Source organism: Eschscholzia californica, unplaced genomic scaffold (genome assembly GCF_041429995.1).
Source record: "Eschscholzia californica isolate CP2 unplaced genomic scaffold, dmEscCali1.0.p SCAF_1, whole genome shotgun sequence".
Classification (NCBI taxonomy): Eukaryota; Viridiplantae; Streptophyta; class Magnoliopsida; order Ranunculales; family Papaveraceae; genus Eschscholzia; species Eschscholzia californica.
The window spans coordinates 86,016,419-86,088,507 of record NW_028238198.1 but is presented as its reverse complement, the minus strand read 5'-3'; the positions used below and the strand labels follow the sequence as shown (position 1 = coordinate 86,088,507).

General features: G+C 36.4%; 3 protein-coding genes and 3 pseudogenes across 5 annotated transcripts in view; 3 read left to right on the top strand and 3 right to left on the bottom strand.

The window, feature by feature from the left end:
* Window positions 1-2,797: 2,797 nt before the first annotated feature.
* LOC147570533 (1-aminocyclopropane-1-carboxylate synthase 3-like) lies at window positions 2,798-5,313 on the bottom strand. Its single transcript, XM_086672736.1, has 4 exons — window positions 5,059-5,313; window positions 4,797-4,928; window positions 4,166-4,326; window positions 2,798-4,048 (listed from the first exon to the last, which is right to left on the bottom strand). The coding sequence occupies exons 1-4, from the start codon at window positions 5,203-5,205 to the stop codon at window positions 3,067-3,069; spliced, it is 1,422 nt and encodes a 473-aa protein (XP_086528862.1). The 5' UTR covers window positions 5,206-5,313; the 3' UTR covers window positions 2,798-3,066.
* Window positions 5,314-27,056: 21,743 nt separating this feature from the next.
* LOC147570532 (1-aminocyclopropane-1-carboxylate synthase 3-like) lies at window positions 27,057-29,572 on the bottom strand. Its single transcript, XM_086672735.1, has 4 exons — window positions 29,318-29,572; window positions 29,056-29,187; window positions 28,425-28,585; window positions 27,057-28,307 (listed from the first exon to the last, which is right to left on the bottom strand). Exons 1-4 carry the CDS (start codon window positions 29,462-29,464, stop codon window positions 27,326-27,328), a joined length of 1,422 nt encoding a protein of 473 aa, XP_086528861.1. The 5' UTR covers window positions 29,465-29,572; the 3' UTR covers window positions 27,057-27,325.
* An 8,224-nt stretch (window positions 29,573-37,796) lies between these two features.
* Window positions 37,797-39,380, top strand: LOC147570531 (tetrahydroberberine oxidase pseudogene; annotated as a pseudogene). The gene has a single exon (XR_015235570.1). The product of XR_015235570.1 is annotated as a tetrahydroberberine oxidase pseudogene (transcript).
* A 14,946-nt stretch (window positions 39,381-54,326) lies between these two features.
* Window positions 54,327-55,115, top strand: LOC147570530 (tetrahydroberberine oxidase pseudogene; annotated as a pseudogene).
* An 11,039-nt stretch (window positions 55,116-66,154) lies between these two features.
* Window positions 66,155-67,895, top strand: LOC147570529 (tetrahydroberberine oxidase pseudogene; annotated as a pseudogene). The gene has a single exon (XR_015239315.1). The product of XR_015239315.1 is annotated as a tetrahydroberberine oxidase pseudogene (transcript).
* A 2,598-nt stretch (window positions 67,896-70,493) lies between these two features.
* The window catches only part of LOC147570528 (putative pectin methylesterase CGR2), a 3,829-nt gene continuing 2,233 nt past the window's right edge, over window positions 70,494-72,089 (bottom strand). Inside the window, exons 5-7 of the mRNA XM_086657071.1 lie at window positions 71,780-72,089; window positions 71,395-71,450; window positions 70,494-70,936 (exon numbers count right to left, since the gene is read on the bottom strand). The exon at window positions 71,780-72,089 is cut by the window's right edge and continues 65 nt beyond it. Coding sequence (XP_086513197.1) covers window positions 70,790-70,936; window positions 71,395-71,450; window positions 71,780-72,089 — 513 coding nt within the window. The 3' untranslated portion in view covers window positions 70,494-70,789. The remainder of the gene's footprint in view (window positions 70,937-71,394; window positions 71,451-71,779) is intronic.

Sequence of the window (72,089 nt, the reverse complement as noted above, 5' to 3'; positions counted from 1 at the left end):
CTCCTAGGAACTAATTCTTCAAAGTAAGATTGTGAGGGGCCGTATTAGCACTTCTAGTGCAATACGACAACACCACGTGTCTTTCATAGACCAAATCCCGTAACAGCTGTATTTCCCTTTTAATCTCCACGGGGGTGATTTTGAGCCGTCCGATAAGAGGGTTATAATAACCCTCGAATCCCCTTCAATGTGAGCACCATATAAGTTGTGTTCTTCCACTAACTCTAACCCTAACTAGAAAGCACGAAGCTCACTGTGCAGAGCCGAAATCGGTGAAAACCTAACAAATCTTGAATCTATAATCTCTCCATAGCTATTCCTCATAACCGCTGCATCCACTGCTCCTTCCAGTCTGTAAGCACCATCCACATTGACCTTTATATTTCCGATCGTTGGGGGACCCCATAGGTCAACCTGTAAATCACCAAAAGAAGGGATTGAAAGATAAATATTAGGGCTTCTTTTAATTGTAACCACCAAATGCGATCGAGATCTGAGTTTTGATGTTTGAAATGGAGTTCATTTCGATTTTTCCACTATGTCCAGAGGAGATAAGTATACTTACATCATATCCCATTTGCTCGTTCTCCTTTGTTTAGTATATCCTGTAGATTTATGATTAGATCTTCATAGACTCTCAAATGTCCAGATTCGAATGCCTCAGACATTTATAGACCTTCAAATGTCTGGATTTGAATGCCTCGGACATTCAGAGACTCTCAAATGTTTGGATTTGAATGCCAAGAACAATTATAGACTTCCAAATGTCTATAAAAGTCCCAATCCACTACCCCTAAAAAAAGGAAGAGTGGACTCTTAATTTGAGACGAAGGGAGTACTTAGAAACACGAGTCCTCCAGGTAAAGAAGCATAGTGCTAAACAAACAAATACAAAGCCAAATCATTTGTCCCAAACTATAGCTTAATTTCCGCAGAACTCAAATGCAATGTAAGGAGCATGTATAGGCGCCTCCCAAAGCTGCTATAGGGGCCTCACCAACAACCCCCTCTTCTTCTTCTAACTCTTCAATTTTGCAATCTTAAGCCTGAAAATCAATCAAAGATTAAACTAACAAAAACCGATTAATCTATCAACAAGTATGATCGTTTAACATCATGAAAGAAATGAAAACTCCTTTCTCAAAAACTAGATCTGAAGCAAATCAAACCTAAAGTTCTCAAAACCCAGACCTTAAGCTTGAAGATTAAACCAGTCCGAGCTTGAAAATAGATCAGTGGGTTTCTGATTTTGTTGATTTCTTAGGCGACAATTGAAAAGAGATAGAGAAAGAACTTGAGGGGTCACACTGACCCAATCCGAGACCATGCTTTGGGCCTTGAACTTGTCAGTCCGAGTGGGGGTGCCTACAGTTGTCGGGAATTGACTACGGTCAAACACTCACAGGAGGCCCTTATAGTGATTTTGGGAGGCGCCAATATTAGACACTTCCATTCATGTATAAAGTTCCAACATACCATCTCTAGGTTGTTTGAAATCCATGCATGCACATCCATGCATGCCACCCTAATTTCTGCACAAAACATAAGTTCTTTTGAGCAAGGAAAAATTAGGTAAAGGTGTTTTGGTGTTAGCCTGTTAGGACAGACCAGGGATGATGTTTATATGGCCCATCTTGTCTGTACTGAACTATGGCCCTAAACCTAAAGGGATTAGGATGGAGGTGGGTGGGGCCGTGGGGGGCATATTTGGTTGATCTTCTATAAAGTGACAGCATGAAAACTAAAAACCACACATTGCAATCTTCACTTATATGAAATTGAAATATAGATAAAAATTGCAGGTTCTTTTATGTTCTATATATATTCCCTCTGGACTAGCATTATGTACAAGGGCCTACAATTATTCTTGATTCTTCGTGTTATAATCAAACATGGGAACCGGTGTAACATCCTCATTAATTTGGTTCATGTTGGAAGATATATAGATAACGCGTACGACCTCTCATTGTCCATCTATATTGATTCGACATCAATCATATACATATATCCTCATTGTTTGTTTGTCATTGTCATTGTGGACTGTATCTACTTGTGGATGAATATTTGGGATGAAAAGCTTAGAGAGGGGACCCTTTTAGTGTGTTATTGTGAAGTAAGTTTTGTGGAAAAACAGATTGAAAAGCTCATGAAAATGTCTTTGATTTTTTTCATTTTTGTGTCTTCCTTTAGGACTTATTTGACATAAGAATGATTGATTCTGACCCAAACACTATCCTTAACTAAAGGAGCATTGTTTGTCTGTCCCTCCCTTCTACCAGTAAAGAGATCATGTCAAGTACATGTGCGTTTTTCGTTTGAGATTCTTTCGGACTCCATGATTGGTTACTAATATAGCAATGTTAGGGCAACCCTCAATTGGGTTATTTGCTAAACGATTTTGAGCCATGTACTAAAATGAAAATAAAAAGACTGTATGTACGTATAATGGTTTTTCGATCGTCAACACAAGTACTCAAGAAAAGTAATTAAAGGAAAAACTTATTTATGGTGACTACACGACCTAATGCCAAAGTTTTTATGGTGACTACACGACCTAAAGCCCAATCAAACTCTAAAAATATATTATATACATCTACACTCGTGCATGTTCAACATAAAATTCTCCTAAATAGCCACAAAAGAAGCTTTATCTTTTTTCTTTTGTCAATCTTGTTCTTCACTTTAATTTGCTTAAACGCCATGCGCACTAATAAATCACAAATTCCACATTAGTCAATAAAGTGTTTTTTTTTTTGTTGAACTTACAATATAAAGTGTTTGTTGCTAAAGAAAAATGTAGAGACTAGGTACATTAAATATATTTAACTTAGAACAAAAAAATATATAGGTAGCTCAATTCACCAAATGTAAACCCTTCGTAACACTCGAACGTCAGTTTTTCAAGTGAAGAGATGTACATATTACTGCCCCATTGAAGTGGGCTTCGTGGCCTAATGCTGTTTTTCACTAAATACATACCAAAAAACAAAGAAAACAAATAGCAAAACTATGTATTGATTGGATACATAGAATGACCGACGATAGTTTTCATACATTACTTGAATTCTAACGTTGGGAGTCGTCTTCACGAGACGATAATCGGGATACCCATTTAGTTAAACAAAAGATATCCATTCTTGAGCTTGTCGTTATCAATCTTGTTATGTTTTTGTCCATAGTAATCGTTTCGACTAAGTCTTTCATTCGTCTGAAAGAGAACTTTAATGTATTTTCACTCATATTAGCGAAACAAACACGAAACCAACCTGGTTCATTACAATGACAAGAAGAACCAGGAGAAATGTTCAATCTTGATTCAAAAAGAATTCTCCTCCATAGTTCTATTTCAGCATTGAATGTCTTAGAACTTAAAAGATGTCTCAAATCTACCCAACAATATAAACCAGCATTGCTTCTTAAACAACTAATACCAACACTTTTAAGACCATTAACAAGCATGTCATGTCTCTTCATTATCCTTGTTTTGTTCTCCTTTATATAATTGTTAGTGAATTTCTTGTCTGAGAGCATTTGAGATATAAGAAATTGAGTTTGAGAAGAAATGAGACCAAAACTTGACATCTTAGTTGCTGCATCAACAACATCGTTGTTATTAGAATAAATTGCACCAATTCGAAATCCTGGAAGACCAAGATCCTTAGAAAGACTATAAACAATATGAACACGGTTCGAGATATTAGTTTCATCTTCTTGTTTTTCAAGGTTTTTCTCCATTAGTATCTCCGAAGCACTAACAAAGCTGGGTGAACCGAAAACAGTACCCGAATATATCTCGTCACTTATTAGATGAATGTTTTTATGAGTGTCGACAAAGTTAATGAGAAGATTGAGTTCGTTTCGGGTGATGGTTGTTCCTAATGGATTAGAAGGATTAGTGATTAGTATCCCTTTAACTTTCAAGTTTTTCTTTTGGGCTAGCTTATATGTTTCATCAAGTGAAGCTTTAGTTATTTGGAAATTATGAGTGCTTGAACAATGTATAGGAACGACTTCCACTCCCGTTCGCCATTTGAGATCTTTATCGAACCTATAAGATCATCAAATAAGAAACTGAAGTAAGATAGTAGATTGAATTTATGATAAAGTTGAAGCTTTTGTTTTGAAATGCAGCTAATATTAACTAAAGAATGTAATGTCAACATACCCTGGATAGTAAGGAGTGGGGAGGAGAAACGCTTCGCGGGGGTTGGCGAGGCAAAACATGAGAGTTTCATTAGCTGCAGTTGAACCAGCAGTGAGTACAAGCTTGTCCGGATTATAGTTTACTTTGTTTCCTCTTATTTCCGCCATAAAATCCACCAATGACTATGAGAAAATGATGAAAGTGTTTTAATCAGTAACAACTCTGAGTAAATTTTGAAACCCGCTCTGGTTGGGTGGTAATGCATGTGATAGTCCCACATCGCTCACGAGAGCATCTGGAGCTTGGACTATAAGTGTGCATTCAAGACCTTTTGGATGAGCTCGTAGAGCCCCTTAGTCAAAACAAAACAAAACAAAACAAAACAAAAAAAACGTACCCTTATTGGGTTTGAGCTTATATTAGGTGTGAGAGACGAGGACAATATCGATATATATAACTGCTAAAAGCTTAAGACGTCACAGGTAAGGTGGGTATCTCTCCACTGAAGACCATCATTTCTAACTTAAGGTTTCAAAAACTCAAGTGAAGTTGAGCTAAAACATCAAATGGGTATGTCCATAGGCCATAATCATGAAAATATTTCTTGAGTGCATGTGTAGTGAGGAAGATGAAAAGCAAAACTCATATATACCTTCTTGAAAGATGGCAAGCCATGATAATCCTGGAAGAGAGCAAGTTCTCTGAATATTGATTCACCATTTAGCTTGAACCCTGAAGGGTCAGGGTTGTTTTCGATCCAAGACTCAACAAGATCAAATGAGAGCTGCAATTAAACCACACGTAAAATAATGGCCGGCCGGACATTGAAATATATTAGTACTAGTATTGTGTGTAGAAAAGGAAAAATGCATGTGGGTATACATGTGGAATTAATCTAGCTAGCTAGGGCTGACCTGATTTTCAGCTAGTCCCATCTGAATAATTCCGGTAGGGTTTCGGATCTCGTGATAAGGGTTCTTTTCGTATTCTTCCCATCCAAGGAAATAGGATGAATCTTGGCCATGCGAATTGCACGTGACTTTCTTAGATAACAATGTCATGATATGTTTAGATAAACTAACTTGTAACCCTAGAGATAGTGAGAGAAAGAAGAGCTTCCCAGTTTAGAGAGATAGAGATATAGAGAGAGAGGTTGCAAATTGAATTTGAGTGGAGAATGTTGGGAGTATTGAAGTGCAAATATATAGATAGATGCTGATGAAGAATGCCACATGGACAAAATCCCAAGACTGATTTGACCAGATCAAAATGAGAGATCATATTCAAAGTCTGTGGGTTTGTCTTTTGATTCTATGTTATTTACACACAAGCAATCCATAAGACTATGGTATAATTGAGTTTGAAATGAAACAAGACAGACTTTGGGTAGAAATTTTATGAGCCCACTTGTGATCTACCGTTTAATGGATTAGAATTATTGGAAGTACGAATCATAACAAACCACATAAGATTTATGTTCAGAAACTACCTAGTTTTTCTCGTTCCCTATCATTTTTCAAGGAGAAGAGTAATGTCATGCAATCTGATTGAAAACAACTCTTTAGCCTTACTTCTAAGCCCCCAACAATTCTACTTCCAGTTCCATTGTCCTCCTGTCCTTTCTATTTTTTAAGGGGGTGAGAATCTATAGAAGAAAGAAAGGAGGGTATTTTTTTTCTAAATACATCGGCGTCGTCAATGGCTAAGCTTACACCTCCCAAACTTATCTTCAAGGGTGGAGATCATGTCTCTCAATCTTATCTCCAAACCTTTTTCAATGACTAAGATTACACCTGTCAAAGTTATCTCAAAGGTTTGAAATTATATACCTCCCAATTTTATCTTCAAACCTTCTTCAATGGCTAAGATTACACCTCCCAAACTCACCTCCAATAATGAGATTCCGCATTCGATTTAACTGTCTGTACTATGATTACCTTTTTAGCTAGTGTTTCACATGGCAAGAATAAGAAAGAAAATTCTCGGTCATCACCTTAGTCGAAATATCCACCTAGTTAAAGATATTCCCGAAATGCCTCTATTCGTTGTTCACACGTAAACAAAACGTAGTCTGTTTTTTAAACTGTTAACCCCTGCAGTGACACAATCTTTTGCAATCTACTTTGAGTATATGCAATTTTCTTAGACATGCTTCAAGCAATAAAAAGGGTGTTTCCAATACATTATCCTTCCACAAGTCTCTACAAGGAAAAAGCTCATTTGATCTTGTATTTTTAATTCACGATTATATTATAATCGGAGATAGATGAACATAAATAAAGAATACCATATTTAACGATGTTCAATCTGATATTCACAACCTATATCCTCGGATCAAGTCAGAATGAGTACATACTTTATTACCCACAATAGTGGTGATTCGTTTGTCTCAAATAGTCTAGTATTTCTTTCACTCCAAATGATCTAAATTATAGCAGAAAGGATGCAAAGGTCAATGAAGCTCTTCATGCCTTTACTTTTCTTGTGATCGCGTTCTCTAACAACTTGAGTAATTGATCGTGCAGTGTTAATAGATGGATATAATGTGCTAAAGAAATCCACACCTGCTTAGCGTGGGGCAAAGGAGAAAAAGGTGATCTTGTGATTCTCCATCTTCCTTGAGTAATTGATTTGTTTTCTGAAATAGTAGTAGATAGAAGTAAACAGTCAAGATCAGAACTAATCTTGAACGGTTAAAATCCTACTTGAATTTTTCCAAGACTTCAATTTGCTACGATACTATAGCGGTTTTATTTCTCCGAAAATAGGATTGCGCGATCACCATATCAGATGTTTAGACAATTTCCCTTTATTTGATTGTTTTAATGTTTTTTATTAAAAGAACAGTAACAAGTGTCGTCATTATTTTTTGGTTGAAATTACGTTTATATGTCTAATGGAATGCTAATTATGTACAAAAATCTGGATTAGTATTATCCACTATTTGTTTCCAACAATGGAACCCAGTGGGGACTATTGGAAGCTGATTGTTCAGTTATGATGATTATTATTAGTACAATTATAGGCCATATATTGATGCCCTAGCTAGTCATATTATCCCCTATATGTGCAACTTTCTAACTAGCTAATATCATTAGTACCTATATCTTACCCATGTCCAATGCTAAAATTTTCACTCACTATTTAATCAAGTAAAAATGAGAGGGAGTAGTCAACAACCCTTGGTTGGAGTGGTAAGAGGTATAATCTTCCACCCTAGAGGTCAAGGATTCAAGACACACTTAACAATTCAAAAAAAAAATATATGAGAGGGAGGAATGGTAAATGAAACATATTGACAACATTGTGCATATAGTAGGGTTTTAGTGTTTTTATTAGCAATAACTATGAATAACAAACACCCCTTTTACACCTCAACTACAAGTTTGTTCAAGTAAACTATACAATATCAAGAAGTTCATATTAAATAAAGGCCAGTGCTTTGGGGAAAACTAAATAGTTTCCGGGGTGTGAAATTTTAAAGGGAATATGTAGAATTTTAAAAAAATTTCGGGAAAATAAATTTTAAGGAGAAATAAAAAAAAAACACTCCACCTCACCTCACTCTCTCTCCACCTCACCTCTTTGTCTTCTCCGATTAGGTCGCCGGCCAGAAAATTTTCCGGCCGGCGACCTTGAAAAAAAAAATTAAATTAAATTTTCACTCTCTCTCTCTCTAGAAACTCCGGCGAAGGGTTTCCTTCGCCGGAGTTTCTAGAGAGAGAGAGAGTGAAATTTTTTTTTTCATGGTCGCCGGCCAGAAAATTTTCCGGCCGGCGACCTTGAAAAAAAAAATTAAATTAAATTTTCACTCTCTCTCTCTCTCTCTAGAAACTCCGGCGAAGGGCCCCTTCGCCGGAGTTTCTAGAGAGAGGGAGAGTGAAATTTTTTTTTTTTCATGGTCGCCGGTCGGAAACTTAATCGGAGAAGATAAAGAGGTGAGGTGGAGAGAAAGTGAGCTGAGGTGGAGAAGTATTTTGCTTTCCCCTAAATAAAATTGTCAAACAAAATTGACCAATTTTTGACAAAGTCTTCACACCCCGGAAACTATTTAGCTTTCCCCAAAGCGCTGGCCTAAATAAATAAAAAAACTTCTAGAAATGGAGTGACATCACAACATCAACTAACTATCGAGAGGGGTTGTAACATGATCCCTTCTAGCGACTAAATTTTAAACTCTCTATCGTCAGTGTCACACTTACGTATGATGTAAACCACATTTCTAAGTCATAAATTGCACTTGTCTTACTCACTACTTAAGCATTAATGATGCACGTTATTGTAAATTATTGCTATTTAAGGAAAAAGATGTCTTGAGAGCAGTTAGATTCTTAATTTCTTCTTTTGTTATCATCAGTGGAACTTTTATTTCATTATAAAATTACGAAACACATGGAATACCAGTATTTCTAAGAAATTTTTCCTCCTTTCATAAAGAAACGGTCAACTAAACACAACCTGAAGCTTCCTTTTATGTTGGACTATTCTTTTTGTTGATTTGGTCGAGTAATTCGCCCGAAATAACAATTATATTTTGTAAAAGAAAATGATGATTTTTGCTCATAATTACCCTTTTTTCCTTCTTCCCCTAATTTTGATCTATTCAATGTTGGTTTGCTTGAATGGAAGCTTCAACTATAATGTATAGTTCAAATTCTCTATCTCAATGCTCTCTTATTGTCTTGTGGAAGGAATGATTAGGTATTTGAAATAATTAAGATTGAGGATTGACATGTGAGTTGTAGTAGAATTGAATAAGGGTTGTCAAGGGTCATGTGAAGGCATCCTCTTTGCACTTGAAAGTAAGTCACTAACCTAGAACCCACATTCTTATAGTCCTCAAAATGGGAGTACGGGAACATGCCATCACCTAGCTAGTCTTTGGTGATAAACTAACATGAAGCCCATGTTAAACTACTTCGCGAAATTAAACTCTTAAAAGCTCGACGTTTTGAGCAGATTCTATTTTTCGGATCTAACCGTATGTTCTTCAAGTATTTGAACTACTGTGCCCGAGTTAAATACTGAATAGAATCATGGGCAAACAAAAAGAGAAATAAAGAGGTACTCTCATTGCTTTCTTCTAGAGAAATAGGTTAACTGACTTATGGAAGGAACCTTCTCTCCTCATTTCTCAATATTCTTTTGAACATAAAGAATGTTAAATTCTCAAATCCTCCTTCCTTTGCTTTTTGTATATGACTTCAAAGTTTGATCCTATAATAACTTTTGGTATATATAATAATGAAACTTCGTGTTCATCAAAAAATGACCACGCGGGGAAGGTAAGAGGAAGTTTACATGGAATTTTAAACAAATTTGGAGGTCGAAGTATTTTAGTAATCTTAAATATGCCATTATCTTAGTCAATTTGTTTGTGGCCTATGTCTTACTTTTTTCTTTTGGAGAAGATAAAATAGTATATGTTATGACAATTGGGGTTTGTTACGACCGTAATCAAGTAATCCAAGAAAAGCAATAAGAAATAAAAAACAATCACACAGAACACAAGAGATTTACGTGATTCGGTTGGTGAGACCTACTCCACGGCGACAATAACACGATGATTTCCACTATGATAAACAAACAAGTTACACAAGAGATTCGTGAGCGTTAGACATATATATCTCTTAGGGTTTTAGTTTATATAGCTACTAAAACCCTAATCCCACCGCCTCACCGGCTCTCTCTAAATTCGAATATCTAGGGTAACAGAGTTGGCTATCCAACTCGCAACCAAAACATTGCAGCGTCCCCAAGCATGCAATTCAGAAGGAGATGATGATTTGGTAATGGTACCATTAACGAAACCGAACTATCTTTGGCTCGTAAAACCATTTTCATCCCACGAGGCTAGGGGACATAGTTATCTCCACTTAATAGTGGGGTAATCAAGGTAAGATTGGGGAGTCGAAATGGTGAACATCAAAACTAGGAGTCGAAGCAATTGTTGATTGTGTAATATTTCCGGAAGCATCGAAAGAAGTAGTCATTGTGTAGAGATAGAGAAAAAATATCAAGAAAAAGAACCTTGCTCTTATACCATGTGAATTATATAATCCAAGAGATGGATTTAAAATGATGGATCGAGAGAGAGAGAGAAATAAGCGTGAGCTAGAGAGGGAGGATTCTTAATTAATATAATTCTCTTGTACTATTTAATATATACAATGGTATTTATACTATGTAGTATTTAAATCTACAGGGATACATACAATCTAATTAGAGTTGATCTAATAATAAAATAGCCTAAACCCTAAACTAACCGGCCAGGTCAGTGTGACCCAGTCGGGTCGTGTAGACCATACCTAAGGACGAAACCAGTTTGTGAAGAGGGGTGGAGGCGAACCATAATAGTTATAAACTAATTTGAGTAATTTATACATAAGTCAGTCACAAAAATTAAACTCAAACATCAATTCAATTGATAGAGATTTTTTTAGGGGGCACATCTATTGTTGATGTGACGGCCCGAGTCCCAAAATAGACACGACCACGTCTCGATAATTCACAGACAAGACAAAAATCTGGCAGAGTCTCCTCTGTAAATCGAACCGGTAACACCTGTAAAACCGGTCATACAAACCATACATTCGCATACACAAAATAAAACTATTAAGCGGAAGCTAAACAAACTCAACTCAGTTTCAGGTCGAAACTCAAAACACAAAAAAAAACTATAAAAGCCTCATAAAACACGGATGCAACTTATAAACAAGTCTGTAGTGTTATACATATTCGAATTTTGTTTCCGCAATAACTACATAACTTTAGAATAACGAAAAACCAATAAACAAAAACCAAATAAAACGACGTTACGCCACTAGCCTCGTCAGACAAGATCACCGGTTGGAATACATACTCCATCTCGAGGCTACAAGAAACACATGCACACTAACAACTGGTAGGGGGTTAGATAACTCACTAACACGAGTTATTCTGGTAAAAGACCAATCCAAAATCTATCACGTTTTCAAAAGTCCATTTAATAAGTTGTAAACATCATGTCAAAACGATTTATCAAATCTGTTACTGTATATAAAACATTTTCCTTAATCTAACAAGCAATAGCAGTGATAGCTGCCCACCCATGGTGTTTTCCCAATTAAGAGAGAGTACCTCAGGAGAATCTATAGTGCGTTAGATAGTACCGTCCCATAACGACACTAGCTAATGCACTAGCATGTCCTCGAGAAAGAGACTTACCCTTAACCGGTAAGTCCCTCTCCCACTAAGGGACTCTACAATAATTGAAGAGTTTACCTCATGATACATATATACCTTAAGTACCTAAATACGTTTTTGATCACCGAGTTCGAATAAGAGAGTCGTCCCCAGTACCCATGGAAGGACCTGAACTTTATTCTCTTCGGTACCCTGTCATGCATCTAATGTGATCTTTCAAGATCAGCTACACTCATGTCCAAAAACCATATTCTTATTCAATTCATTATCTTATCAAACACAGAAATTGAACGATCAAAAGTCATATCGCACTTAAAGCAATGTCACCTCCCAAGCGAGCGGTTAGGGTGTACTACCCTAAGGCCTCGAGCTGGAGGCAAGAGCACCAATAGCGAGCGAGTGAAGCACTTCCTGGACATACTCTCTGGTGTACTCTCCCTCACAGGACAAGGTCATTTTGGTCTTTTCACAATTTTTGTCAAAAATATCAAAATATCCTTGCCCTGTGAGGAGTACATCAGAGAGTATGCCCAGTGGCGAAGCCAGAAAATTTCTCTCGTGGGGGCATTTTTTAATTATGAAAAACCAAAATATCATAAATAAATTAAACAATATCAATTTATTCACCATGTTGTGATTTAACATATTAAATGCCTTCGATCGACTCAACGGAAAAAAAATGGTCCTATACAACAATATTATATTTGGAAAACGGCAATTTTAGACGCAATTTCATTCAAATATTATATTTTATTTCATATTATTTGAATGATCTTAAGAAATACATATGTAAATTTCATTATGTTCTGAATTACATTTTAAAGTAATTTGATTTTAAATTTCGAACAACAAAAAAAGAATTACACGATTCCAAATAGAAATATAAAAGAATACTTATTTTTTAGAGGACAAAATGTATCAATTTATGTAGAGTGGATCAATATTAAAGTCGATAGAATAAGATGGTTTGTCTTGTTTAATTGTTAAGGTAACTGACTATCTAATACTTAGTTTTAAGTCTAAGAAGTTCCACAGTTTATTTTTAATATTATTTTGGTTGCGTTGATAAATGATTAAGCAAAAGAATTAAGTTAATAAACTCAATATATTACAAAAAGAAATTGCAATTGTTATGTAAAGAAAAAGACAAGAACCATATTTCAAAGAATAGTCGATCAAAAAAATATAATCACTCAACAAATTAGGTTTACAAAGAAATTAGACTATAACACGTGTTATAATTTCACTCATGAAGAAGAGTAATACGATGTAAATTATGTTTGATTGTTTAAGATTGATAATTGGTTCTCTCAACAAAAAAAAAGATTGATAATTGGGGCCTTTGGAAAGAAAAAAAATCCCTTTAATAAGTGTGTGGGTGGGCTTCAACAATAAAAAAAGGAAGTGGGCCTCTCGGGAAAAAATATCCCAAATAAGTATATAAGGAGTAGTACTAAGGGGAAGTCACTTGGAGCTTGTGGGGGCATGCGCCCCCACATGCCCCTTACTGGCCACGCCCCTGCAGTATGCCCCAAGTAGTCCCCAAATCATTTTTTAATCACTGCCCACCTGCACCATGAGAAGCACAACTTCTTCCACACCTATTTTAAATCTCCTTCTCCATCTCTTTAATTAATCATGTGCATCAGTTCAATACTTATATGAAGATATCAAGTGTGGATAATATATAATAGAATATTTACTCAATCAATATTACAGCTTAACCGAAGATACCTTTCAACAAAAAAAAAAAAAAAAAAAAAGCTTAACCGAAGATACGCTTCCTATTTTCCTGTTAGAATATTTCCCCACTCATCCGCCACCACCCACAGTCCCACCTGCACCAAGGGCGGAGCTATGCAGAGACCATCCCTGGCTGCAGCCAGGGATGGATTTTTGAATTTGTAAGAATAGATGCTTAAAACTTTCATAGCAGCCAGGGATGAATATGTAACAAAAATGCTTAGAACTTTCATCCGGGAATGAATAGCTCAACTGGTTTGTTATCTTGTCTATGTTGTGCACTTGTGAAAGGTTGGGAGTTCGACTCTTCCAATGCTTCTGTTTTTTGAGTAATTTTATCCTCTTGCTTATATCCAATCTAAATGGTTCTAGGGCTAATATTGAAACGGTTCGATTATTAGAACGTTTTTATGTTTTTTTCTGCTGGTTTTGGAGAGAGAGAGGGAGGCAGAGACTAAAGAGAGTAAACAAGCCAGGATGAGAAATGATTATTTCGGATCAGTTTCATTCCCTTTCCCTCTCTCCGTGTTACTCGAGATGGTTGGACTAGTGTTTTTATTTTATTTCCTTCTTCTATTTTTAGATGTTAATTTGTCTTCCGCCATTTATTTTTAAAGAGAACACGTCAAATAAAAACTACAATACTTAGTGAAGGAATAACCATGTTGTCTAAAAACACTTTGTTTTTCCTTTTCTTTTTTAATATAGATCTCTGATATATCACTGTAGATCTCGCACATATCAGTGTAAATATCTTCATAGCTCACTAGATCAGTGTAGATTTCGAACGAACATCTATAAATATATGGATAAAAAATTTAATCTCCTAAAGATAATTAATTCAATGAATGTTAAAATTTATCTAATTCCCTTGGTGTTTTTATATTTTGGCTCATAAAATCTTAAATGCTTATATCGTTTCGATTGGTAGACCGATTAACGACTATTGACCTAGTCCATATTTTTCTACGCTAGCCAGGCCTAGGTCTGATTCCTGGCTCCGCCCTTGGTAGCGATAACTTGTACTTCCCTACTCCTGTTCTGTTGTAGGAAGAGTTTTTAGTATTAAATGCTTCAAAAAATAAAACAGCTTGACCAATGTAATGACGAAAAAACTTGGAGTTTTTTTTTAGTGGAAGAAGAGATAGTGGAAGTGAATTTGACCCTTAAATACCCAGGTTAGTTGCTCAGGTTAGTTTTTTTTAATGAAGATAAGAAACAATGTTTATGTGAAACGGGCATGTTTCATCATGTATGGGTTTGTAAGTGAGATGTGAAACCCAATGTCCCCTGAAGAAACGGCACGATCCGGATGAACATTGAACCGTTTGGTGCGTGGGTTTTTAGTGATTCTATGAGATAGAGCTATAAAAGAGTTGGATGTTTAGGGTAAAAAATAGTTGAGTAGAGCTATAAAAGAGTCCAAGTTCTAATGATTTTTTTTTAGAGAATGCAAAATAGTTTCATTGATCAAAGAAAAAGAAAGTGGTAGCTAAGGAAGCTAACCATCCCTGAGACAACAAAAAAAGCAAAAGATTACATTTGAACTGGCTTATAGCCTGACCATGACATCCCAATTACTAACAAATTGACTGAAATGAGTATTGCTAATCCAATCCTGATTTGAGGCCCAAAAGTAAATTATGCTCTGCCCCTTGATTATTGTATTCTCTACGGACTATTCAGTATCGTCTTCTTCCTCCATAACTAGGTGATTCCTCTCGGACCAGATTGTCCATATGATGGCTGGAGGGATACACAACTGAATAAAAGATTTTTTATCTGTAATCTTTGAAACTTTTCAATTACTAAGAACTTGAGAAATTGTATGGACATTAATTCCGGAAGGATATATAGAATCCAACACTTTAGATGTGAATGGGCAAAGGAGAAAAAGGTGAGAAAGCGTTTTTACAGTTTGACTTACACAGAGAACATCTGTTTGGCATAGTGGATCCTCTTGTTATCATCATATCCATGGTTGGGACACAATCTAACATTATAGTCCACAGAAGAAATGACACCTCTGATGGGATAAATTTATTCCAAATCAATTTTGGAATTAAGCTTTGGCTAGTGACGGATTGTTGTTGGAGCTCTCTATAGAAGGAGTTGACGGAGAAACCATGTTGAGAGGGAATCCATACTCGATTATCTATCATGGAGAATAAAGAACTTGAAGCTTGAGTTGTCTCACTAAGAAGAGTTAAAGATTTTCAATCTCATTACTCCGAATGGGTCTTGAGAGATGGAGGTTCCAAGCGTCATCATTAAAATCACTACCCAAGTGTTCTTCAAGAGTTGCATATTTCTTCTTGGTAGCCTTCCAAAGAGTCGGGAATCGAATTTTGAAAGACCCATTCTTGGTCCAATCGTCTAGCCAGAAGCTTTAGCTGTTTACCTCTGTTAATCTCTAGCTTGGTATGTTTTGGGATACTTGAGATCATTTTGGTGATTGATTTCCAGGGGCTTAAGTGCTTTGGGGAACCATAACGAAGAGAAACCTTTGTATTTTTCATCTATAACTCTTCTCCGGAAGCTGTTGGGTTCTTGACTATACCGCCATATCCATTTTCCTACCAATGCTTTGTTCATAAGCTCCATGTTCTTAATGCTTAAACCTCCAAGTTTCTTGCTCAAAGTTAGTTTTGACCGTGCTACCCAGTGATGCTTTCTCTTGGATGAGGAAGATCCCCAAAAGAAGTTTCTGATTATCTTATCAATGGATTTTATAATGGAAACCAACATGAAGAAGAGAGAGAGGTAATACAAAGGAATAGCAGAGAGAGTACTTTTAATCAACACCATTCTTCCTCCTTTAGAAAGATACTGACATTTCCAAGTAGCTAGCTTTTTCTGAAGCTTTTTTATGACGGGATCCCAGAAAGATTTGACCTTAGGAGATTTTCCCAAAGGAATACCGAGATAAGTAAAGGGGAATTTCTCTAACTTACACCCAAGTTATAATGATGAGCCTTGTAAGGACACTGGAAGAGAGCTTTGAGACCGTCTCTTCTACTTCTTGAGAGCGAGATAGGTCTGGCGAGTGGTAACCAAGAGTCAGGGATCGCCTTCACATTTAACCCGCTTACACTATGCCCAACCCGATGCTTCAAGTGCCCGCGGATGCCCATACCCGCCAAATTCTCACGCTTAGTGCAAGCCCACATAATACTTCATTATCGTAGTCTCATTTGAATCTCACCAATGGCCAACCTCAGGAGAGATAATTTTGAGCACAAGCACTGTCATAATTCAAACCATATTTCTTCTTACTAACAAAGTTTAAACAAAGCTCGAATTTTTCAAACCTCGTTTCATCGTCTAAACACAATTCGTAATTCAAACCATTGTGGTGGCTGAACATCGCATGAATAATGCCAACCCTTGGTTGGAGTGGTAAGAGGTATAGTCTCCCACCTTTGAGTCGTTCGTGCCACACCGAACAATTAAAAGAAAAAAAAAAACATCGCATGAATAGGAAAGGTTTCATATTGATAACTATCACCTATGCAGAACACACACAATATCAAACATATAAAAAAACATCAAGTCATCGGGTTTCGAAAATAAAAGAAAAGAAGTATCATCCTTCATTGTTTGCTAAGTTCCAGACACATTTATAGTAGGTAATTCCCCATGCAATTAAACCAGCTACCGTTGTTGCTCTGCTACGAACTTACTTCTTTTCCAGCATCAGTTTCATTACTTGCAACTGACTCTGCAGAGATAGAAAGGTAATGTAAGTTATTGCGAATGTCGGTCCAATATAAGTCCTCGTACAGTTCCGTTATCTCCTTTATCAGCTCCTACAATTGGCAAAACAATAATCATATACTCCCCCCGTCCCAAAATGAATGACCTAATTTCTATTTTGGGTTGTCCCATTTTAGTGTCCTATTTCTAAAAATAAAGAAAGAAATTTTTCGCTCTTTCCAATAATACCCATTACTATAAATTTAATGACAACTTTATTTAAGGTAAGTTCAACTTTTTCATTGTAAATTAAAATAGTTAATGAGGATACAATTGGAAAAACCATGTTATTTTTAAAGTCAAACACCATTAATGATGTTCCCTTAATAAGTTGGGTTTTCAAAATAGGTTATTCATTTTGGGACTGAGGGAGTATAGCTCCGTCAAAGTAGTTGATTTAACTAAACGTTAAAATCTAGTAGTATGGTTTTGGTTGGGATAATAACATCACACCATTAAACATCAAAAACATATTTCTGAAAACAAAAACTGAAACTATTGTGCAACTCTTTTTACCGCCCTGTTCTTCAGTGGGGATTTCTTGTTTCCAGTACATTTCATATAAGAGATCATCATCTCGGAGTGACACTTGTTCGATCATGAGATCTCTCTTAAAATTGTCGTCAACAAGATTCTCTATCCTTCTAGTAACACCTCGAAACTGTTTATAAAAGTCAAAGTCAGCAAGAGAATATATATATATATATATACTAGGTGTCCACCGCGTCCTACGGACGCGGTAGATCCCTTTTGGCTAACGCCTTCATGTACAAACTAAACTAAAATATTGGCCTTCCTACTCATCGATTGTGTTGAGTATGTCTTACTGGTTCGTCTATATTGGGGTCATGCATAACCTAGACATGTATGTATCGCGACACATACATGTCTAGGTTATGCATGATCCCAATATGTACGCACCACTAAGACATACTCAACACAATCGATGAGTAGGAAGGCCAATATTTTAGTTTAGTTTGTACATGAAGGCGTTAGCCAAAAGGGATCTACCGCGTCCGTAGGACGCGGTGAACACCTAGTTATTAGAACGTATAAGTAGCTGGATTCCTTTCAACAAAAAAACTCTAGATTTAATAAAAAAAATCACTTCAGGCATATTAAAAATGTTGGAGACTTTTCCTCTAAATAAAAAAACACCTTATGTAAACCGCTTATTAGATAAGAGAAATGCTAAATGTACTTAAGATTTTTACTTAATTTATAAGTTAATGACTCATCTAAGTTGAAAGAGAAAAGAAAAACAAAAGCCCAATAACTCCATAAATACAAAAATAACGAACTTTAAGACAGAATTCTAGAAAGAAAAATTAATGAACATTAAAGAGACATCCTCATAATGACTTTTTTTTTTCTATTGATCTCTTTCTGCAACCCCAATCCGTCCCTCCCTCTCTTGTTCTCTATCTTCAATGAAACTGCCGTGCTCTTTGAATCTCACATCTTTTAGATCTTTAACTTGAAGAAAGTTATATTGAAGACCAAATTCTTCTCTACAAATTTTGTTTATCTCTCAAGGCTTATTTGAGTCCACTTGAAGAAAGTTATATTGAAGACCAAATTCTTCTCTACAAATTTTGTTTATCTCTCAAGGCTTATTTGAGTCCAGTCTCTACAAAAGTGAAGAAGGTCAAAACTAATAATAAATCGGTAAAAGGAAAGACCAAATTCAATTAAAAAAAAAAAATAAAGAGACTTCTCCACACACTTAGACAACAAATAAATGTAAAGCAAAACAAAAGTATATATTTTGGCAATGAAAAGGGAGACAGAATAATAGAAAACAATATCAACTCAACCCCGGTCGATTAAAACACAAAATCAACTTGAATGAATAAAATTTTGACGAACAAATAAATGTAAAGCAAAACAAAAATATATATTTTGGCAATGGAAAGAGAGACAAAACAATAGAAAACAATATTAACTCAACCCCGATCGATTAAAACACAAAATCAACTTCAATCCATAAAATTTTGAAATTCTAGACTTTACCACTCTCGATTGTATCCATAAAACTGTGAGCCACCACTCTGTACGCCTGAGAGCGATATGTTAAACCTGAAAATAAAAAGCATAACTATATGTTTGAACAAAGGAGAAACTCACAACAAAAATAATTAAAATAACGAAGAATAATAGAAAAATTTACATTCATTTTCATTAATAGAGTGAGGTTAGAAAAAAGGGTGCTTCTAAAGGCACCGGGTCAAAAGGATGTTAGCATCCGGAAATTTTATTGACTCAGGTCAATGGTCATTGATCCGAGTTCTCTATAAGCACCTGTTTTTAATGTGGGTGACGTTCACCTGCATTTTGTTCTTCCATCTTCTTCTTCCAAAACAAAAAGAATTCCAATATTGAATGATACAATTGGAGTTTTAAAGAAACCTTGTTAAAGTCATTATTATGACATAGTTTGATTAAGAATGAAACAATCTGCTTTATATGTTATTTAAACGAATCAAATTAGTATCAAACATGATTAAGGAAGACTAATTCTAGATTATAAGAACCATAAAAGATTAATAAGATAGTTTGGGAGAGAGAGGAGACCAATATTGACACCAAAAGCGAAGTTGTTCGATCTCAATTTTGTTCTTTTCAACAACTTTATAGCATTCAAAGGCAGGATAGGCATAACCGATAAGCATTCTGTAATCCAAATTTTAAATAAATCAATACATACAGACACACAAAGGTAGAGAGAAAAAGTTATACAGAGATTATACAGGAAAAGCCTATTAATGAAATCCCCCAACATTTTGGCTTGAATTACGGTGGTCGATCAAGAACCTGCTGGTGCATAAACCAGGAAATTTCAATTCAAGATTTGAGGATTTGTGCATACCCATTTTAGGTAAAAAAAGTTATCGATTGGATGTTTAATCTTCTTCTTGATGCTTTTTAATATATGTTTATTCATGAAAGAATAGGTTCTCTTGGTTAGAATGAAAATTATTAACATGAATGTTGTGTTTCTCCGAGCCGTCAAAGCTGTATCTGATGGTTCAAAGGCATGGCAAATGCTCAAGGGAAGATCCCATCATATCGATATCGTCTTGACAGAAGTGGAATTGCCATTAACATCTGGATTTTCTCTCCTTACCATGATAGCGAATAAGAATAGTTGCAGAAACATTCCTGTGATAAGTATGTTATAATCAATTGAATTTGTTTTACTTCGACAAGTTTTCGTTATGTTTTTCTGAGTATGAATTTGTTTTTTCTTTTTTTTTTGTTGAACTGAGTATGAATTTGTTAACCACTCAATGGTTGAGGCAGTGGATGTGTGGAGAAGACATATAGCATATGCTTCTTTGCTTGATAATTTTGTTTCGGGTTATCTTTTTTTTTTTGCGCTGCTATATTTCTATTGTGGTATGTACATGCACTAATGTCGATTTTGAAAGGAGAGAGAAAGTTTGGAATTCCCAATTTTCAGATTTTGTGAGAGATGGATGGAGGGGTTAGGGTTAACTCCACTTTGACCGGTGCCTACATAGTTGGACGGTGCTAACAGAGAAAAGAGCAGTTGGGTCCGGTGCTAATAGAGTTGGATGCTAACAGCCTTTTGGCCTGGTGCCTTTAGAAGCACCCTAGAAAAAAACAGTACAGAATAAATGGCGAGAAATTCTTATATACGTGATAGAGATTTGAATTTGAGTAGTTAGTGGGAGGAGAGAGAAGTGGGAGGTTGTTTTCTATACGTGAAAAGTGGGTGAGTTTGTTTCAATACAAATACTAACAGTTTGATATTTAATTTAGAAAGAAAAATAACCGTACAGGAGAGAATAATGGGAGAAAATCAATAAATATCTAAGGAAGTTATGAAATAACCATGTGTTTCTTTTTGAATGAAAACGTGGGAAAAAAGTTACGATTTTGTGGGTTGAAAATCAATTTTAATCGTTAGATTACAATATTCTGGATGAATATCTGACGGATGCGAATATCTCATAGATAAATCGACGGACGAACTCAAAAAACACCATTGTGCTATATATAATAGATATAATATATATATATATATATATATTTATATTTATATAGCAGGCCAAGACGACATAGATGGCGTTAAGTTGAGTCAAGGGTTGTTTACTAAACCTTCTTTAAATTACCACCTAGGGTTTTGTTTTAACTTTTATAAGAAAGAATAATAATATTTGGTTGGATCCTTCCATACCTGCGTTCCTTCGCTTCAGTTAGCAAATCCTTCGTTTTTTCTTCAAACCTTAGTTTTTGTCTTTTCTTACTACTAGACTCGTCATGATCAAGGTTTTCTTCTTCTTCTCCCTCAGTGCCTTCTTCGTCATATGTTACGTCACCAGCAAATCCTCTACTTTGTTTCTCTCCATAAAGTGATGACTGCTTCTTCGATTTTTCCAAATCTATCACCCTGTAAGCCATGTCGTTTTCTTTCTTTCTTCCTTTTGGGGTTTCTTGTCACCAACGCATTCTCTTTTATTTTTTTATTTTTTTCGAAAGATGATTCCAAGAGTCCATGGGTATAAGGCCCAAAATAATGTTCAAAAAGGGTTTAGGGTCCAATCTTCAAAAAAAAATGGGTTTTTAGTCCTTTTGCACTTTGGACTTAAAAACCCTTACTATATAATAAACATTTTCGTCCGTGTCCCCAACAGATTTCCCGTTAATTTAAAATTAGGCCGAACCAAATTTGAAACAACAACATTCTAGCGTGATTTTGGGGAATTAAATACCCCCTCCGTCTCAAATTAAGAGACTCACTTTCCCTTTTGATTTGTCTCAAAATAAAAGACTCATTTCTTTTGTTATTATATAAAATCCATCAAATTTCCAACATTGTCCTTTATCTCTATATTATACATTTCTCCTCGAGAATCTAATTTCTGTAACAATCTAATTTGGAAGAAAAAATAACATCCAATTTGGAAGCAAAAATACCATACAAAGACATGAACAATTTGGATTGTTACCAAAAATAATTTGATCATTAAATAAAATTCAAATTTCTTTCACTTATTTTTGGTAAAGAAATTTAATTTGAATTTAATCAAAATGAGGAATCTCACTAATCTAAGCATCAAATGATGGTATAAGTGGAAGAAAAAAATGTGAAAAATTTGTAGGAATTTAAGTCTGGGTCTCTTAATTTGAGACGGAGGGAGTAGGCAAAACGGATATTTTCCAAAACAGATTTTCTCACTCATCCTTTCAGATTTGGAAACCAAATCGAAGTGATTTTGGGGAATTAAATAAGAAAAACGGATATTTTTCAAAACAGATTTTCTCTCTCATCCTTTCAGATTTGGAATCAGATCAAAGACCAAATTTTTCTGGGATCAATTTAGCGTGATTTGGGGGTTAATATACAAAATGTATATATCACCTTCTCTCACTTAACTTTCAGATTTGGAAAGAGTATATTTCTGAGATCAATTAGCGTGATTTGGGGGTTAATATACAAAACATATATATCACTTTCTTTCACTTAACTTTCAGATTTGGAAAGAGTACATTTTCTAAGATCAATTTAGCGTGATTTTGGGGTTAATATACAAAATGTATATATAACTTTCTCTCACTTAACTTTTAGATTTGGAAAGAGTATATTTTTTTTAGGAACATTACAACATTTTATTTCGTTTTTACTCATACATAACCACACATCGAATACAAATTATGAAACAAGTTCGTAACTTATGTGTTATTCATGACGAGGAAACCATCATTTGTCATGTATACAACGTAATTTATCAAATATATATGTGTCATGTCCAATAAATTACACATAATTTCATTTAAATTACACATCGTTTACATTTTGTTACAAAAAAAGACGTACAAAATCTTCTCTGGTTCAGAAATGGTGCCCATCCATGTACTCTCCATTTGTAATCTTAAATAAGACAAACAACAGTTACACGTTTTAAATCATTTTTGATGAATTTGAAATCATGCCCTGTGTTCATACTATATTGTCGAAGAGCATATCGAAATGCTTTTGCACCACCAGGAAACAACTGACCAATTTCAGTACATATTTGTCCCAACCATCAGATTTTAGTTTTTTGGTCTTACTTAGATTGGATGATTCTGTAGGAAATTCAATAAGTAACAACAAAACTACAAAAAGAAAAACATATACATTTGTCAACAAAACATATAATTTACTAGAAACGACGTGTATAATGGAGTAAATTATAATACTGTTTGTTAGACTTCATAATGTATTAGGAGACAAACATAACTTTAGTTTGAATCACAAGGCCACTGTTATGTGAAAAAATATGTATAATGTGCAGTAAATTACATATAATTTTTAGAAGATTACACAATGTTTACATTCTGTTATAGTATAATTATACGAAATCGTCAGTGGTTCAAATGTGTAAAGCGCGATAAAGTTCATATAATTTTTTGCACAATACACATTGTTTACATTCTGTTATAATAACATTGTACGGAATCTTCTATGGTACAAATGTGTGATGTTCAATAAATGCACATACTTTCGTGTAAAGTACACATCGTTTACATTTTGTTACAAAAAAAACGTACGGAATCATCTCTGCTTCAGAAATGGTACGATTACCGGATCTAATATCAAAAAATCTTCTAAAAATCAACATCTGTAACCTAAAACTACTGAAAAGTAACATAATACATGTAGACAAACACAATATAATCCAAGAAAATGAATTTGTAAACTCGGATTAAATATTAATCCGATAAATCGGTTATGAAGATCTTAGAGAGAGAAAATCATGAATAATGATGAACAGCAACAAGAGATTATACAGAGATGAAACCAATTCATAAATAACTTTAAAGATGATGATGACATACATTAAAAAGAAAGATTAAACTTGTCGATCTTAACGAAGGTACGAACCTGAATCTGTGATGATGGAAATCGAAATAAACAATGGAGTTTTCAGCTGGTCTAATGAAGATGAAGCAGATTTCGAGACTTAATAATGAAGGTTGAAAAGAGGATTCGGTTTTAGAGAGAGGACATTAATAGTTTCCGTTTTGGAGAAGAATGAAGATAAAATTTCTGTTAATATGATCGTGATTGGAGAGAGAAAGTGGGAGATAAAAATGAAAAACGGATATTTGGAGATTTTGAAAATCAGTTTTTGTTTATATAGAAAGTTAGATTAGGTATATTCTAGGGGTTTGTGTTTTCTCTAGAGATGGATACAAATGGACTAGATTTTCATTTATGTTAATATTTTGGTTTATAAACCTATTTTAGGATTAGAGAGGATTAAATCTGTGTTTCACTGTAGATTTTTAGACCATAAGCCCAAAAATTCTTCCAATAATCAAAAGCATCAAGTCTACTACACGAAATAACAGCAAAGACTAAATGTAAATAACAGAAACTCAAATTAGTTTGCCTTAAAAAAAAATTCAAATTTGTTACTCCTAGGAACTAATTCTTCAAAGTAAGATTGTGAGGGGCCGTATTAGCACTTCTAGTGCAATACGACAACACCACGTGTCTTTCATAGACCAAATCCCGTAACAGCTGTATTTCCCTTTTAATCTCCACGGGGGTGATTTTGAGCCGTCCGATAAGAGGGTTATAATAACCCTCGAATCCCCTTCAATGTGAGCACCATATAAGTTGTGTTCTTCCACTAACTCTAACCCTAACTAGAAAGCACGAAGCTCACTGTGCAGAGCCGAAATCGGTGAAAACCTAACAAATCTTGAATCTATAATCTCTCCATAGCTATTCCTCATAACCGCTGCATCCACTGCTCCTTCCAGTCTGTAAGCACCATCCACATTGACCTTTATATTTCCGATCGTTGGGGGACCCCATAGGTCAACCTGTAAATCACCAAAAGAAGGGATTGAAAGATAAATATTAGGGCTTCTTTTAATTGTAACCACCAAATGCGATCGAGATCTGAGTTTTGATGTTTGAAATGGAGTTCATTTCGATTTTTCCACTATGTCCAGAGGAGATAAGTATACTTACATCATATCCCATTTGCTCGTTCTCCTTTGTTTAGTATATCCTGTAGATTTATGATTAGATCTTCATAGACTCTCAAATGTCCAGATTCGAATGCCTCAGACATTTATAGACCTTCAAATGTCTGGATTTGAATGCCTCGGACATTCAGAGACTCTCAAATGTTTGGATTTGAATGCCAAGAACAATTATAGACTTCCAAATGTCTATAAAAGTCCCAATCCACTACCCCTAAAAAAAGGAAGAGTGGACTCTTAATTTGAGACGAAGGGAGTACTTAGAAACACGAGTCCTCCAGGTAAAGAAGCATAGTGCTAAACAAACAAATACAAAGCCAAATCATTTGTCCCAAACTATAGCTTAATTTCCGCAGAACTCAAATGCAATGTAAGGAGCATGTATAGGCGCCTCCCAAAGCTGCTATAGGGGCCTCACCAACAACCCCCTCTTCTTCTTCTAACTCTTCAATTTTGCAATCTTAAGCCTGAAAATCAATCAAAGATTAAACTAACAAAAACCGATTAATCTATCAACAAGTATGATCGTTTAACATCATGAAAGAAATGAAAACTCCTTTCTCAAAAACTAGATCTGAAGCAAATCAAACCTAAAGTTCTCAAAACCCAGACCTTAAGCTTGAAGATTAAACCAGTCCGAGCTTGAAAATAGATCAGTGGGTTTCTGATTTTGTTGATTTCTTAGGCGACAATTGAAAAGAGATAGAGAAAGAACTTGAGGGGTCACACTGACCCAATCCGAGACCATGCTTTGGGCCTTGAACTTGTCAGTCCGAGTGGGGGTGCCTACAGTTGTCGGGAATTGACTACGGTCAAACACTCACAGGAGGCCCTTATAGTGATTTTGGGAGGCGCCAATATTAGACACTTCCATTCATGTATAAAGTTCCAACATACCATCTCTAGGTTGTTTGAAATCCATGCATGCACATCCATGCATGCCACCCTAATTTCTGCACAAAACATAAGTTCTTTTGAGCAAGGAAAAATTAGGTAAAGGTGTTTTGGTGTTAGCCTGTTAGGACAGACCAGGGATGATGTTTATATGGCCCATCTTGTCTGTACTGAACTATGGCCCTAAACCTAAAGGGATTAGGATGGAGGTGGGTGGGGCCGTGGGGGGCATATTTGGTTGATCTTCTATAAAGTGACAGCATGAAAACTAAAAACCACACATTGCAATCTTCACTTATATGAAATTGAAATATAGATAAAAATTGCAGGTTCTTTTATGTTCTATATATATTCCCTCTGGACTAGCATTATGTACAAGGGCCTACAATTATTCTTGATTCTTCGTGTTATAATCAAACATGGGAACCGGTGTAACATCCTCATTAATTTGGTTCATGTTGGAAGATATATAGATAACGCGTACGACCTCTCATTGTCCATCTATATTGATTCGACATCAATCATATACATATATCCTCATTGTTTGTTTGTCATTGTCATTGTGGACTGTATCTACTTGTGGATGAATATTTGGGATGAAAAGCTTAGAGAGGGGACCCTTTTAGTGTGTTATTGTGAAGTAAGTTTTGTGGAAAAACAGATTGAAAAGCTCATGAAAATGTCTTTGATTTTTTTCATTTTTGTGTCTTCCTTTAGGACTTATTTGACATAAGAATGATTGATTCTGACCCAAACACTATCCTTAACTAAAGGAGCATTGTTTGTCTGTCCCTCCCTTCTACCAGTAAAGAGATCATGTCAAGTACATGTGCGTTTTTCGTTTGAGATTCTTTCGGACTCCATGATTGGTTACTAATATAGCAATGTTAGGGCAACCCTCAATTGGGTTATTTGCTAAACGATTTTGAGCCATGTACTAAAATGAAAATAAAAAGACTGTATGTACGTATAATGGTTTTTCGATCGTCAACACAAGTACTCAAGAAAAGTAATTAAAGGAAAAACTTATTTATGGTGACTACACGACCTAATGCCAAAGTTTTTATGGTGACTACACGACCTAAAGCCCAATCAAACTCTAAAAATATATTATATACATCTACACTCGTGCATGTTCAACATAAAATTCTCCTAAATAGCCACAAAAGAAGCTTTATCTTTTTTCTTTTGTCAATCTTGTTCTTCACTTTAATTTGCTTAAACGCCATGCGCACTAATAAATCACAAATTCCACATTAGTCAATAAAGTGTTTTTTTTTTTGTTGAACTTACAATATAAAGTGTTTGTTGCTAAAGAAAAATGTAGAGACTAGGTACATTAAATATATTTAACTTAGAACAAAAAAATATATAGGTAGCTCAATTCACCAAATGTAAACCCTTCGTAACACTCGAACGTCAGTTTTTCAAGTGAAGAGATGTACATATTACTGCCCCATTGAAGTGGGCTTCGTGGCCTAATGCTGTTTTTCACTAAATACATACCAAAAAACAAAGAAAACAAATAGCAAAACTATGTATTGATTGGATACATAGAATGACCGACGATAGTTTTCATACATTACTTGAATTCTAACGTTGGGAGTCGTCTTCACGAGACGATAATCGGGATACCCATTTAGTTAAACAAAAGATATCCATTCTTGAGCTTGTCGTTATCAATCTTGTTATGTTTTTGTCCATAGTAATCGTTTCGACTAAGTCTTTCATTCGTCTGAAAGAGAACTTTAATGTATTTTCACTCATATTAGCGAAACAAACACGAAACCAACCTGGTTCATTACAATGACAAGAAGAACCAGGAGAAATGTTCAATCTTGATTCAAAAAGAATTCTCCTCCATAGTTCTATTTCAGCATTGAATGTCTTAGAACTTAAAAGATGTCTCAAATCTACCCAACAATATAAACCAGCATTGCTTCTTAAACAACTAATACCAACACTTTTAAGACCATTAACAAGCATGTCATGTCTCTTCATTATCCTTGTTTTGTTCTCCTTTATATAATTGTTAGTGAATTTCTTGTCTGAGAGCATTTGAGATATAAGAAATTGAGTTTGAGAAGAAATGAGACCAAAACTTGACATCTTAGTTGCTGCATCAACAACATCGTTGTTATTAGAATAAATTGCACCAATTCGAAATCCTGGAAGACCAAGATCCTTAGAAAGACTATAAACAATATGAACACGGTTCGAGATATTAGTTTCATCTTCTTGTTTTTCAAGGTTTTTCTCCATTAGTATCTCCGAAGCACTAACAAAGCTGGGTGAACCGAAAACAGTACCCGAATATATCTCGTCACTTATTAGATGAATGTTTTTATGAGTGTCGACAAAGTTAATGAGAAGATTGAGTTCGTTTCGGGTGATGGTTGTTCCTAATGGATTAGAAGGATTAGTGATTAGTATCCCTTTAACTTTCAAGTTTTTCTTTTGGGCTAGCTTATATGTTTCATCAAGTGAAGCTTTAGTTATTTGGAAATTATGAGTGCTTGAACAATGTATAGGAACGACTTCCACTCCCGTTCGCCATTTGAGATCTTTATCGAACCTATAAGATCATCAAATAAGAAACTGAAGTAAGATAGTAGATTGAATTTATGATAAAGTTGAAGCTTTTGTTTTGAAATGCAGCTAATATTAACTAAAGAATGTAATGTCAACATACCCTGGATAGTAAGGAGTGGGGAGGAGAAACGCTTCGCGGGGGTTGGCGAGGCAAAACATGAGAGTTTCATTAGCTGCAGTTGAACCAGCAGTGAGTACAAGCTTGTCCGGATTATAGTTTACTTTGTTTCCTCTTATTTCCGCCATAAAATCCACCAATGACTATGAGAAAATGATGAAAGTGTTTTAATCAGTAACAACTCTGAGTAAATTTTGAAACCCGCTCTGGTTGGGTGGTAATGCATGTGATAGTCCCACATCGCTCACGAGAGCATCTGGAGCTTGGACTATAAGTGTGCATTCAAGACCTTTTGGATGAGCTCGTAGAGCCCCTTAGTCAAAACAAAACAAAACAAAACAAAACAAAAAAAACGTACCCTTATTGGGTTTGAGCTTATATTAGGTGTGAGAGACGAGGACAATATCGATATATATAACTGCTAAAAGCTTAAGACGTCACAGGTAAGGTGGGTATCTCTCCACTGAAGACCATCATTTCTAACTTAAGGTTTCAAAAACTCAAGTGAAGTTGAGCTAAAACATCAAATGGGTATGTCCATAGGCCATAATCATGAAAATATTTCTTGAGTGCATGTGTAGTGAGGAAGATGAAAAGCAAAACTCATATATACCTTCTTGAAAGATGGCAAGCCATGATAATCCTGGAAGAGAGCAAGTTCTCTGAATATTGATTCACCATTTAGCTTGAACCCTGAAGGGTCAGGGTTGTTTTCGATCCAAGACTCAACAAGATCAAATGAGAGCTGCAATTAAACCACACGTAAAATAATGGCCGGCCGGACATTGAAATATATTAGTACTAGTATTGTGTGTAGAAAAGGAAAAATGCATGTGGGTATACATGTGGAATTAATCTAGCTAGCTAGGGCTGACCTGATTTTCAGCTAGTCCCATCTGAATAATTCCGGTAGGGTTTCGGATCTCGTGATAAGGGTTCTTTTCGTATTCTTCCCATCCAAGGAAATAGGATGAATCTTGGCCATGCGAATTGCACGTGACTTTCTTAGATAACAATGTCATGATATGTTTAGATAAACTAACTTGTAACCCTAGAGATAGTGAGAGAAAGAAGAGCTTCCCAGTTTAGAGAGATAGAGATATAGAGAGAGAGGTTGCAAATTGAATTTGAGTGGAGAATGTTGGGAGTATTGAAGTGCAAATATATAGATAGATGCTGATGAAGAATGCCACATGGACAAAATCCCAAGACTGATTTGACCAGATCAAAATGAGAGATCATATTCAAAGTCTGTGGGTTTGTCTTTTGATTCTATGTTATTTACACACAAGCAATCCATAAGACTATGGTATAATTGAGTTTGAAATGAAACAAGACAGACTTTGGGTAGAAATTTTATGAGCCCACTTGTGATCTACCGTTTAATGGATTAGAATTATTGGAAGTACGAATCATAACAAACCACATAAGATTTATGTTCAGAAACTACCTAGTTTTTCTCGTTCCCTATCATTTTTCAAGGAGAAGAGTAATGTCATGCAATCTGATTGAAAACAACTCTTTAGCCTTACTTCTAAGCCCCCAACAATTCTACTTCCAGTTCCATTGTCCTCCTGTCCTTTCTATTTTTTAAGGGGGTGAGAATCTATAGAAGAAAGAAAGGAGGGTATTTTTTTTCTAAATACATCGGCGTCGTCAATGGCTAAGCTTACACCTCCCAAACTTATCTTCAAGGGTGGAGATCATGTCTCTCAATCTTATCTCCAAACCTTTTTCAATGACTAAGATTACACCTGTCAAAGTTATCTCAAAGGTTTGAAATTATATACCTCCCAATTTTATCTTCAAACCTTCTTCAATGGCTAAGATTACACCTCCCAAACTCACCTCCAATAATGAGATTCCGCATTCGATTTAACTGTCTGTACTATGATTACCTTTTTAGCTAGTGTTTCACATGGCAAGAATAAGAAAGAAAATTCTCGGTCATCACCTTAGTCGAAATATCCACCTAGTTAAAGATATTCCCGAAATGCCTCTATTCGTTGTTCACACGTAAACAAAACGTAGTCTGTTTTTTAAACTGTTAACCCCTGCAGTGACACAATCTTTTGCAATCTACTTTGAGTATATGCAATTTTCTTAGACATGCTTCAAGCAATAAAAAGGGTGTTTCCAATACATTATCCTTCCACAAGTCTCTACAAGGAAAAAGCTCATTTGATCTTGTATTTTTAATTCACGATTATATTATAATCGGAGATAGATGAACATAAATAAAGAATACCATATTTAACGATGTTCAATCTGATATTCACAACCTATATCCTCGGATCAAGTCAGAATGAGTACATACTTTATTACCCACAATAGTGGTGATTCGTTTGTCTCAAATAGTCTAGTATTTCTTTCACTCCAAATGATCTAAATTATAGCAGAAAGGATGCAAAGGTCAATGAAGCTCTTCATGCCTTTACTTTTCTTGTGATCGCGTTCTCTAACAACTTGAGTAATTGATCGTGCAGTGTTAATAGATGGATATAATGTGCTAAAGAAATCCACACCTGCTTAGCGTGGGGCAAAGGAGAAAAAGGTGATCTTGTGATTCTCCATCTTCCTTGAGTAATTGATTTGTTTTCTGAAATAGTAGTAGATAGAAGTAAACAGTCAAGATCAGAACTAATCTTGAACGGTTAAAATCCTACTTGAATTTTTCCAAGACTTCAATTTGCTACGATACTATAGCGGTTTTATTTCTCCGAAAATAGGATTGCGCGATCACCATATCAGATGTTTAGACAATTTCCCTTTATTTGATTGTTTTAATGTTTTTTATTAAAAGAACAGTAACAAGTGTCGTCATTATTTTTTGGTTGAAATTACGTTTATATGTCTAATGGAATGCTAATTATGTACAAAAATCTGGATTAGTATTATCCACTATTTGTTTCCAACAATGGAACCCAGTGGGGACTATTGGAAGCTGATTGTTCAGTTATGATGATTATTATTAGTACAATTATAGGCCATATATTGATGCCCTAGCTAGTCATATTATCCCCTATATGTGCAACTTTCTAACTAGCTAATATCATTAGTACCTATATCTTACCCATGTCCAATGCTAAAATTTTCACTCACTATTTAATCAAGTAAAAATGAGAGGGAGTAGTCAACAACCCTTGGTTGGAGTGGTAAGAGGTATAATCTTCCACCCTAGAGGTCAAGGATTCAAGACACACTTAACAATTCAAAAAAAAAATATATGAGAGGGAGGAATGGTAAATGAAACATATTGACAACATTGTGCATATAGTAGGGTTTTAGTGTTTTTATTAGCAATAACTATGAATAACAAACACCCCTTTTACACCTCAACTACAAGTTTGTTCAAGTAAACTATACAATATCAAGAAGTTCATATTAAATAAAGGCCAGTGCTTTGGGGAAAACTAAATAGTTTCCGGGGTGTGAAATTTTAAAGGGAATATGTAGAATTTTAAAAAAATTTCGGGAAAATAAATTTTAAGGAGAAATAAAAAAAAAACACTCCACCTCACCTCACTCTCTCTCCACCTCACCTCTTTGTCTTCTCCGATTAGGTCGCCGGCCAGAAAATTTTCCGGCCGGCGACCTTGAAAAAAAAAATTAAATTAAATTTTCACTCTCTCTCTCTCTAGAAACTCCGGCGAAGGGTTTCCTTCGCCGGAGTTTCTAGAGAGAGAGAGAGTGAAATTTTTTTTTTCATGGTCGCCGGCCAGAAAATTTTCCGGCCGGCGACCTTGAAAAAAAAAATTAAATTAAATTTTCACTCTCTCTCTCTCTCTCTAGAAACTCCGGCGAAGGGCCCCTTCGCCGGAGTTTCTAGAGAGAGGGAGAGTGAAAATTTTTTTTTTTTCATGGTCGCCGGTCGGAAACTTAATCGGAGAAGATAAAGAGGTGAGGTGGAGAGAAAGTGAGCTGAGGTGGAGAAGTATTTTGCTTTCCCCTAAATAAAATTGTCAAACAAAATTGACCAATTTTTGACAAAGTCTTCACACCCCGGAAACTATTTAGCTTTCCCCAAAGCGCTGGCCTAAATAAATAAAAAAACTTCTAGAAATGGAGTGACATCACAACATCAACTAACTATCGAGAGGGGTTGTAACATGATCCCTTCTAGCGACTAAATTTTAAACTCTCTATCGTCAGTGTCACACTTACGTATGATGTAAACCACATTTCTAAGTCATAAATTGCACTTGTCTTACTCACTACTTAAGCATTAATGATGCACGTTATTGTAAATTATTGCTATTTAAGGAAAAAGATGTCTTGAGAGCAGTTAGATTCTTAATTTCTTCTTTTGTTATCATCAGTGGAACTTTTATTTCATTATAAAATTACGAAACACATGGAATACCAGTATTTCTAAGAAATTTTTCCTCCTTTCATAAAGAAACGGTCAACTAAACACAACCTGAAGCTTCCTTTTATGTTGGACTATTCTTTTTGTTGATTTGGTCGAGTAATTCGCCCGAAATAACAATTATATTTTGTAAAAGAAAATGATGATTTTTGCTCATAATTACCCTTTTTTCCTTCTTCCCCTAATTTTGATCTATTCAATGTTGGTTTGCTTGAATGGAAGCTTCAACTATAATGTATAGTTCAAATTCTCTATCTCAATGCTCTCTTATTGTCTTGTGGAAGGAATGATTAGGTATTTGAAATAATTAAGATTGAGGATTGACATGTGAGTTGTAGTAGAATTGAATAAGGGTTGTCAAGGGTCATGTGAAGGCATCCTCTTTGCACTTGAAAGTAAGTCACTAACCTAGAACCCACATTCTTATAGTCCTCAAAATGGGAGTACGGGAACATGCCATCACCTAGCTAGTCTTTGGTGATAAACTAACATGAAGCCCATGTTAAACTACTTCGCGAAATTAAACTCTTAAAAGCTCGACGTTTTGAGCAGATTCTATTTTTCGGATCTAACCGTATGTTCTTCAAGTATTTGAACTACTGTGCCCGAGTTAAATACTGAATAGAATCATGGGCAAACAAAAAGAGAAATAAAGAGGTACTCTCATTGCTTTCTTCTAGAGAAATAGGTTAACTGACTTATGGAAGGAACCTTCTCTCCTCATTTCTCAATATTCTTTTGAACATAAAGAATGTTAAATTCTCAAATCCTCCTTCCTTTGCTTTTTGTATATGACTTCAAAGTTTGATCCTATAATAACTTTTGGTATATATAATAATGAAACTTCGTGTTCATCAAAAAATGACCACGCGGGGAAGGTAAGAGGAAGTTTACATGGAATTTTAAACAAATTTGGAGGTCGAAGTATTTTAGTAATCTTAAATATGCCATTATCTTAGTCAATTTGTTTGTGGCCTATGTCTTACTTTTTTCTTTTGGAGAAGATAAAATAGTATATGTTATGACAATTGGGGTTTGTTACGACCGTAATCAAGTAATCCAAGAAAAGCAATAAGAAATAAAAAACAATCACACAGAACACAAGAGATTTACGTGATTCGGTTGGTGAGACCTACTCCACGGCGACAATAACACGATGATTTCCACTATGATAAACAAACAAGTTACACAAGAGATTCGTGAGCGTTAGACATATATATCTCTTAGGGTTTTAGTTTATATAGCTACTAAAACCCTAATCCCACCGCCTCACCGGCTCTCTCTAAATTCGAATATCTAGGGTAACAGAGTTGGCTATCCAACTCGCAACCAAAACATTGCAGCGTCCCCAAGCATGCAATTCAGAAGGAGATGATGATTTGGTAATGGTACCATTAACGAAACCGAACTATCTTTGGCTCGTAGAACCATTTTCATCCCACGAGGCTAGGGGACATAGTTATCTCCACTTAATAGTGGGGTAATCAAGGTAAGATTGGGGAGTCGAAATGGTGAACATCAAAACTAGGAGTCGAAGCAATTGTTGATTGTGTAATATTTCCGGAAGCATCGAAAGAAGTAGTCATTGTGTAGAGATAGAGAAAAAATATCAAGAAAAAGAACCTTGCTCTTATACCATGTGAATTATATAATCCAAGAGATGGATTTAAAATGATGGATCGAGAGAGAGAGAGAAATAAGCGTGAGCTAGAGAGGGAGGATTCTTAATTAATATAATTCTCTTGTACTATTTAATATATACAATGGTATTTATACTATGTAGTATTTAAATCTACAGGGATACATACAATCTAATTAGAGTTGATCTAATAATAAAATAGCCTAAACCCTAAACTAACCGGCCAGGTCAGTGTGACCCAGTCGGGTCGTGTAGACCATACCTAAGGACGAAACCAGTTTGTGAAGAGGGGTGGAGGCGAACCATAATAGTTATAAACTAATTTGAGTAATTTATACATAAGTCAGTCACAAAAATTAAACTCAAACATCAATTCAATTGATAGAGATTTTTTTAGGGGGCACATCTATTGTTGATGTGACGGCCCGAGTCCCAAAATAGACACGACCACGTCTCGATAATTCACAGACAAGACAAAAATCTGGCAGAGTCTCCTCTGTAAATCGAACCGGTAACACCTGTAAAACCGGTCATACAAACCATACATTCGCATACACAAAATAAAACTATTAAGCGGAAGCTAAACAAACTCAACTCAGTTTCAGGTCGAAACTCAAAACACAAAAAAAAACTATAAAAGCCTCATAAAACACGGATGCAACTTATAAACAAGTCTGTAGTGTTATACATATTCGAATTTTGTTTCCGCAATAACTACATAACTTTAGAATAACGAAAAACCAATAAACAAAAACCAAATAAAACGACGTTACGCCACTAGCCTCGTCAGACAAGATCACCGGTTGGAATACATACTCCATCTCGAGGCTACAAGAAACACATGCACACTAACAACTGGTAGGGGGTTAGATAACTCACTAACACGAGTTATTCTGGTAAAAGACCAATCCAAAATCTATCACGTTTTCAAAAGTCCATTTAATAAGTTGTAAACATCATGTCAAAACGATTTATCAAATCTGTTACTGTATATAAAACATTTTCCTTAATCTAACAAGCAATAGCAGTGATAGCTGCCCACCCATGGTGTTTTCCCAATTAAGAGAGAGTACCTCAGGAGAATCTATAGTGCGTTAGATAGTACCGTCCCATAACGACACTAGCTAATGCACTAGCATGTCCTCGAGAAAGAGACTTACCCTTAACCGGTAAGTCCCTCTCCCACTAAGGGACTCTACAATAATTGAAGAGTTTACCTCATGATACATATATACCTTAAGTACCTAAATACGTTTTTGATCACCGAGTTCGAATAAGAGAGTCGTCCCCAGTACCCATGGAAGGACCTGAACTTTATTCTCTTCGGTACCCTGTCATGCATCTAATGTGATCTTTCAAGATCAGCTACACTCATGTCCAAAAACCATATTCTTATTCAATTCATTATCTTATCAAACACAGAAATTGAACGATCAAAAGTCATATCGCACTTAAAGCAATGTCACCTCCCAAGCGAGCGGTTAGGGTGTACTACCCTAAGGCCTCGAGCTGGAGGCAAGAGCACCAATAGCGAGCGAGTGAAGCACTTCCTGGACATACTCTCTGGTGTACTCTCCCTCACAGGACAAGGTCATTTTGGTCTTTTCACAATTTTTGTCAAAAATATCAAAATATCCTTGCCCTGTGAGGAGTACATCAGAGAGTATGCCCAGTGGCGAAGCCAGAAAATTTCTCTCGTGGGGGCATTTTTTAATTATGAAAAACCAAAATATCATAAATAAATTAAACAATATCAATTTATTCACCATGTTGTGATTTAACATATTAAATGCCTTCGATCGACTCAACGGAAAAAAAATGGTCCTATACAACAATATTATATTTGGAAAACGGCAATTTTAGACGCAATTTCATTCAAATATTATATTTTATTTCATATTATTTGAATGATCTTAAGAAATACATATGTAAATTTCATTATGTTCTGAATTACATTTTAAAGTAATTTGATTTTAAATTTCGAACAACAAAAAAAGAATTACACGATTCCAAATAGAAATATAAAAGAATACTTATTTTTTAGAGGACAAAATGTATCAATTTATGTAGAGTGGATCAATATTAAAGTCGATAGAATAAGATGGTTTGTCTTGTTTAATTGTTAAGGTAACTGACTATCTAATACTTAGTTTTAAGTCTAAGAAGTTCCACAGTTTATTTTTAATATTATTTTGGTTGCGTTGATAAATGATTAAGCAAAAGAATTAAGTTAATAAACTCAATATATTACAAAAAGAAATTGCAATTGTTATGTAAAGAAAAAGACAAGAACCATATTTCAAAGAATAGTCGATCAAAAAAATATAATCACTCAACAAATTAGGTTTACAAAGAAATTAGACTATAACACGTGTTATAATTTCACTCATGAAGAAGAGTAATACGATGTAAATTATGTTTGATTGTTTAAGATTGATAATTGGTTCTCTCAACAAAAAAAAAGATTGATAATTGGGGCCTTTGGAAAGAAAAAAAATCCCTTTAATAAGTGTGTGGGTGGGCTTCAACAATAAAAAAAGGAAGTGGGCCTCTCGGGAAAAAATATCCCAAATAAGTATATAAGGAGTAGTACTAAGGGGAAGTCACTTGGAGCTTGTGGGGGCATGCGCCCCCACATGCCCCTTACTGGCCACGCCCCTGCAGTATGCCCCAAGTAGTCCCCAAATCATTTTTTAATCACTGCCCACCTGCACCATGAGAAGCACAACTTCTTCCACACCTATTTTAAATCTCCTTCTCCATCTCTTTAATTAATCATGTGCATCAGTTCAATACTTATATGAAGATATCAAGTGTGGATAATATATAATAGAATATTTACTCAATCAATATTACAGCTTAACCGAAGATACCTTTCAACAAAAAAAAAAAAAAAAAAAAAGCTTAACCGAAGATACGCTTCCTATTTTCCTGTTAGAATATTTCCCCACTCATCCGCCACCACCCACAGTCCCACCTGCACGACGACAAGCACAACTTCTTCCACATTTATTTTAAGTCTCCTTCTCTCTCTCTCTCTCTCTCTCTCTCTCTCTCTCTCTCTCTCTCTCTCTCTCTCTCTCTCTCTCTCTCTCTCTCTCTCTCTCTCTCTCTCTCTCTCTCTTCTCTCCCTCTCTCTCTCTCTCTAATTGATCGTGTAATAATAAATTGTGCTTTTGGTCGTGCTGGTGAGTGGTGCTGGGAAGATTTGAAAACGGAGTCATCTAAGTATTTTACTTAAATTAAAGGGTCGGACAAGAAACTGTTGTTTATGAGGTCATTTGAAAATAACATTAATATAAATAGGCAACCCACAAACATAACAAAAAACATAAAAAAAAAAGTAATGGGCATCTCATCAAGCTCAACAATTCTCTTACTAGTAGTCACTTTATTTGTATTTCTAACTAGGGTTCCTACTTCATGGGGGAAGTACTCAATAAGTTCTTCATATCATGCTGATTTCATTGGTTGCATCTCTCTTTATGAACCACCAAACTCAATTCCAATCTTCACTCCAAATAATTCATCTTTTTTCTCACTCTTAGAATCCAAAGCAAGAAATCTTAGATTCTTATCACCAACCTTTTCAAAACTTCAATTTATTATTACACCTTTACATGAATCTCAAGTTCAAGCAGTTGTTGTTTGTTCTCGTAAATACGGGTTAGATGTGAAAGTTCGAAGCGGAGGTCATGACTTAGAAGGACTCTCTTTTGTTTCTGATTATTCATTTGTGTTACTTGATTTGGTCCATCTTCATTCAATTCATGTTGATGTTGAGAATAGCAATGCATGGATTCAAGCAGGTGCAAAGCTTGGCGAGGTTTACAATGCAATTGGACAGAAAACCAAAACCCTTGCCTTTCCGGGCGGGTTGTGCCCTACTGTTGGTGTCGGTGGGCATTTTAGTGGTGGCGGACATGGTGCTTTAGTTCGAAAATTTGGTCTTGCATGTGATCAAATCATCGATGCTCTCATTGTAAACGCTAATGGCGAAATTCTTGACAAGCAAACCATGGGAGAAGATCTATTTTGGGCTATTAGAGGAGGAGGAGCATCGAGTTTCGCAGTTGTTCTTTCCTGGAAAGTTAAGTTAGTTCCTGTTCCAGCTAAAGTAACCGTTGCTATTATCACCAAGACACATGAACAAGGTGCTATAGACATTGTTCATCGATGGCAATTCATTGCTGATAGGCTTCCCGAAGACATATACATTGGACTTGAATTTATCAAGATCAATGGCACAATGCAAGCTCAATTCTCCATTTTGTTCCTCGGTGATAATACTAAAGAACTCGTTCAACTCATGGACGAGAACTTCCCTGAATTAGGTTTAGAGCAGAGTGACTGTACCCAAGTGAGTTGGATCGAATCTCATGCCCACATGTTCACACTCTGGAATGAACCTGAACCAAATATATACGTCAAGGCAAAATCGGATAATGTCCAAGTACCAATATCAAAAAAAGGGTTGGAAGGGTTATGGACTATGTTGTTGGAGGAAATTGATTCCGCATTATATTTAACTCCTCTTGGTGGAAGGATGAATAAAATTTCAGAATCTGAAACTCCATTCCCTCATAGAGTTGGGAACATCTACAATATTTACTACAGTGCGATTTGGTTTGTAGAAAGTGATTCAGAAAAGCATATGGATTGGATGAGAAGGTTGTATAAATATATGACTGCATATGTTTCTAACTCACCAAGAACTGCTGCTAGTGTTAACTACAATGATCTTGATCTCGGTCACTACAAGAATGATGAAGTGAGTTATTCGCAAGCCAAATTTTGGGGTATAAAATACTTCAAATATAACTTTAAGAGACTAGTCCAAATTAAGAGCAAAGTCGATCCTGGTAATTTCTTTAAACACAAACAAAGCATTCCTCCTACCCACATGTTACTGGAACAAAAAATTATTTAAGAGTCTCCTTGTGTAACAAACTATGTACTTCTTAATAGTTCTTATTTCTCTTTAATAAATATTTTCCATTCACAAAGATGTAACATTTTCCGAATGAGTTTGGATTACATAAGTGACGGAAATATGTGAAGAAGAAGATGTCATTCGATCAAGATGACAAAGTGATCAATTTGTCTGACATGGCGAACGATGAAAACCATCTAGTTCCGTCGTTTCAGGAATCATAATGTTTGGATAGAAATCAACTAAGATCTCCGGCTCATTCAAATGACCCGCGGCTAACGACGAAGAATCATACCACGGGTTACACATAAAGAGTATCTACTCGATTAAAAATATGACTGGAGGGAATGGGGGCATAAGGCACAGATTATATCCGACTAAGGGATGTCTTAATTCCTCATGGAATTCCCATTCGAAAAAGAGTTTGTAGATAATTATTATAAAACTTTTTGATTGTGTTCGACTTCAGAGATATCTAGAAAAGGACTTGAATAAATATAAAAAGAGTGTAAAATTATTTTTGTCTCCATCTCTCTAGTTACATTGTCAAAAGATAGAAAAATAACCGTTCCCCATAAATGATATCCAGTCAGTCAGAAGGAGTTATGAATCTTCGCCGCTAAAGAAGGATTAAGAGGAGTCTTGGATTCGATTTCTAGCTAACCTAAATAACGAAGATTAATTCGATTGCTCGAGTGCCTCAAATAGAATAGTTACAAGCTGGAGCTCTAGATCTTCGAGGAAGCAATCAAATTTTAGTCAGAGGGAAAAAGCGAATCAAGGTAATTTTAGTGTTTTATCTAGTTCATTATTAGTTTAAGCATGTGATCTCGAGAACCTAGTGTTAGACATTAGATGTTTGATATCCCGCTTAAAACATTAATAAGTTACACCATAACCTAACAATGGTATCAGACCCTTTTGCAGGAGTTAGTTTTGACTAGTTTCGGACAAAAATGAAAAATTCAGATTTGTTTTAGATATATCTGAAAAAATTTAGTAGAGATTTGGAAAATATTTCAAATTGGTTTCAAAATTAATGTTCAAAGAAGTTTCAAAAGGAATTTTGATTTGGAAAGAGTTTTCAAAATGTTGGGTTTTAGAAAGAAAAAAATACAAAAAAATTTAGAGAACATGTCTCGGGTCATATCCAAGACATCTCTGACTTCTGGCCAGGAAAGTCTGAGGCACCTCGGCCTTTTGGCCGGGAAATTCCATGGGCCAAAGGCCTGGATTGTCTCGACCCCTGGCTCGAGTTAGAGTTGTTCCTCTAGTTTTCTTCTGTTTCACTCTTACTTTGATATTATGAATGCCATGTTATGTGGAAGTATATGGATGTTTGTGAATGCAGTAACTCGTATTGCCACAGATTCTTTTATTTGTTTTGAGCACGGATTGTACTTTTAATTTCTAACAATACGATCTGTGCATCGTTGAGTGCAAGAATTAAAGTTTAGGATCAAGTGTCCATTGAAGAACTAAAGGATGAAGGTCCTGGTTCGGTGGGAGAATTCAATAGAGGTTCGAGGATGGATACCCAAGTGAACAAAAGTGAATGAAGAGGAATCGTTAAGAAGATTAGATCTTTTTAGATCCAGTGTCATACCAGGATCTATGTGCTTCATTTATTTTTTTGTGCATTTACTTATCTACGTTTATATCATGGATACTAATGTTAGAGTTCGTAGTAAAATAGTAGCGACAAAAACTTAAAGGTCCCTAAAAGAATTTTTGGAAGTATGTCTATCCTCTATCATCATCAATTTATGTTGAAATTCTTGACTCGATCAAGAGAATAAACAGAACCCTAATTTTACAGCCGTTACTTAAGTCAAATGAAATGATGAACCTTGAATAAGAAGATCTCTTCCATTCACAAACAGGTGAGCTTGAGAATAGAGTGAAGATCTCTTCCAGACCGATCACCATTCGAATGGGGTGCCTCTAGCGACATCCATGTCAACCGAACAGTACACCAATCTTTGTAATATGCTGACCCTGCAGCGTTCTTCTGAAGGTACTCCCACTATAGCCACCACTTCGGTCCCTACAAATGGAAAAGACAACTCGATGACACTCACAGGTAACCTATCTATTCCCTGGATTATTGACTCCGGTGCTTCAAGGAACATTTGTTCCGATCTCTCTCTTTTCTCTACTTATTATCGGGCACCACCCGACTTTTATGTCCGTTTACTGGATGATTCACGAATTAAAGTATACAATATTGGTACGGTTTGTTTTTCTAACAATTTTTATCTTCATGACTTACTTCATATTCCGTCATTTAAGTTCCACTTAATTTCGGTTTCTCAAACTTCTAAATCACTTTCTTGCGATATAACTTTCAATTCTTTTTCCTGTGTCTTTCAGGACCCAGTGACGAGAAGACGATTGGACGTGGTGATCCTAAAGATGGCCTTTACTATTTTCGCACGGAGCCTAGAATTTTTCTTTCCGCAATTTCTAGTTGTAATTCCGTTTCAAGTTTATGGCATTTTAGATTAGGTCATCCAAGTATTTCCCGTTTCAAGTATCTAGCAAAGAACATTTCATGTATTCCTTTGAATTTGATTAATAAATCTCCGTGCGATATATGTCCTTTGTCGAAACAAACTAGATTACCTTTTCCGATTAGTTCTTCTATCACTACAAGGCCTTTTGAATTGTTACATGCCGACTTATGGGGGCCCTTTACAATTCCCTCCTTATCTGGTAGTCGATTTTTTCTTACTCTAGTTGATGATTTTTCCCGTTGTACGTGGGTTTTTCTACTCATTTCTAAATCGGATACAAAGAAATATCTCTTTAATTTTATAAAATATATAAATACCCAATTCGGGACGTCTCTCAAAACCTTCCGTTCCGATAATGGAACGGAGTTTTTAAACAAAGATATTCAAGAAATGTTTGACTCTAATGAAATCATACACCAAAGATCTTGCCCGTACACACCACAACAAAATGGTGTGGCCGAGAGAAAGCATCGTCACATTTTGGAAGTTGCTAGATCACTTCGCCTCCAAGCACATCTTCCACTCGAATTTTGGGGTGAATGTGTTTTGACCGCAGTTTATATTATTGATAAATTACCTACTCCACTTCTTCGTGGTGCTTCACCACACGAAAAACTATTAGGAACACCACCATCTCTTACTCATCTCCGAGTCTTCGGATGTTTATGTTACGCTCGTAACCATTCTCCCAAAAATAAATTGGAACCGAGGTCGATACCCGGTATTTTTATTGGTTATCCCCATGGTCAAAAGGATATAAAATTTTTTGTCTATCAACTAAGAAAATCATTATATCTCGTGATGTCATTTTTCGTGAAGATCGTTTTCCCATGTCTACTCTTTCTACTTCCCGGCCGAAATCGTCCCTAAGGGTGCCTCATCAATTCGAGCCCTCCTTTCTATTGCTGCCGTTAAGGGATGGTCTCTTCATCAATTAGATGTCAACAATGCCTTTCTCCAAGGCGATCTTGATGAAGAAGTTTTTATGAAACTACCTCCTGGATTCTCCAGTAAGGGGGAGTCTCGCGTTTGTAAATTAAATAAATCATTGTACGGACTTAAACAAGCATCCCGCCAATGGTTCTCTAAGTTCTCATCTACTTTACTACAGCGAGGTTTTACTCAATCTCTCGCTGATTATTCACTGTTCACCTATTCCAAAGATTCTATCTCCCTTTATGTTTTAGTATATGTTGATGACATCATCATTACTGGAACAAATGATCTCGCAATCTCAAAACTAAAGAATTTTCTTGACACAACCTTCTCTCTAAAAGATCTCGGTACACTCAAGTATTTCTTTGGAATAGAAGTCTCTCGTTCTACCAAAGGAATATTTCTATGTCAACGTCGTTATACTCTGGATATTTTGGAAGATTCAGGGCTTACGGCTTCCCGTCCATCATCTTTTCCAATGGACCAAAAACTAAGGTTAGGTCCAGATGATGGTACAATTCTCGAGGATCCAACACCTTATCGACGACTCATTGGTCGCCTCATTTATCTCACTGTGACGCGCCCAGATATCACATTTGCAGTCAATACATTAAGTCAGTATATGCAAGCTCCACGAAGTACTCATCTTGAAGCTGCTCATAAGGTTCTTCGTTATCTCAAAGGTTCTTTCGGTAAAGGTATTTTCCTTTCTTCTTCCAGTCCTTTACATGTATCTGGTTATAGTGATTCGGACTGGGCTGGTTGTCCAACAACCAGAAAATCTACCACCGGTTACATTACCTTTCTTTGTGGTAGCCCGCTCTCTTGGAAATCAAAGAAACAATCTACGATTGCTCGTTCTTCTACTGAAGCTGAATATAGGGCTTTGGCTTCTCTTACTTGTGAACTTCAATGGATCAAATTCCTTCTCAATGACCTTGGTATTACTCACCAAGAACCAATGACTGTCTATTGCGACAACAAGGCGGCTCTCCACATTGCCGACAATCCAGTCTTCCACGAAAGAACAAAACACATTGAGATTGACTGCCATCTCGTTCGTGAGAAGATCAAGACCAAGCTCATTACAACTCAATACACTCCTACGACGGCACAGCTAGCTGACATTCTTACGAAGCCTCTAGGTGCGGATGCGTTTCAACGGATAATAAGCAAGTTGGGCATTTCTACTATCTCTGCTCCAACTTGAGGGGGAGTATTAAGGTTTATACTCGACCCACTCGGTCACACCCGGCCGAAACACACACACACACAACCCACATGGACTCGGTCAATAACAACTTAGATTCACTTAGATTGTATTTTATCTCTTTTGTACCTATATATATATATATATATATATATCAAGATGTAACCACTTATACATGCAATATAGAATCTAATTTAAATTGGTTTCCCTCCTCTCTCTCATACCTCTCTGTCTCTCGATCTCTCTTGTTCTTCTTCTCGTTCTCTCTTGATAAACCAACTAGGTTTATCAACCATCTCATCTCCTTCGATTATTCATAAATACTCTTTGAAGATTCGATTGAAAGAAATCTACACAGAGATTGAAGGAGAAGATTTGGATGATATTCACAGTAGAGATTCTAGAGAGAGAGATTGATTTGTATTTCGGCTATTTAGAGGACAGAGAAGGCAGGATAGAGGTATCTCGGTTGGGGGTCAAAACTCATCCTCTCAAGCTCAATTAAAGAGGAAGATTAGAGAGAGAGAAGAAGAAGAGAGAGAGAGTTGTCATCATCATCATCTCACGGCTAACAAGAACAGAACCATTATCATCACCCATTACAGAGAAAACAGAGAGAGAGAGAGAGTTAGCTAGTTAGATTTAATTTTCTGTTTTTGATCATTTTTCTAGAGAGAGAAAGAGGTGATCCTCTGTTTTATTTCTTGTATTTGGTTTTTCTTAGTGAAGAGAGAGAGAGAAATGAAGAGATAAAACAGAGAGTTTGATTGAAGAGAGAGAGAGAGTAAATCAGTGAATTATTTGAGTTTTTGGTTTATAAAGAAATATCGATTTTCAGTAATTTCATTGTTATAGACTTCTCATTTTCAATTGTATAAGATATAGAGAGAGAAAAGAAGAGTTATAGTAGAGAAAGAGAGAGATTACAGAAAGTTAGAGAGAGAAAAAGAGTTGGAGAAGATGAGAAAATATGTGGGAAAATAATTTTCCCATAGAGAATTCAATTCCGAGAAGACGAGAAAATCGTTTTCCCTCAGGGCTGTGTTTGGCTGCCAGGGGAAAATCAGAAGGAAATTGTTTCCAGCTTGAAAAAGTTATGTTTTCTCCTTTCATTTCTTACTTAATTTTTCGAATTTTATCATAATTGCCATGAGTAAATAACTCTTTTATCTAGGGTCTTAGATGAAGTTCATCATAATCATTTTCTCGGTACAATTTATTAGTAAGTTTTACAGTTTTTTTAATGATAAAATCTTCCGGGTTCTTAGACCGTTCATGGACTAGAATCTGAGTTATATAAAGAATTCGCTAATTAAATCCAAATAAATTGTCGTTAGAATTGTTTGAGGGACGGATTCAGAAAACCCTAGGCTCTACCCCATTTGAGTTCCTTGTATCATTTGTAATTATTTTCTTCCGTAATTTTACTTTAATTCATTTCAAAACCAAAACCAAATCATTTTAAAAATCTTATTACTTCCTATTAGAATAGATTCAAATAGTCTCTGAGGAACGAACCGGTCTTACCGGAATTTATTACAACTTGACACCCGTGCACTTGCGGGTGTAGACCTATTTAAGAAACTTTCTAGGCCCATCAATATGTGTCATGAGTTTGACTTGAACGTTATTCATGGATAAACCAGAGGGGCAATCAACATTTTTAAATCAATTTGCAGCAAGTCAAGGGGGGCCATGACCCCCTTTGACTTGCATATAGATCCGTCCCTGCCTGCGGATGAATGATTTTGCTCTGTTGATTCTCATGACGATCAATCTTGCTTCCGCTCTTGAAAATCTGGAGGGTGGGGAATTTGCAAGGAGCTCGAAAACCTCTTTGACGCTCAAGACAGTTAAATTGCCCTTACAGATAAAAGATTAAGTATTGATTGAACCTTGGAATTTTTTACTTTGTTCAAGGTGATTTGAGGCCCTTTTATAGGCTGCTTTGGCCGACTGCTGATAGGCGGTGAGGATGAGGCGGTTGAGATCCATCGTTTGGGATTGAGACTACTCTTTCGTAGTTAAGATATGGGTTATTTCCCTAATGGCCCCCTACTTTGTGACCAGCTTCCCGCCTAGCCCCCTACTTTACAAGAAATACCCATATGGCCCCTTAAAACCGTTAACTTTAACTTTCCGTCACTCTCTCTCCTCCATCTCTTTTTCTCTCTCTGCCATGTCACGCCACCTCATCTAGTAGGCCACCTCATCACCATCTCCGGCAGAGGTCGCCGGCCGGCCAAATTTCCGGCCGGCGACCTTCAAACTAAAAAAAAAAAAATTTTTTTTTTTTTTCTCTCTTCCTCTCTCTCTCTCTCTCTCTAAAATTACTCCGGCGAATTCGCCGGAGTAATTTTAGAGAGAGAGAGAGAGAGAGGAAGAGAGAAAAAAAAAAAAAAAAAAATTTTAGTTTGAAGGTCGCCGGCCGGAAATTTGGCCAGCCGGCGACCTCTGCCGGAGATGGTGATGAGGTGGCGTGACATGGCAGAGAGAGAAAAAGAGATGGAGGAGAGAGAGTGACGGAAAATTAAAGTTAACGGTTTTAGGGGGCCATATGGGTATTTCTTGTAAAGTAGGGGGCCAGGCGGGAAGCTGGTCACAAAGTAGGGGGCCATTAGGGAAATAACCCTTAAGATATTTAGAGTTTCTCTTTGGGGGTATCCCGTATCTTTGATATTTAAGAGTTCCTTTATTTTAGGATCAATAGATATCTTTCCGAGTTCCGAAGATGTTTCCTCCTTTGAAAACTCTTGAAGGCCAAGTTAAGCAAATACTTGAAATCCTTACTGACTGAGATCTTTGATTAGATTCGGGATTAAGTCGACAAGTGTGAGGCACGCTCCTACCTTCTCATGTTTCAGACTTAAGGTATCGGCCTTGCTTACATGGACTTCCTTAGCCTTCTCGTCGATCACAGGGCAGACCTGGTTGTATTTGAGTAATGGCAGGGCATTAGCACCTAGGATAATCATACTAACTCCCCCGTTCCAGGCTTGAGTGCCAAACCTCCTTTGGATTCGACATCGCTTGCTGACTTGATGCGAAGTTGACCCACGTGTATTTAGTCTTCTCTTGACTCATTGTCCTAAATCAACTGATGACTATTTTTTGGATCATCAAGAACTACATATTTAACTAACTAATATAAGAATCAAAATTAACCGTTTAATTCATAAAAATAAACATTATACAAGAACATTACTTTCACAAGTAAAGAGGCATAATGCGGAACAAAGAAATACAATAGATGTTGGCTGCGAGGAAGATTATGGTCGGATATATATAACTTGAACATATTACCAGAACACCTTTACTTATAGCAGAGGATTCAGCCCAATTAGTTGAGCCTAGAGACTTTCACACTAGAACTTACAAGCCAATCAATTATAAAGTCTAAACTTATCTCGTAGTCTAATTAATTTGGAGACTACTACAACTAATTAACTTACCTCTAGATTTTCCCAATACATTTTGCAATTACAAATTATATATTTTTTGTTGTATTAAAATCCACCAAGACTATGAGGAAATGATCAAAGTGTTTGAGCTTATATAGGTGTCACAAACAAAGACGATATATAACTACTAAAAGCTTAAGCAGTCACAGGTAACGTGGGTGTCTCTCCAGTCCTGACCCAGAAAATCTTCTTTGTGGGGGCACTTTTAGTCAGGAACGGCACAGACCCAAAGCCACCAAAACGATCGCTTTGGGCCGCAACGTAGTTAAAGGCCTCAAAATTTGGATTTTGCATGATATTTTCAAAATGATTTTATATTTCAAATATATTTAAAACTAGAGTTAACATGTAGCTTAATGGATAAGAGCATGTGTTTTGTGTAAGAGGTCAGTGGTTCGATTCCTCTTATTCTAAGCACTGTTAGAAATTTTATTTATTTTTTAAAATTTGCACTATATTAGAGACACAAATTTTAACTTCGCTTGGGGCCTCCGGAATGTTTGGGTCGACCTTGCTTTTAGTTATAATATGTTGTAAATTGTCTAGAAATCTTGATGTGCGTCCGAGCTAGTGATTTTATACATTACTGTTAGTTCTAAGCCAACTCAACTACTATTAACTTGCGAGTTATGTTGACTATAACCAATATAAATAAGTAGTCTTATAATTCGAAATATATAAAGAAGTTAAGGAAACAGAGAGTGTAAACTCATTTTAGAAAATAGTTAGAAACTAACACACACGCAATTTAGAAACATTGTCGAGAAAAAAATTATATATAGAAAATGAATTAAAAAGAAGGGCATAAAATGGTAGTACGAAGAAAACTAGCTCTAACAACATTACGGGAGTCAATAGTGAATTGACAAAGAATAAAGGCAAAAAGATGACATGATCTATAAATAAAGGGGTCAAAGGAATAACATTGGGTTAATATGACAGCTAATTGAAAACTAGGGGGCATACAAGAATTTACCCACAAAAAAATCAATAAATGAAAGGCTCCCAGACTCGAACTCGGGTCTCCAAAACCATCACCATACTCTATTACCACTACACCATTCCATACTTAATGTTATATCCAGGGTTTGCTAGTTCTATTCGGAAAAACTATATAACTTTAGACCCTCTCTGGGTCCGCCCCTGTCTCCAGTGAAGACCATTGTTTCGAGCTCACGGTTTCAAAAACATCAAATGGGTATGTTCATATGTCATGATCATGTGGGTTCTTTGAGTTTTTTGGTTGGAGAGGAACTGTAGGATCTTCAATGAGATCTTCGGAGCACCTAATTGTTTTCATTAAATGATTTATTTTCCATTGGAGTTTCCCGTTGGATAAGAAGAAAAATACTCCACTTTTAGATTTGTTTTTAATTGCAGACTTAATTTGTATTTGATTGTTTTTTTTTTGTGTGTGTGATAATTTTGTAGTCTCCACTGTAATTCCATGTCATGATTATTCAATGAAAATCGCCATTATCCAAAAACAAAAAAAAATCTTACCAACTTTTGCAAGTGTGGATGGGTTACTCGTTGTAAGCTCTTATTACATACACTACAAGAATATACATATAACACAAAGATACATTAAAAATTCATGAACTGAATAAGAACTACTATAAAAGTAGAGATAATTCCTATTTAGCCCCTTACTTTGTGACCAACTTCAAATATGATCCCCAAATTTTTGTAAATTCAAATATAGTCCCCTATTTTCATACAAATGCCATAACTATCCCTTCTATTAATGTATTTTCAAAATAACATAAAAAAGAAAACCTAAATTCCACCTCACTTCCCTCTCCACCACTCATCTCTCTCCACGTCACCTCTCTCTCCAACTCACCTCTCTCTCTCTCCCTCCACCTCACCAGTCTCTTATCCGATGAAGGTCGCCGGCTGTAAAATTTTCCGGGTGGCGACCTTCAAACTAAAAAAAAAACTTTTTTCTCTCATCTCTCTCTCTCTCTCTCTCTCACTCAATGTTGAGTAGTTGTTGTGTTGTGTTGTGTATTTTAATTGGCACTTAAACCCCTTATTTATATATAGTATAAGCCGACTCCAATTGGATGCTCACCACGTACTCCAAATTCCACCCGCTTCAATTGCTTCAATTGGAGACTCCAATTTACAATATTGAGTAACATCCAATTTTGAGCCTCTTTTCACCAACCGCCTCTCACAATTCTCCACCTCGTACTCAATTTGATATACTTCAAATTTTGGGCGAACACGAGCTCTACTCCTTGTAAGATATACCTGCTTCTTGTAACTTCATCCGATTGCACCATATGACTATGGCTGCCTACGTACCCTTTTATAGGAGCAAGCCTACCGTAGTTCTACCAACCCTTCACATAAAGTTTACTTTGTCGCCATTACGCCCTTTCGGGCAACTTAACACGAACCGATTTGTAGCAATTCCAGGCAATGCTGAAACTTGCTACACGTCACCACTTTAGTCAACATGTCTGCGAGATTCTCATCTGTGTGAACTTTCAAGAGAGAAACATCACCTTCCTCTACGACATCTCGTACGAAGGGATACCTAACATCGATATGCTTAGTACGAGCATGATGAACCTGATTCTTCGCCAAGTGAATCGCACTTTGACTATCACACCATACCTCTATGCACTCCTGCTTAATCCCTGGATCATCCAGAAGACCCCACAACCACAATGCTTCCTTCACACCCTCGGCCATAGCCATATACTCGGCCTCCATAGTAGATAACGCAACTGTAGATTGTAACATCGATCGCCAACTAACTGGAGCACCATGTACCCTAAATACATAACCAGTAGTAGATCGTCTATTATCTAGATCGCCTGCATAATCTGAGTCAGCATGACCGGTTACCTGACATGTGTCTCCACCAAAGCACAAACCTGTATCAACGGTACCCTTCAAGTACCTCAAGACCCACTTCACAGCTTCCCAATGTGTCTTCCCCGGGTTTGTCATAAACCTACTAACCATACTGACCGCCTGAGAAATATCAAGACGAGTACACGCCATAGCGTACATCAAACTGCCAACTGCACTAGCATACGGTACACGATTCATATGATCCTTCTCCACCGTAGTAGTGAGGAGATTGTTTTCCCGAGAGCCTGAAGTGTGGTGCAAAAGGTGTTGACACCACCTTCGCATTCGGCATCCGGAATCGAGAGACTACTCGTTCGATGTGACCTTTCTGTCTCAAGTACAATTTCTTACTTGACCGTTCTCTCTTAATCTCCATTCCAGTATCTTCTTTGCAGCGCCCATGTCTTTCATCTCAAACTCTTGACTGAGTTGAGATTTCAACTTATCTATCTCCACCATGCTTCGAGAAGCAATAAGCATGTCATCCACATACAAAAGGAGATAAATAAAGTCACCTTCACGAAGCTTCTAGATGTATACACAACAATGATAGTCACTTCTACGAAAACCATGTTTTAGCCTGAAAAAATCAAATCGTTTGAACCATTGGCGAGGGGATTGGTTTAATCCGTAAAGAGACTTCCTCAAACGACATACTTGATTTTCTTTGCCCTCAACCTTGTATCCCTCGGGTCGAGCCATATAAATTTCTTCTTCCAAATCACCGTGCAAGAAGGCGGTTTTAACATCGAGTTGTTCCAGCTCAAGATCACTGTGAGCAACAATACTCAATAACACCCGAATAGAAGTATGTTTCACGACCGGGGAGAAAATCTCATTGTAGTCGACCCCTTCTTTTTGTGCATAACCCTTGGCCACTAGTCTTGCCTTATACCTTGTACCCTTGATCTCGGAAGAATCCTCTTTCTTCCTGTACACCCATTTACAACCAATAACAGACTTACCTTCGGGCAATGGGATAACCTCTCATGTCTTGTTCTTGTGAAGAGACTCCATGTCTTCTTGCATAGCAACCAACCAACTCTTTCTTTCCTCCGCGGTAGTAGCTTGTTTGAAAGTGACCAGCTCGTCGTCTTCCACCGAAAAAGCATATTCAACTACATTTGTCTGCCCGTAATGCCTAAGAGGTTTGTTTGACCCTAACCTCTGTACCAGCTTGTATAACCATTTTGGCCTAGTGTGTACCGAAACATCCCGTTGTTGTTGTAAAACTAGTGTACCTTCTCCTTGAACCTCCTCATGATCATGTCCATCAATTTCTTCATCCTGAGTACTATCCTGATGCTCCACCTGATCATGATTCCTAGAAACCCGTTGCTCTTCGGCTTCTACTTCCACTACTTGAGCTTTAGTAGACCCAACATCACCATAACTAGGCACCGTAGCTTTTGTCATAGCTACAATAGATGACTCATCAAACACCACATCTCTGCTGATTACAAACTTCTTATCTTCCGTACACCATAGCCGATAACCCTTGACTCCTGTAGCATATCCTAAAAAATTGCCTTCTTTGCTCTATTATCAACTTTATTACCTTTAACATGGTAAAAGGTCGTACAACCGAAAACCTAAAGTCTCCCGTAATCTGCATGTTCACCTGACCACACTTCGTAAGGTATGCCGCCATCTAAAGAAGAATGTGGAGACCTATTCACAATATAACAAGTTGTAGCAACAGATTCTGCCCACCATTCTACGCTTAATCTCGAATTGGAGCGCATACATTTAGCCTTCTCAAGTAGTGTACGGTTCAACCTCTCTGAGACTCCATCCTGCTGAGGTGTGTTTACTACTGTCCAGTGCCTCACAATGCCTTGCTGATTACAAAACTCCTTGAATGCCCCATCCGTGTACTCGGTCCCATTATCAGATCTTAACGTCTTCAGCTTTCGACCAGTTTTATTCTCAACCATTGCTTTCCACACCAGGAACGTGTTGAATACCTCATTCTTATGCTTCAGAAAATAAAGCCAGACAAATCTCGAATGATCATCAACGAATGTAACAAAATACTTGAAACCACCCTTGGAAGCTAACGTTGCCGGTTCCTAGACATCGGTATGTACGTAGTCTAATACCTCTTTGCTCCTGTGCTTGCTTGTAGAGAACGTCACCCTGTGTGCCTTCCCGAACTCACAATGCTCACAAAACTCCATGCAAGGCTTCTTTATGTCCTTCAATAAGCCTTTCCCGCACATCAAAGATAGACCTTTCTCTGACATATGCCCAAGGCGCATATGCCAAAGCCTCGTACTAGCCGTTGGATCCCTTCCACTGATTCCTACTGCTACATCTACCGTACTTGTTGTCCCCAAAAGTTTGTATAAATTACTGTAACAAGTACCTTTCATCACCACCAAAGAACTCTTAACGACTTTTATGGAGTCATTCTCTATAATTATCTTACAGTCGTTCCACTCTAACACACCGAGGGAAATTAGATTTTTCCGCAAATCGGGTATGTGTCTTACGTCCGTCAATGTTCTTACCACTCCATCGTGCATCTTGATACGTATTGTTCCGAGTCCCATAGTTTTACATATATTATCATTACCCATTATAACTGTACCGCTATCTATACTCCTATAGGTAGTAAACCACTTGTTATTTAAACACATATGGTGTGACGCCCCTGAATCAAGCATCCAGTTATCGGAGATCTTCTCAGACACCTCTGTTACCGAGAAACATTCGTCAGGGTCTTCTGACACATATCCCGCCTCTTGCATCTCTTGTTTCTCCTTATAGTCTTTATTCTTTTGCTTCAACTTTCTCTTGGACAAGCCGCTTTAAAGTGGCCAAGCTCACCACAACTAAAGCACGTTTTCTTGAAAGAGCCTCTAGATTTCGATCTAGATTTCCCGCCCTTTCCCTTTCCTCTTTCTTTACTCCTCCCCCTTGTTGCAAACAACCCTTGTGTTTGATCCTTGTCTACTCCACCTGACGTCATACTGCTAGTAGAAACCTTACGAAGGTCATCAGCTAATAACGAATTTTTCGTCTCTTCCATGCTTAGACTATCACCAACAAGCATCAAAGTTTGAACAAGGTTCTCATAGGATTTAGGTAATGAAAGTAACAATATGAGGTCTTGGTCCTCATCCTCAACCTTAACATCAATATCCTTCAAATCTGAGATAATTTTGTCAAACCTGTTCACATATTCCTGAACAGAAGAACCCTCTTTCATACTACATGTGAATAATTTGGATTTTAAGTAGACCCGATTCGTTAAAGTTTTCGTCATGAAATTGCTTTCTAGCTTTAACCACACACTCGCTGCCGTTGTTTCTTCATCTACTAGGAACGCCACGTCCCTCTCAAGACACAACATAATGGTTTCCCGTGCTTCGAGATCTAAGTCCTCCCAGTCCCCATCTGACATATCTCCTGATTTCTTTCCCGTCAACGTCTTGTGTAATTTCTGCGAGATTAACAGATTCTTCATCTGCATCCGCTAATAAGAAAAATCGTTTTTCTCATTTAACTTCTTTATCTCATATTTCCCTGATTTGACTGTACCACTTCTCGATCCCATCTTCTCTTCGTTCAATCTCAACAAGGCTCCGGTACCAATTGTATTTAGGTGAGTATTGATGTTAGATATTATAATTGAGTTTCCCAATGCAAGTCTATGTCAACAGCTTACTAGATGATAAATTGAAACGAATTGAAGACGTTACCTATGGCAATAACCCTAGAAAACTTATGGTGTTCACATTAGTGACATGTAATGAAAAAATGTTCTACTTTTGGAAACTGTACAAATAGACACCACAGTGACATACGAAAAAAACATAGTTCCTGTTTTGTATTGTCTTCTTCAAATTCCAAGATCATGGGCTTCTAACTACCAATTAGCTCAAGAGTTCTCTTACTATTCACTTTCTCTGTATTTATAACTAGGGTTCCTACTTCATGAGGAATGTACTCAATAATTTCTTCATCCCATGGTGATTTCGTCGTTTGCATCTCTCTTTATGAACAACCAAACTCAATCCCTATCTTCACTCCAAATAATCCATCTTTTTTAACAATCTTAGAATCCTCAGCAAGAAATCTTAGATTCTCATCACCAACATTTTCAAAACCTCAATTTATTGTTACAACTTTACATGAATCTCAAGTTCAAGCAATTGTCTTTTGTTCTCGTAAACACGGGTTAGATGTAAAAGTTCGAAGTGGAGGTCATGACATAGGACTTTCTTATGCTCATGATGATCCATTTGTGTTAATTGACTTAATCCATCTTCGATCAATTAATGTTGATGTTGAGAATAGCATTGCATGGGTTCAAGCAGGTGCAAACCTAGGCGAACTTTACGATGCAATTGGACTGAAAAGGAAAACGCTTGCCTTCCCGGGTGGATTGTGCCACTCTGTTGGGATCGGTGGGCACTTTAGTGGTGGGGGACGTGGTGCTTTAGTTCGAAAATATGGTCTGGCATCTGATCAGATTATCGATGCTCTCATAGTTAATGCTAATGGTGAAATTCTTGACAAACAAACGATGGGAGAAGATCTATTTTGGGCTATTAGAGGAGGAGGCGCATCGAGTTCAGTTGTTCTTTCGTGGAAAGTTAAGTCAGTTCCTGTTCCAGCTAAAGTAACCGTTGCTATCATCACCAAGAGACATGAACAAGGTGCTATAGACATTGTTCATCGATGGCAATTCATTGCTGACTGGCTCCCCGAAGACATACATTGGACTTGAATTTATCAAGATCAATGGCACAGTGCAAGCTCAATTCTCCACTTTGTTCCTCAGTGACAATACAAACGAACTCGTTGAACTCATGGACGAGAACTTCCGCGAGTTAGGTTTAGACCACAGTGACTGTACCCAAATGAGTTGGTTGGAATCTCCTAATTCACCAAAAACAATTCAAAAGTACAATCTCCTAATTCACCAAAAACAAACTTTTTTTTTTCTTAACCGAGAACTAAAAAAATTTGAATCGACCAAATTAAATATACCAATATTAGTATTCTAAAGTGTCTTTAGAAACTGAATCGGACCACTTGAGGAAGATCACACATATTAGGTTCCCACCGCCATTTTAAAATGTCGAGAGCATTAGCTTTATTACTTGAAATGCAATTCCAACCTTTGAAGATCTCCTTACAAGCGTTTTGTAACGTTTAATGGAATTTTGATCGGAGATCCATGATCCTGTAGTCAGTGTAACCTTTGAAGATCCATCTCCAGAGCATTAGGCATTGATCTCCACGACGTTGTTTAACTCCCAAAGTTGTGCTAGTAGCAAAGTGGCCAAAACTGAGCAACGGCCCAAAGTTATGCCAGTAACGAAGTGGCCAAAACTGACTTGAAAGCGTTACAAAAATTATAAAACAAGCCACATACAACCCCAACATAAAAAAAAATGACCCCAAAGAGTCACGTGAAATTGAAATTTTGAAAATGAACGTAGACCAGACCAACTTAATTAATATATGGTGTTGCTTCATACTTAGCGTAACATTTTTCGAAATAAACTTCTCTGATTGGTATAGATCTGTATTCAAAATTAGGGTTTCGAGAGACATAGAGGGAGCAGAAGAGACATTGAAAAACCACGGTTCAATTTGGGAGACTTGATATATTACTCCCTTTTATGCAAATACTAGACAAAGTTATTGGACTATCAAAATTAGAGTATGTTAAATAAAGACCAATTATATGGAGCAGAAGTTAAACAAATTGATTTAAGATATATGTTCCAACAAAAGAGTTTGCTCTTGTGATCATAAGTGCTTAGGCCTTAGAGCATCTCCAATGGGACACTCTAACAAACACTCTAAAAGTCCTAGTTGTCAAGGGTCAATAGAGATTCTCTTTCCAAAATGTCAATATAGAGACACTCTAATTTTTTTTGGTCTCCAATGGAGATCTCTAAAGTGTCTATACTTAATACACATGTCCTTCTTTAATTTAGTAGATAAAAAGTAGTTGAAAAACAAGATTTTTTATTGGTTGAAATTTAAAAGTAACACTTAGAGTGTCTCAAGTAGACACTCTCATTTTAGAGTTTCTCTCTCTAGGCTCTCTATAATAAATGTGTCCACCTCATATTAGAGTGTCTAATAAAGTGTTCCATTAGAGATGATTTTTAAAAAAAAAATCCAAAAAGTCTATGTGGCACTCTAAGTGTTACAGATTGAGTGTCTCATTGGAGATGCTCTTAGGCTACCAATTTTGCCAACAAAACTACGTTGTTGTATCCGATGACGGTGTTGTACACGTGTAATATCTTTAATTGAAGGACCGTGTTATTGTTACAGTTTATTCCAGAGACTAAACGTGAAAATACTTCAAAGTTTTGACGTTTTGTTGTGATTTATTAGTTACCATTAAAAAAATACGATTTTGATATTCTTTGTCTCCCATGTTTAAGATTTTTTTTCTTCGCCCATTAGCAAGTCACGTTGGGCATTGACTTACAGTAAGAAGCTAAAAAGACTCTTATTTATTGCGAAAATTTTGAAGCTAATCGTTTTTTATTACTTAGTGTTTGTTAATCATATTGTTTAAGAGCTAATTAATGTATTTTCGCATATATATATATATATATATATATATATATATATACACACACACATATACATTATATAATCATGACTATTACTTCTCGAATTAGATAATAAACATTTAATTCTAACCAGTTGAGGGTGGGTCGTCAACACGCCTAGCACGTTGCTTATGAGGGTAGAGGTAGGGGTGGGATTTTGGCTCGGAAATTCCCAACCTGTCCACGACCGTCCGAGTCCGAAGGGTCCGTGACCGTCCGATGCCCGAATCGGTTCGTACCCGCCCAACCGAAAGAGCTTAAGCGGACGGACGCGGGCATAGGTCCTTATCCAGTGATCCGACCGAGTCCACCCGCTTATGTAGTCCGTCCAACCGAATCCGTCCACACCTGTCTGTTTATCCTACTCGTTATACTCCCCTGCCTATATGATTGATTTTAAGCCTTATTTTTAGGGTTAGCTACAACCGTTAGATTTCAAGAGTAAAAATATATAACCCTAGAAATCGTTTATCTTAATCTTCTCTTCGCCTCTCTACTTCTCTAATTTTTCCCTCTCCTACAAAATCTCAATATCTCATCAGTAACTTTAGAATCCACAATACACCGATCGTAATCCATGAAAAGAAGAAGAACCGATGGTAATCCAAGAGAAGAATAATAAAACCGATGGCAATCCATGAGAAGAAGAATTATCTCAATGGTCATCTTTTAATTTTGTATTCATTTACTTTTTGGACTATAAAGTGGGAGTTTAGAAAGCTGTATTTAACTACTAAAGAGTTTTAATTTCAAATAAAATTTTATTTATTTTTTCATTAGTCACCAGTGTCCGACCGACCGATATCCGGTGCTCGACCGACCAATATCCGGTGCCCGACCGACCGATATCCGGTGTGTCCAACTATCAAAACGGTCACGGACGGACAAGTTGTTGGAGAAAAATCTGAAATGTCCGCCCGTTTTATCCGGATGCCCGAGTAAACACTTTTAAGACTTGTGCTTGTTCCGCCCAAACCGGTTAAGTTAGTGTATGTTTTCCGTCCGTCTGGACCGATTCCCACCCCTACGTAGAGGTGCCTCATATAGTCATATTAGCTGTGAAATAATTATATATATATATATATATATATATATATATATATATATATCAATGTGGCCTAAGAATAAATTAGAATAAATAATTGGGATTCAACACATGATTAAGCATTGAATTAGTAATTGGAGCTTAGTTACTTGTAGCCCAAAAATATGTGAATAGTGGGTTTGAATTAATACCAATATAACAGAAGGCTACCTACCCTAGCTACTGTTTTTAAATAAAAATGAGCTTCCTCGTCCCAGGGCCGGCCCAAGTGTTTAGAGGGTCTTAAGCGAAGTTAAAATTGTGGCCCTTTTACGTATAATGAGAAGTAAAAACAGAAATCCTAATAGTCTTTGAAGAAGAATTGAAACTTTGACAACCCCAACATGTCCCTAATTTCAATAGCGGAGCTGCATTCTATACTTTTGCAAAAGTTTTATTTAAAATATTGATAAAAAGAAAGAGACTAGACTAGTCTATAAGTTCTAGATTACGAACGAACGCACAAGTAATATTATCAATTAGGAATTGATCTAACGCTAAAACATTTTTAGTGCATATTTGAAATAAATGTAAAACTTGTAAACGACATGCACATAATTTTTTTTTAATACAATCGCTTTTCAATTATTGTGTTAACTATATTTTAATTTCTAAAAGCACACCACATATATAAAATTATGTTGTTTGAAGTGTGTTTTGCGCTTCTTCAAAGGTGGAAAATAATATATTGCCAATTGGTTAGTTTGTTGACAACACATTAAGTATAGACCATAATCGCCCCAAAATTGGATGAGCCTAAAGATTACATCAATGTAGAAGCTTGTTTATTAATTTAAAATAAAATGTTAATTGATTTCCCTAACTTAAAACCCTAGGTCTATTATAAACAACATTTTTATTGAAATCAGTTACACTAGAGAAATTAAGTGCAAACAAATTATTTTTTTAGTTGATTTAGTTACATGGTATAAGTGAACAAAATCATAAGGCATATATAATGACACTTTATAAGATTGCTATATGGTGTGGACAACCTAATATTGCATATCAAGCTTTTCAATGTCATCTTTCAACAAAAAAAAAACTTTTCAATGTCGTGATCATTTAAAGTATGAAGTATCACATTGAAAGAACAAACAACTATATCAATTTGGGCGTAAATAATTTCATATAACAAAATATAATCAATTCGAACAAATTAACTCATTTTTTTTTTACATGTGGCTAATATTTTTTTATTACAGTGTTGAAGAAAATTAAAATGAACTAAAAACATATGAATATAATAATGTACTAAAATATAAAGAGATGGGGAGTAGAACTCATGACCTCTTGAGGTGTGTAAAGACAAGTTATCAGGAGAGCTAATTTTGTTGCTCGTTATTTTGTTTATGATTATTTTACTAAAGGCAAAAACAGATTTGGGGCCCTAGTAAATACTTCAGAAAGATGAGGCCCAAAGCCACCGCTTTGGTAGCTTTGGGCTTAGGTCGGCCCTGCCTGCTCCACGTTTATGACAAGCTTCGTGATAGCCCCTAATTTATTAAAAATATCCAGATGGTTCATTTTTTTTTATGTTTCGGTCACATGACCTTGTTTCATCTCCTGATTATTTGGAGTAAATCTGAAGGATCTCAATTCTGTCATCTTCAACGGTGGTGGAACTAGTATTATCATCACCGGCAGATGCTGAGAGGCGTCGGAGAAAGCTTCATCTTCAATCACACGAGCAATCGAAAAAGCTTCATCAGCAATCACAAATCCATACCTTTCAGAAAGAAAATATGAATTCGGGAAACCTTTGTTCTTCTCACCCTAATTTTAAACTTTTAAAATTAGGGTTTAGTGTTTTTGGTCTTTTGGGTGTTTTTCTATTGTAATCTGTTTTAGGGTTTTGTTTTTGGGAGTTGTAGGTCATTGATGAGAGAGAGAGAACATATTTGAGGAATATCAACCAAAGAGAGTTTTTACAAAGAGAAACAATTAAGTTGATCTGAAAGAATTCAAGGAAAGACATTTTTGGAATAAAAAAAATCTGACATTAAAGGTGTTGTGACGCTAATGGCAAAATGAGAGTCATTTGGACAATTTAGATAAACTAAGAGGCTGGAGAGGAAGTTTGTCATAAACTAGGGGACCACTTAACAAATTACCCATTTTAAAAAACAGAGTAATTAATGATTCATCCACAAATGTAGGATAGTACTATCATAGTGTTATTAAAAAGAAGACTTCAAATAAACATCTTGAATGATTTGGGGACGGATTTCTCCTAATTAATTGATTCATAGAATTAATTTAGATTTTCTTTATAATAGACTGATTCTTAAACCTCTTTTACTTATGTTAGGTGTTGGACAAAGAGAAGTTGCAAAACTGTGGTCCGGTTTATTATCCCTACCGATTGAAAAATATGCTTTGTATTAAATGATTTTTGAAGTGCATCTTATCTCCATCAGTCCGTGGAAGAAAGTTTGGCTAGGTAACACAGTAGAATTAATGTACCACCCAAAAACCTTATAAAATTTGAAAAAAATCTAAGCCTACCAATGTACCACCTCTACCATCTCAGCCACGCTACATATGTGTCATGAGTTTGACTTGCAGTTTTTAATCTGATAAATCAGAGGACAATCAACAATTCTAAATCAATTAGCAGTAAGTCAAGGGGGACCGTGACCTTCTTTGGCCTGCATGTAGATCCGTCCCTGTATCTATACATCAGTTGCACGAACCATATATTTCTCTTTGAAATAGGTAAACAGAAGATGTGAAACAATATTTAAATTAGGATCCAGGTATTAATATGGCCATGTTTAAGCAACATACAGGTAATGACCAGCTATACATCTCGGTTGACTGCCCACTCCAATCCAACTAGGTAAAATCATAAAATTGTTCTCATGAAAATCTGTTATATATATATATTACGATGACAAATCCTAGATACTATAAAATGTTGATCTTTTAAATATTTAATTATACTAATCTCTATCAATCATTAAAAAGGTGTGAATTTCACGATTTGTTTATTTAATTGTTCTGAATTACAAACACAAATGTCCCCGTCCAGTTTGTTTTATAAAAGTGAACCCACAAATTAATTAATGGTCTTCTCAACAAATACAAAGACCAAACTGTTAGTCTAGACGGACTTCCTTGGGAGACCGTTAGTTGATCTGTCCCCTCCAGCTGGGCAAAAAGACAAAAGGCCCCACATGACACGTCAATTGTGTTGGTTTAGCAACGCTATGGCGCTATGCCTCTCTAAGGTCGTTCAGGACCCTAATAAATTCACTTTGGCCCATGTGAAGGGTTTCTTTTCATCATTCGTTTCGTGACAACATCCGAATTGGAACTCGCAATCGAGAGTTCTCTTTGAGTTATACAGGACGAACTTATTCTTCTCCCGTTAGATATCAACGCATATTCAAGACACTTTCAACATCTTATGTAAAGAATACTAAACTCTGATCCCGCTACACGTCGCGCCGTAAAAGGAGGTTATAAATGTTAGTGTAAATGTATATAAATATTGTATTTATCTTATTGTCAAGGGTAGACATGTAATTGTAATCATCTTATTTCTTCTATAAATACAACTCATACCCTTCATTGAGGGTATCTTGACTTCAACAATTCACATGGTATCAAGAGCCACTTTTCTCTAAGTTTTCTTTTTGGTTTTCAGTGCCACTTTCTTCTTCTTTCCTTCTTTATTTGTTCTAATGGGCGACTCTACTATCAACACTCCTTCCCCCACAGTCATTTATTCCCCATCCTTTAGCCTCCTCCACTGTTTCCACTCTCCCTTCTCTCATTAACATCTCAAACCTCATCTCCATTCGTGTTGACAGCTCCAACAATCTTCTATGGAAGAGTCAGCTCTTACCAATCCTTCGTTCTTAAGATCTGTATATTAGGATTATGTCTAAGACGAAAAACGGGTGAGGTATGATAGACATGAAGCTGAGTGGGAGTACAAGAATGGATTATGTCCTCCTAAGTAAGTTAGGATTAGTATCTCAAGGTCACTTGAGGAGTAACGACTGAAAATGCATGGTCGTGCTCAAATGGATTAAGAGTTATTCATTTGTTTTGACAGTTGTTCTTTGAATCAAGAAACTCTGAAAGGTATGAAATACAAAGAGACATGGGAATCGAGCATTGCACTTGTTCTAAGTACAAGTGGAAGACTGAAGGATATGTCCTCTCGGTCTGAAGGAGATGTCCTTCTGAAGGAGTGACCTTGGACCAAGATGACAAGGCACTCAATTTTTCGAATAGTATTACAATGACTTTTTCCGAAAGATCATCTAATCCGGTCGAATTAGGTATCGTAATGCTTAGCTAGAAGCCAACTACGATCGTGGGATCAATTCGGTGATTAGCAACTAATATCGACCGAATCCTACAATGGGTTACGCCAAAGAGTGGTGACTTGATCGAAGATAGACTAGAGGAAACTAGGCAAAAGGTTATATTAGATCCAGTTTAATAAACCCAAAAGGTTCGAAGAGAATACAGACAAAGATAGGAAGAATCGGGCTAGAAAGAAGGCCCGAACCTAAAGAGATGGGTCGGCCATGTGCATTGGGCGGACAGGCCCAACCTACTAAAGGGGCTGCCCTGGCTAGGAGTGGAAATCGGACGGGTATGGGCGTCCACGGGTAAATTAACCTCGGGCTCGGGCGGGCTGGGCAGAAACTACCTCTGGCTATTAGGGTAGTCGGGTAGATCGGGCGGGTTATTTCTATTTTTCTTGTGCTCAAAGCCCGCCCGCGCCAGTTTAAGGAGTCGGGTTATCGGGAAACGGGCGGTTTGGGTAACGAGTAATGTTCATAAATGTCAACTCTGTTTCATTTTTTTAATTTGTTTGTACATGGAAAACAACTCATTTGTTTCTTCATGTTTCAATAGATATGTTAATCTTTTGTTTAATGTTAGATCAAAATGATTTATGTTTGTTTTTTTATCATTGTTATAGATTTGTGCTCGTTTACTTTGTAGTAAAAACAACTAAGATGAACCACAATGGATCTTGAGAACAGAAATATAAATATGGAAGTGTTAGATATAGAACATTACAAAATATAAAAAATAAAATGTATATAACAATTAAAAATGATAAGAGGAGAGATAGAGATAATAGAATAAAATTATGAAAACTCAATCGATTTCCCTCTTCCTATCTCTATTATTTCTCAACTACACTTAAATTATTTAGCACTTTATAAATCAATGGAGAGAAGTGATCCAACAGAGAGAGATAGATTATCTAGAGACGGGAAGAAAGAGACCTAGAGAAGAAGGGCAACATTAAGAAAAGAAGTAGAAAAGGCAGAACTTGGGTCTGTAGGGGTATGTATAATACAGATATTGGTGGTTTAGGATTAAATAACCCTAAATCCAGCGGATGAAAAATACTTAAGAGTTCCTTCATCTAACGGCCAACGTCTTTTCCGCAATTTGAAGTGGCCTTTTTTTTTCTTTTGGGTTTCCTAACTAACTACAAACATATAGAAATGTATGAGCACCCATCGGACTTGCCCTATCGGGTTCGTGTGTGGGCGGGAGGTCGGGCAAAGACTTCAACCCGAGCCCGCCCACCAAATCTCAGCGGCCCGGGCAGGATCTACCCGCGACGGGTAGCGGGTGCCCATGGTCAGATATGGGCTCGGGTACCCGTGGACGGATTCGGGCTCGCGGGCAATATTCCCACCCCTAGCCCTGGCCGACCATGTTAAGAGTCCCAGATGGGACAAAAATTCCATCAGGAAATCCTGCTCAAAATCGGTTTCTAAGTCAGTACGTCTTATCTTTTCTAGAGATCTTATTTGAATCCTAATTGGAATATGATTCTAACGTTATGATTCTATATATGAGGACTCATAATAGAACAGAAAAGGTGTGAAATTTTCTCAAGAGAAAATTTATCTGTAAAACATCAAGTAGAAAGTAGATTTTAGAAAGAAAAAGAAACTCCCAACCTATCTATCTAGTCAAAGAAGAATTCTTTTTCTCAATCTTCAATAAGGTCCTAGCTGACATTAAAGAAGAGAGATCAAGTCAACCTGATCGGATGTCTGTAGAGGAGCTACATATTGGAGCTCTTATCTTCGGAAAAAGGCATCGGATTTAGTTCGAGGGAAAGCGATTAAGGTAATTTTCTTTCCAATTCTAGTTTATATAGTTCTTGCATGAGATCTTGGAAACTAGCGTTAGACGTCTAAGATTTTGCTTAAAACACTAGGTGACACCATAACCCAACATATACATATTGTTTGGTCTGTTGTATTTTTTGAGAACACCATCAATTTGTGTGTTCACTTTTATTAAACAAACTAGACGGGGTCATCAGTTTGTAATTTGAAACAATTAAATAAACAAATACTGGAATTCACACCCTGGTTGTCTGAGGATTGATAGAGATTAGCATAATTAAACATTTTAAAAATCAAGATATATATATACAGAGAATTTATAAGCTGATGATGTTTTCTCACTTAGTTTTGAAATGCAATTAACTCACTACACGGCTACAAATATAATTTCAAGATTGCGGATCGGCACAGTAATTCTTCTAACGTGTTACCTAGCCTGCACCACTAATGACAGTGAATCGGTGAGACTCGGTTAGAGTCATGTCTAAGTAAGAATCTTGGAAATATCTTTGAGATATTCTCGTATATCAAGTCTTTCTTTTATTGTCTTCCCTACAGGCGACCTAATTTTAAACTTTATTAAGTTAAAAAGACAAGTCATCTTTTTATAAAAGCAAAAATTTATTTATTTTTTATGTTAAAACCCCAAATATTTGTATTTTGTTTGATTAAAACCCCAATATGTTTTGCAAAGCTATCGCAAGGTGCTTAAAGCTGTCACAAGGTACTGCAAAGTTGTCGCAAAATTGCTGCAAAGCTATCGCAAGGTATCGCAAAGCGTTGCCAGGTATTGCAAAGTTGTTGCAAAGCTATCACAAAGTGCTTCAAAGCTGCTGCAAGGTGTTGCAAATTAAAAAAGTACCGAGGGAGCTGAACGCTAAAAAAATTGACAGATCCTTTTTCACCAAAACCAAAATCTAATAGGGAGGTTTGACCAAATTCCCCTATTCTTTATTATGTAAACTTTACGTTTAGTTGTAAAACTTACTAGTATAAATGTAATACAAGGGATCGGTATATATCCATCATGATTTACCATATCTATTGAGTTCTTTCATGGTAATAGAATCGTGGACAATTTTCATAAAGTATTGTCGTTTTTTTTTCGATCTCTAATATCGGTTGTCTTCTCCGATCGCTAATATCGGTTGTCTTCTCCGATCGCTAATATCGATTGTTTATCTCGTTTCAAGTATTCGTCTTGCACTTGTTGTTTGGTAATATTTCATTGTTCGTATCACTTGCCTACTATTTCTCGGTATGACTACTCTTGTTGAATCGATTATGTCAACTGGTTTCTCTTCATCTCCTACGCCCACTATGTCTTTCCCGCAAATCAACTCCATGATCAGTCTTAAGTTGTCATCCGACAACTATCTCCTATGTTATTCTTTGCAGCGGAAATGCTCTAAACCCTACTTGTATAAATGTAATACAAGGGATCCATCATCATTTGATGTATCTATTGAACCACGAGAAGCACAACTTCTTCCACACCTACTATTCTCCCTCCCCCTCTTTAAGTAACCATGTGTATGTATCAGTTTAATATTTATATTAAGATATCAAGCTTTAAGAAAATAATAAAATATATTTCCTCAATCAAGATCACAGCTTATAATTGAAGAATTCCTACTTTTTAATAGGATCTTGCCTCCACTATTCCAACCATTTGCTCCACGAGAAGGGCAACTTCTCCCACGATTATTTTAAGTCTGCCTCTCTCTCTATATATATAGTTAATCATGTGTATCAGTTTAATATCTATGATAAAATCATAAGCGGTAACAAACTAATAAAATAAGTGAGGAATGAGTTGTGCTTTTTTCGTGCCGGTAAGTGGTGGTGGGAGATTTGAAAAAGGAGTCATCTAGATGTTTTGCGTAATTAGCGGGTCAAACAAGAAACTATTAGGGGCCTTTTGGAAAATAACACTAATATAAATAGGCAACCCGCCCACATACCAAATAAAAACATACAAAGTAATGGGTATCTCATCAAGCTCAACAATTCTCTTAATAGTAGTCACTTTATTTGTATTTCTAACTAGGGTTCCTACTTCATGGGGGAAGTACTCAATAAGTTCTTCATATCATGCTGATTTCATTGGTTGCATCTCTCTTTATGAACCACCAAACTCAATTCCAATCTTCACTCCAAATAATTCATCTTTTTTCTCACTCTTAGAATCCAAAGCAAGAAATCTTAGATTCTTATCACCGACCTTTTCAAAACTTCAATTTATTATTACACCTTTACATGAATCTCAAGTTCAAGCAGTTGTTGTTTGTTCTCGTAAACACGGGTTAGATGTGAGAGTTCGAAGTGGAGGTCATGACTTAGAAGGACTCTCTTTTGTTTCTGATTATTCATTTGTGTTACTCGATTTGATCCATCTTCAATCAATTCATGTTGATGTTGAAAATAGCAATGCATGGATTCAAGCAGGTGCAAACCTTGGAGACCTTTACAATGCAATTGGAGAGAAGAGCAAAACCCTTGCCTTTCCGGGCGGCTTGTGCCCTACCGTTGGTGTCGGTGGGCATTTTAGTGGCGGAGGACATGGTCCTTTACTTCGAAAATATGGTCTTGCATGTGACCAAATCATCGATGCTCTCATTGTAAACGCTAATGGCGAAATTCTTAACAAGGAAACAATGGGAGAAGATCTATTTTGGGCTATTAGAGGAGGAGGGGCATCGAGTTTCGCAGTTGTTCTTTCGTGGAAAGTTAAGTTAGTTCCTGTTCCACCTAAGGTAACCGTTGCTCTCATCACCAAGACACATGAACAAGGTGCCATAGACATAGTTCATCGATGGCAGTTCGTTGCTGATAGGCTTCCCGAAGACCTATACATTGGACTTCTAATGATGAAGATCAATGACACAACCCAAGCTCTATTCTCCATTTTGTTCCTCGGGGATAATACTAACAAACTCGTTGAACTCATGGACGAGAACTTCCCTGAATTAGGTTTAAAGTATAATGACTGTTCTGAAATGAGTTGGGTCGAATCTCCTGGCTATTTGTTCCCACCTTGGAATGAACCTCAATCAAATATGTTCACCAAGGCAAAATCGGATAATGTCCAAGTACCAATATCGAAACAAGGGTTGGAAGGATTTTGGACTATGTTGTTAGAGGAAAATATTCCATTCTTATATTTAACTCCTCTTGGTGGAAGGATGAATAAAATTCCAGAATCTGAAATTCCATTCCCACATAGAGTTGGTAACATCTACAATATTTACTACTCTGCGATTTGGTTTGAAGAAAGTGATACCGAAAAGAATATTGATTGGGTGAGAAGGATGTATGAATATATGACTCCATATGTTTCTAATTCACCAAGAACTGCAGCTGGTCTTAACTACGTTGATCTTGATTTTGGTCACTACAAGAATGGTGAAGTGAGTTACTCTCAAGCCAAACTTTGGGGTATAAAATACTTCAAAGATAACTTTAAGAGACTAGTCCAAATTAAGAGCAAAGTTGATCCTAGTAATTTCTTTAAACACAAACAAAGCATTCCTCCTATCCATGCCATGTTATTGGAACAAAAATAATTTGAGAGTACTACCACCTACTAGAGGAACCCATGCAGAAATTGCATATGGTTTCTTCATAAATGGATTTGCTTTTTTTTCCCCCTTTTCTAATTTATGTACTTGTGATTTCTCTTATTAATATTATGGATGTGCCAATTTCTTTACTTATATAGATTTGCTTCATTTTTTTTCTTCTAAGGGTGTTATATTTAATAAACCTAAATTTTTTAAACGATTGAATACATACTTGTTTGATATGAAAGTCCTTTGAGGGATTTTGTTTGCAAATAATTTTGTGGTTGAAATACGAACTTTTAAATCTGATTTTTGATCAAAAATTTATTTCTACTGTCACTAAAGAATTTTGAATCTGAATATTTTACAAAAGTTTTCTATGGCCAAGTTTTCAAAGGTTAATTCATGTTCAATTAATCTCCAACAAATCTTGAATCTCCACCTTAAGAACAACAATTCAAAATTACAATCTCCTAACTCACCGAAAAAAACTATTTTTTCTTAATCGAGAACCAACAAAACTTGAATCGACTAAATTAAACATAACAGTATTAGTATTCTGATGGCCCCGTTTGGTTCCGCTTAAAAAAAAAGTTAAAAGCAAACTTTTAGCATATTTTAAGCACTTATTGAAAATTTTGCGCGTTTCGTAATTGTACCTTATTTTAAGCTAAAAATATTCATTTTTTTCAAAAAGCAGAAGCCACGATTTTGTGGTTTTTTATAGCTGCGTTTTAAAAGCCTATGAAAATAAAATAAAAGATTTATCTCTTTTGTCACCATCAATAAACATCCACCGTCATCACAACCACCCCACCAGCTCTGCCACCAGAATCACTCCACCACCTCTGACACCATTCAACCACCATCACCAACATTTCACCACTTTCGTACCACTTTGGGCGCAACTCCATCATCACCACTCCACCACTTTCGTCGCAACACCACCACCACCACCACAACTATTCTACAACCATCAATTTTTCTTTACAACCACTCCGCCAGGGCTTATCCACCACTCTACCACCATTACCGACGCTTCACCATCTCCCCCGCAACTCCACGACCTCTTACGTAACTTCACCTTTGGCGCATCTCCACCACCACCACTCCAGTGTCGCCCCAACTCCACCACCACCACAACCATTCCACAACCACTTCACTACCATCCCCACAAATCGACCACTCCACCACCACAGTATACCACCTTCATCAACACCATTTCACTACCGTTGTTGCAACTTTACCGCCTAACAACCAATACCCCTTTCATTTAACCACCACCATCACTGCTATAAACCCGCCACCATTAAGCACCACCACAACACGTCCACCACCATTGAGCACCATCACCACTACATTAAGTTCAAACTTCTCAAATTTTGATCTTTATGTGTTTATGAAAAATTTAAGAAAGGTATATTATTTCATTTTAGTTTTTAATATTAATAACATAATATAAACATATTGTTTAATAACTACAATACGAAGATTACATTTTTACCAAATGGCACATCCTAGCTTTTTAAGATATAAAAACACTTATTATGTAGCGTACCAAATGACCCAGACAGATTTAGAAGATTTTATTTATAGACTTATAGAAAAACTCATAATATAAACTATTTATGTACCCATATTAAGTTCCACCGCCATTTTAAAATGTCCACAGCATTAGCTTTATTACTGGAAATGCCATTCCAACCTTTGAAGATCTCCTTAAGAGTGTTGTCATAACGTCTAATGGAATTTTTATTGGAGATCCACTATCCTTTAGTGTAATCACAAGAACTGGATGATTAAGTGGGAAATCTAGGGTTTTATGAGTTTTAGAGGGAAGTGATTTGTTAGTTGGGGTTCTATGAGATCAGAAGAGGAAGAGAGAGGCTAATTAGAGTAGAGGGATGAAGAGAAAGGAAGTCGTGTTGCCGGAGAAAGAAGGTTGTAGATGTACTTATGTAGACCGAGCTTGGGCCGACGACTATATCAAACAGAAATAACTGCACCGGTGTTGCCAAAAGTACTCTAAAAGTGTTGCCAAAAGTAATACAAAAGTGTTGTCAAAAGTGTCTACTGGAGTTGCAACTAATACAAAAGGGTTGCCAAAGGTAGTGAAAACATGTGGTTAAAAGTGTCCACTGAAGTTGCAAAACATGTGGTTAAAAGTGCCCACTGATTCATTGAAGTTGCCAAAAGTGGGACGAAAGTGACCAAAAAAATTCCTACAGAAAAATGTTACAGAAAAGGACCATAAAAACATTGCTATTGAGTAAATAAGACAATGTTGCAGAAACCTGGCCCAAAAAGCATTGATCTGCACGACGTTGCTTAACTCTCAAAGTTCTTTCAACAAGAAAAAGAAAAACTCCCAAAGTTGTGCCAGTAGCGAAGTGGCCAAAACTGACTTGAGAGTGTTACAAAAATTACAAAACAAGCGGAACACAACCCCAACATAAAAAATGACACCAAAGACTCACCTGAAATTGAAACTTGAAAATTAACTTGACGACACCAACTAGGGTTCCCATCAATGTGTTAGTATGTGCGCCGAAGTGTCAGCATATATGCACCCAAAGTGTCGCCACCAAGAAATAGTAACACCTAGCCGAAAATTATATCTCAGATAAGATGAGGCAATAATGTTTTTTTACATGGTTATAAATCTGGTGTCCAACTTTGTTGTGCTAGTGGTTGTGATTTGTTCTTCGAAATAAAACAAATTAAGATCACATAAATTGTAAGAAACATATCTTGGGAGGGAATGAGATTACCAATAAACAATATTTCTGTTGATTGAATTACAATCTATGCAAGATTAGCAAATAAACAGTGAACTTCACTCTGGACTAGCAAAACTCCGTCAGTTGCAGATAACATGATCGAAAGAAAACTGATTCTATAAATATTCTATAATTGACCGACATCTATTAAGATTTGACTAAATAAAATTGGATAGGATCTACCAAAATTTACTTGGAGCCACTTTTATAATTTGCAGATATGAACGATCGCCTTTTTAAAGAAGTGTGAAAATAGAGTCGGCCTTTTTATGAGCTCAGATGGAAAATTTGACAGCTTGACTTGAATCCGTTCTTCTCTGTTGCCTGTTCAAATTTCTTAATACTCGATTCATTCTCCACTAAGCTAGTCTGAACAAAGAATCTTATCCACCATGATGAACTCCGCAACTTGGCCTTTTACAAGGAAGGAAAAAAAAAATCTTAATCATAACATATATATATATATATATATATATATATATATATATATATATATATATAATTTTAGCAGAAACAACCGTAACTATATGAACTTATATACGATTGATGCCAGTTTCTCAGGGTATAGGGTTTTTATTGGCATAAACCTATACTAGACCACCTCCAAGCTTCTCAACTGATAGCCAAGGTGGCGCCCAAGAGCCTGGCAAATATATAATACATGGCGCTAACTTATGATCCAGGTCCAGAATGTCATTCTAAGCAATTTGTAACTGTGATCGATGGGGATTAACCTTCTAGATCACACGAAACCATCATACATACATTTCGACATTGTACCACACAATTATTAAATGAAGGATGCAAGATTGCATTTTGACAGCAAAAGAGATTATGAACATTAAAATCCTTTCAGAATAATTTACACTTACTGGCCTTCCAAACTTGGATAGCTCTGCAACTTTAGCTCTCTGCTTACCCGGATAACCTGGAAAGAAAAAAATTAGAAAAAACATTGAGAAAATCAGGTAATTTGTCAAATTTGAAGAAAAATGTAGACTCTTGGCGGCAATGACTACATTAAAACCTGAATCCAGTGCATAATACCACAAGGAGCACGCAATATGGGTGAATGGAAATAGTGCCACAAGAACTATACAAGGAAGGGAAGGGTATGCAATTTCAAATCGCTCTAAACATTTTATTTTAAAGTAAAAATGTTATGACATTTTTGACAAATCAATCCCTGATACACAGCAGATAGCTACATCTAGGTAACTAGAATGACAAATAAATACCAAATGTGTGAAAACTTACCAGAGAATATGACAAGTCCGTCATTTGATACCCTTGCCAACTCTGGGAGAGTCCTGTTAAGGTATTTCGGGGACAAGTAATCCAAAGCATCTGAGACAATGACTAGATTAAATGATTTTGCTCTATAAGGCAGAGGGAACTTGATATCACCCACACGAACAAGGCCCTTGCGAATGAGACTCTTGCAATGAGCATCTGCTTCCTCTATATCGTACGGTTCCACACCCCAGGCTTCAGTACCCTCTTCTTTTAGCAAATTAGATACTACTGAACAAGTATCAGGGCCTACATGCAAAACTTTATGCATGCT

Excerpts from the sequence above, each read along its gene's own strand:
- LOC147570532 (XM_086672735.1), bottom strand. The coding sequence starts at position 29,464 with ATGACATTGTTATCTAAGAAAGTCACGTGCAATTCGCATGGCCAAGAT. Across the intron at positions 29,188-29,317 it reads TGGGACTAGCTGAAAATCAG|CTCTCATTTGATCTTGTTGA; the intron begins GTCAGCCCTAGC and ends GTTTAATTGCAG. Across the intron at positions 28,308-28,424 it reads CCCACTCCTTACTATCCAGG|GTTCGATAAAGATCTCAAAT; the intron begins GTATGTTGACAT and ends ATGATCTTATAG.
- LOC147570533 (XM_086672736.1), bottom strand. The coding sequence starts at position 5,205 with ATGACATTGTTATCTAAGAAAGTCACGTGCAATTCGCATGGCCAAGAT. Across the intron at positions 4,929-5,058 it reads TGGGACTAGCTGAAAATCAG|CTCTCATTTGATCTTGTTGA; the intron begins GTCAGCCCTAGC and ends GTTTAATTGCAG. Across the intron at positions 4,327-4,796 it reads GCTTGCCATCTTTCAAGAAG|TCATTGGTGGATTTTATGGC; the intron begins GTATATATGAGT and ends ATTTTCTCATAG.